The 63,041-nt window shown below is 36.3% G+C and overlaps 2 protein-coding genes across 3 annotated transcripts; one reads left to right on the top strand and one right to left on the bottom strand.

Annotated features, from left to right (window-relative positions):
• Window positions 1-14,371: 14,371 nt before the first annotated feature.
• On the top strand, window positions 14,372-37,155 carry LOC140145927 (uncharacterized). Of its 2 annotated transcripts, XM_072167659.1 has the most exons (11): window positions 14,373-14,694; window positions 16,109-16,191; window positions 19,415-19,456; window positions 20,193-21,589; window positions 22,598-22,657; window positions 24,194-24,292; window positions 30,141-30,278; window positions 30,715-30,860; window positions 31,479-31,583; window positions 32,841-32,958; window positions 33,530-37,155. In XM_072167659.1, the coding sequence occupies exons 1-11, from the start codon at window positions 14,600-14,602 to the stop codon at window positions 33,548-33,550; spliced, it is 2,304 nt and encodes a 767-aa protein (XP_072023760.1). In that variant the 5' UTR covers window positions 14,373-14,599; the 3' UTR covers window positions 33,551-37,155. The 2 variants fall into 2 exon arrangements, with proteins under 2 accessions (XP_072023761.1, XP_072023760.1); XM_072167660.1 differs by lacking the exon at window positions 33,530-37,155 and having other exon boundaries at window positions 14,372-14,694; window positions 31,479-31,621; window positions 32,841-32,929.
• Window positions 37,156-51,032: 13,877 nt separating this feature from the next.
• Window positions 51,033-54,823, bottom strand: LOC140145926 (uncharacterized). The gene is made up of 2 exons (XM_072167658.1): window positions 54,667-54,823; window positions 51,033-53,760 (listed from the first exon to the last, which is right to left on the bottom strand). The coding sequence occupies exons 1-2, from the start codon at window positions 54,718-54,720 to the stop codon at window positions 52,735-52,737; spliced, it is 1,080 nt and encodes a 359-aa protein (XP_072023759.1). The 5' UTR covers window positions 54,721-54,823; the 3' UTR covers window positions 51,033-52,734.
• Window positions 54,824-63,041: the final 8,218 nt, after the last annotated feature.

Genomic DNA, 63,041 nt, shown 5'->3' with positions numbered 1-63,041 from the left:
ATATGCTATATTTAGTAGATAGCAGTGTTGTTAACCCGTACAACATGCTATCTTCAGTAGATAGCAGTGTTGTTTACCCATACAACATGCTATCTTCAGTAGATAGCAGTGTTGCTAACCCATACAATATGCTATATTTAGTAGATAGCAGTGTTGTTAACCCATGCACCATGCTAACTTCAGTAGATAGCCGTGTTGCTAACCCATACAACATGCTATCTTCAGTAGATAGTGTTGACCTGTTAATACCTGACCTCCAAAATTCGCCAATCCCACAGTTGAGGTTTATTGGAGGACACGTGTACTACTCTTCTCACTCTCCTCTTCCTCGGTCCTGGAGGTGGCTTTTGGTCTGTTGCTTTTGGATGCAGCTCGAACAATGGCAGTGGAGGGTCTGGTGGTGGCTGGGCTAGTAGCATGCCTCGTGGAAGGAAAACGTAGGCCTTCGATCTCTTAGATAGCAATCTATGTATAGGCCTATACAAGATAAATGACGAAGTACAAAATATAAGTACAAATGACATTACACCAAAAAACCTCAAAAATGTTTTTATAAGTAGCAGTATTACTCCAACAAACCTCAAAAGATATTTACAGGTAAGGTCAACCCTCCAAATAAAACCAATATTTCCATATGTTACTTAAACATTTTAAATCCACAACTCCAATATACTCCAATTGTGTTTAAACATTGTAAATCCTAAACTCCAAAAATACTCAGTCTAAAAATATGCATTGTTAGTGTCAAACGCGTCAAACGCGCAACTCACTCCAGCTCCACTCCAATTTACATTTAACCCATGCCGTAGATAGCATACAATATCCTATCTTCAGTAGATAGCAGTGTTGTTAGCCCATACAACATGCTATCTTCAGTAGATAGCAGTGTTGCTAACCCATACAACATGCTATCTTCAGTAGATAGCAGTGCTGTTAACCCATACAGCATGCTATCTTCAGTAGATAGCAGTGCTGTTAACCCATACAACATGCTATCTTCAGTAGATAGCAGTATTGCCAACCCATACAACATGCTTCAGTAGATAGCAGTGCTGTTAACCCATACAGCATGCTATCTTCAGTAGATAGCAGTGCTGTTAACCCATACAACATGCTATCTTCAGTAGATAGCAGTATTGCCAACCCATACAACATGCTATCTTCAGTAGATAGCAGTGTTGCTAACCCATACAACATGCTAACCTCAGTAGATAGCAGTGCTGTTAACCCATACAATGTGCTATCTTCAGTAGATAGTAGTGCTGTTAACCCATACAACATGCTATCTTCAGTAGATAGCAGTATTGCTAACCCATACAATATGCTATATTTAGTAGATAGCAGTGTTGTTAACCCGTGCAACATGCTATCTTCAGTAGATAGCAGTGTTGTTTACCCATACAACATGCTATCTTCAGTAGATAGCAGTGTTGCTAACCCATACAATATGCTATATTTAGTAGATAGCAGTGTTGTTAACCCATGCACCATGCTAACTTCAGTAGATAGCCGTGTTGCTAACCCATACAACATGCTATCTTCAGTAGATAGTGTTGACCTGTTAATACCTGACCTCCAAAATTCGCCAATCCCACAGTTGAGGTTTATTGGAGGACACGTGTACTACTCTTCTCACTCTCCTCTTCCTCGGTCCTGGAGGTGGCTTTTGGTCTGTTGCTTTTGGATGCAGCTCGAACAATGGCAGTGGAGGGTCTGGTGGTGGCTGGGCTAGTAGCATGCCTCGTGGAAGGAAAACGTAGGCCTTCGATCTCTTAGATAGCAATCTATGTATAGGCCTATACAAGATAAATGACGAAGTACAAAATATAAGTACAAATGACATTACACCAAAAAACCTCAAAAATGTTTTTATAAGTAGCAGTATTACTCCAACAAACCTCAAAAAGATATTTACAGGTAAGGTCAACCCTCCAAATAAAACCAATATTTCCATATGTTACTTAAACATTTTAAATCCACAACTCCAATATACTCCAATTGTGTTTAAACATTGTAAATCCTAAACTCCAAAAATACTCAGTCTAAAAAAAATGCATTGTTAGTGTCAAACGCGTCAAACGCGCAACTCACTCCAGCTCCACTCCAATTTACATTTAACCCATGCCGTAGATAGCATACAATATCCTATCTTCAGTAGATAGCAGTGTTGTTAGCCCATACAACATGCTATCTTCAGTAGATAACAGTTTTGTTAACATATTCAGCATGCTATCTTCAGTAGATAGCAGTTCTGTTAACATACAGCATGCTATCTTCAGTAGATAGCAGTGTGGTCAACGCATACAACATGCTATCTTCAGTAGATAGCAGTATTGTAACCCATACAACATGCTTCAGTAGATAGCAGTGCTGTTAACCCATACAGCATGCTATCTTCAGTAGATAGCAGTGCTGTTAACCCATACAACATGCTATCTTCAGTAGATAGCAGTATTGCCAACCCATACAACATGCTATCTTCAGTAGATAGCAGTGTTGCTAACCCATACAACATGCTAACCTCAGTAGATAGCAGTGCTGTTAACCCATACAATGTGCTATCTTCAGTAGATAGTAGTGCTGTTAACCCATACAACATGCTATCTTCAGTAGATAGCAGTATTGCTAACCCATACAATATGCTATATTTAGTAGATAGCAGTGTTGTTAACCCGTGCAACATGCTATCTTCAGTAGATAGCAGTGTTGTTTACCCATACAACATGCTATCTTCAGTAGATAGCAGTGTTGCTAACCCATACAATATGCTATATTTAGTAGATAGCAGTGTTGTTAACCCATGCACCATGCTAACTTCAGTAGATAGCCGTGTTGCTAACCCATACAACATGCTATCTTCAGTAGATAGTGTTGACCTGTTAATACCTGACCTCCAAAATTCGCCAATCCCACAGTTGAGGTTTATTGGAGGACACGTGTACTACTCTTCTCACTCTCCTCTTCCTCGGTCCTGGAGGTGGCTTTTGGTCTGTTGCTTTTGGATGCAGCTCGAACAATGGCAGTGGAGGGTCTGGTGGTGGCTGGGCTAGTAGCATGCCTCGTGGAAGGAAAACGTAGGCCTTCGATCTCTTAGATAGCAATCTATGTAAAGGCCTATACAAGATAAATGACGAAGTACAAAATATAAGTACAAATGACATTACACCAAAAAACCTCAAAAATGTTTTTATAAGTAGCAGTATTAAAAAACCTCAAAAAGATATTTACAGGTAAGGTCAACCCTCCAAATAAAACCAATATTTCCATATGTTACTTAAACATTTTAAATCCACAACTCCAATATACTCCAATTGTGTTTAAACATTGTAAATCCTAAACTCCAAAAATACTCAGTCTAAAAAAATGCATTGTTAGTGTCAAACGCGTCAAACGCGCAACTCACTCCAGCTCCACTCCAATTTACATTTAACCCATGCCGTAGATAGCATACAATATCCTATCTTCAGTAGATAGCAGTGTTGTTAGCCCATACAACATGCTATCTTCAGTAGATAGCAGTTTTGCTAACCCATACAACATGCTATCTTCAGTAGATAGCAGTGCTGTTAACCCATACAGCATGCTATCTTCAGTAGATAGCAGTGCTGTTAACCCATACAACATGCTATCTTCAGTAGATAGCAGTATTGCCAACCCATACAACATGCTTCAGTAGATAGCAGTGCTGTTAACCCATACAGCATGCTATCTTCAGTAGATAGCAGTGCTGTTAACACATACAACATACTATCTTCAGTAGATAGCAGTATTGCCAACCCATACAACATGCTATCTTCAGTAGATAGCAGTGTTGCTAACCCATACAACATGCTAACCTCAGTAGATAGCAGTGCTGTTAACCCATACAATGTGCTATCTTCAGTAGATAGTAGTGCTGTTAACCCATACAACATGCTATCTTCAGTAGATAGCAGTATTGCTAACCCATACAATATGCTATATTTAGTAGATAGCAGTGTTGTTAACCCGTGCAACATGCTATCTTCAGTAGATAGCAGTGTTGTTTACCCATACAACATGCTATCTTCAGTAGATAGCAGTGTTGCTAACCCATACAATATGCTATATTTAGTAGATAGCAGTGTTGTTAACCCATGCACCATGCTAACTTCAGTAGATAGCCGTGTTGCTAACCCATACAACATGCTATCTTCAGTAGATAGTGTTGACCTGTTAATACCTGACCTCCAAAATTCGCCAATCCCACAGTTGAGGTTTATTGGAGGACACGTGTACTACTCTTCTCACTCTCCTCTTCCTCGGTCCTGGAGGTGGCTTTTGGTCTGTTGCTTTTGGATGCAGCTCGAACAATGGCAGTGGAGGGTCTGGTGGTGGCTGGGCTAGTAGCATGCCTCGTGGAAGGAAAACGTAGGCCTTCGATCTCTTAGATAGCAATCTATGTATAGGCCTATACAAGATAAATGACGAAGTACAAAATATAAGTACAAATGACATTACACCAAAAAACCTCAAAAATGTTTTTATAAGTAGCAGTATTACTCCAACAAACCTCAAAAAGATATTTACAGTTAAGGTCATCCCTCCAAATAAAACCAATATTTTCATTTGTTACTTAAACGTTTTAAATCCACAACTCCAATATACTCCAATTGTGTTTAAACATTGTAAATCCTAAACTCCAAAAATACTCAGTCTAAAAAATGCATTGTTAGTGTCAAACGCGTCAAACGCGCAACTCACTCCAGCTCCACTCCAATTTACATTTAACCCATGCCGTAGATAGCATACAATATCCTATCTTCAGTAGATAGCAGTGTTGTTAGCCCATACAACATGCTATCTTCAGTAGATAGCAGTGTTGCTAACCCATACAACATGCTATCTTCAGTAGATAGCAGTGCTGTTAACCCATACAGCATGCTATCTTCAGTAGATAGCAGTGCTGTTAACCCATACAACATGCTATCTTCAGTAGATAGCAGTATTGCCAACCCATACAACATGCTTCAGTAGATAGCAGTGCTGTTAACCCATACAGCATGCTATCTTCAGTAGATAGCAGTGCTGTTAACCCATACAACATGCTATCTTCAGTAGATAGCAGTATTGCCAACCCATACAACATGCTATCTTCAGTAGATAGCAGTGTTGCTAACCCATACAACATGCTAACCTCAGTAGATAGCAGTGCTGTTAACCCATACAATGTGCTATCTTCAGTAGATAGTAGTGCTGTTAACCCATACAACATGCTATCTTCAGTAGATAGCAGTATTGCTAACCCATACAATATGCTATATTTAGTAGATAGCAGTGTTGTTATTATTATAAACCCGTGCAACATGCTATCTTCAGTAGATAGCAGTGTTGTTTACCCATACAACATGCTATCTTCAGTAGATAGCAGTGTTGCTAACCCATACAATATGCTATATTTAATAGATAGCAGTGTTGTTAACCCATGTACCATGCTAACTTCAGTAGATAGCCGTGTTGCTAACCCATACAACATGCTATCTTCAGTAGATAGTGTTGACCTGTTAATACCTGACCTCCAAAATTCGCCAATCCCACAGTTGAGGTTTATTGGAGGACACGTGTACTACTCTTCTCACTCTCCTCTTCCTCGGTCCTGGAGGTGGCTTTTGGTCTGTTGCTTTTGGATGCAGCTCGAACAATGGCAGTGGAGGGTCTGGTGGTGGCTGGGCTAGTAGCATGCCTTGTGGAAGGAAAACGTAGGCCTTCGATAGCAATCTATGTATAGGCCTATACAAGATAAATGACGAAGTACAAAATATATAAGTACAAATGACATTACACCAAAAAACCTTTTTTATAAGTAGCAGTATTACTCCAACAAACCTCAAAGAGATATTTACAGGTAAGGTCAACCCTCCAAATAAAACCAATATTTCCATATGTTACTTAAACATTTTAAATCCACAACTCCAATATACTCCAATTGTGTTTAAACATTTTAAATCCTAAACTCCAAAAATACTCAGTCTAAAAAAATGCGTTGTTAGTGTCAAACGCGTCAAACGCGCAACTCACTCCAGCTCCACTCCAATTTACATTTAACCCATGCCGTAGATAGCATACAATATGTTCTCGTCAGTAGATATCAGTGTTGATAACCCATACAACATGCTATCTTCAGTAGATAGCAGTGTTGTTAACCCATACAGCATGCTATCTTCAGTAGATAGCAGTGCTGTTAACCCATACAACATGCTATCTTCAGTAGATAGCAGTATTGTTAACCCATACAACATGCTATCTTCAGTAGATAGCAGTGTTGCTAACCCATACAACATGCTAACCTCAGTAGATAGCAGTGCTGTTAACCCATACAATGTGCTATCTTCAGTAGATAGCAGTGCTGTTAACCCATACAACATGCTATCTTCAGTAGATAGCAGTGCTTCTAACCCATACAACATGCTATCTTCAGTAGATAGCAGTGTTGTTAACCCATACAACATGCTAACTTCAGTAGATAGCAGTGCTGTTAACCCATACAATATGCTATCTTCAGTAGATAGCAGTGCTGTTAACCCATACAACATGCTACCTTCAGTTGATAGCAGTGTTGCTAACCCATACAACATGCTAACTTCAGTAGATAGCAGTGTTGTTAACCCATACAATATGCTATCTTCAGTAGATAGCAGTGCTGTTAACCCATACAACATGCTATCTTCAGTAGATAGCAGTGTTTGCTAACCATACAACATGCTATCTTCAGTAGATAGCATGTAGTGTTGTTAATCCATACAATATGATATCTTCAGTAGATAGCAGTGATGTTTACCCATATGATGTGATATCTTCAGTAGATAGCAGTGCTGATAATTCATACAATATGCTATCTTCAGTAAATAGCAGTGTTGATAACCATACAGCATGCTATTATCTGTAGTTAGCAGTTTTGTTAACCGATACAACATGTTATCTTCAGTAGATAGCAGTATTGATAACCCATACATCATGATATCTCCAGTAGATAGCAGTGTTGGTAACCCATACAATATGCTATATTTAATAGATAGCAGTATTATTAACCCATACAACATGCTATCTTCAGTAGATAGCAGTGTTGCTAACCCATACATCACGATATCTCCAGTAGATAGCAGTGTTGGTAACCCATGCAATATGCTATCTTCAGTAGACAGTAGTGTCGATAATCCATACAATATGCTTTCTTCAGTAGATAGCAATGTTGTTAAACCAAACAACATGATTTCTTCAGTAGATAGCAGTGTGCTATCTTCAGTCTTTGTTATTAAACTATACAATATACTATCTTTAGTAGATAGCAGTTTTGTTAACCCATACAATATCCTATCTTCAGTAGACAGCAGTGTTGATAACCCATACAACATGCTATCTTCAGTTGATAGCAGTGTTGATAACCCATACAACATGCTAACTTCAGTAGATAGCAGTGTTGTTAACCCATACAATATGCTATCTTCAGTAGATAGCAGTGCTGTTAACCCATACAACATGCTATCTTCAGTAGATAGCAGTGTTGCTAACCCATACAACATGCTAACTTCAGTAGATAGCAGTGCTGTTAACCCATACAATATGCTATCTTCAGTAGATAGCAGTGCTGTTAACCCATACAACATGCTACCTTCAGTTGATAGCAGTGTTGCTAACCCATACAACATGCTAACTTCAGTAGATAGCAGTGTTGTTAACCCATACAATATGCTATCTTCAGTAGATAGCAGTGCTGTTAACCCATACAACATGCTATCTTCAGTAGATAGCAGTGTTTGCTAACCCATACAACATGCTATCTTCAGTAGATAGCATGTAGTGTTGTTAATCCATACAATATGATATCTTCAGTAGATAGCAGTGATGTTTACCCATATGATGTGATATCTTCAGTAGATAGCAGTGCTGATAATTCATACAATATGCTATCTTCAGTAAATAGCAGTGTTGATAACCATACAGCATGCTATTATCTGTAGTTAGCAGTTTTGTTAACCGATACAACATGTTATCTTCAGTAGATAGCAGTATTGATAACCCATACATCATGATATCTCCAGTAGATAGCAGTGTTGGTTACCCATACAATATGCTATATTTAATAGATAGCAGTATTATTAACCCATACAACATGCTATCTTCAGTAGATAGCAGTGTTGCTAACCCATACATCACGATATCTCCAGTAGATAGCAGTGTTGGTAACCCATGCAATATGCTATCTTCAGTAGACAGTAGTGTCGATAATCCATACAATATGCTTTCTTCAGTAGATAGCAATGTTGTTAAACCAAACAACATGATTTCTTCAGTAGATAGCAGTGTGCTATCTTCAGTCTTTGTTATTAAACTATACAATATACTAACTTTAGTAGATAGCAGTTTTGTTAACCCATACAATATCCTATCTTCAGTAGACAGCAGTGTTGATAACCCATACAACATGCTATCTTCAGTTGATAGCAGTGTTGATAACCCATACAACATGCTAACTTCAGTAGATAGCAGTGTTGTTAACCCATACAATATGCTATCTTCAGTATATAGCAGTGCTGTTAACCCATACAACATGCTATCTTCAGTAGATAGCAGTGTTGCTAACCCATACAACATGCTATCTTCAGTAGACATGTTTATACCTGACCTCCAAAATTCGCCAATCCCACAGTTGAGGTTTATTGGAAGACATGTGTACTACTCTTCTCACTATCCTCTCCCTCGGTCATGGAGGTGGCTTTTGGTCTGTTGCTGTTGGCTGCAGCTCGAACAATGACAGTGGATGGTCTGGTGGTGGCTTGGCTTGTGGCATGCCTCGTGGAAGAAAAACTCGAACAATGGCAATGGAGGGTCTCGTGGTGGTGGTGGTGGTTTGGCTAGTGGCATGCCTCGTGGAAGGAAAACGTATAGGCCGTCGATCTCTTACAGGTAAGGTCAAACCAATATTTCCATATGTTACTTAAACATTTTAAATTCACAACTCAAATATACGCCAATTGTGTTTAAACATTGTAAATCCTAAACTCCAAAAATACTCAGTCTAAAAAAATGCATTGTTAGTGTCAAACGCGCAACTCACTCCACTCCAACTTACATTTGTACAGTTGTGGCCATTATGTATTACTCCATGAAACAACAAACGTTGGAAAATGTATACAATTTTAATTAAGTCTCTTACTCCAAAAAACTACCAGTTGTTTCATGGATCTGGAACCAATGCTCCAATATACACCATTCATCTTCAGTGCATAATAGAGACCGAACCTCCAAGCACCACCAAAATAATGGAATTTATTGGATGGTGGGAGCATTAACCCATACACCATGCTATCTTCAGTCTGTGTTGTTAACCCAAACAATATGTTATCTTCAGTAGATAGCAGTGTTGTTAACCCATGTAACATGCTATCTTCAGTAGATAGCAGTATTGATAACACATACATCATGCTATCGTCAGTAGATAGCAGTGTTGTTAACCCATACAATATGCTATCTTCAGTAGATAGCAGTATTGATAACCCATACAACATGCTATCTTCAGTAGATAGCAGTGTTGTTAATCCATACAATATGATATCTTCAGTAGATAGCAGTGATGTTTACCCATATGATGTGATATCTTCAGTAGATAGCAATGTTGATAATCCATACAATATGCTATCTTTAGTATATAGTTTTGTTGATAACCCATACAACATACTATATTCAGTAGATAGCAGTGTTGTTAATCCATACAATATGATATCTTCAGTATATAGCAGTGATATTTACCCATATGATGTGCTATCTGCAGTAGATAGCAGTGTTGATAATCCATACAATATGCTATATTCAGTAAATAGCAGTGTTGATAACCATACAGCATGCTATTATCTGTAGTTAGCAGTTTTGTTAACCCATACAACGTGTTATCTTCAGTAGATACAGTAGATAGCAGTATTGATAACCCATACAGCATGCTATCTTCAGTAGATAGCAGTGCTGTTAACCCATACAACATGCTATCTTCAGTAGATAGCAGTGTTGCTAACCCATACAGCATGCTATCTTCAGTAGATAGCAGTGCTGTTAATCCATACAACATGCTATCTTCAGTAGATAGCAGTGTTGTTAACCCATACAATATGCTATCTTCAGTAGATAGCAGTATTGATAACCCATACAATAAGCTATCTTTAGTAGATAGCAGTGCTGTTAACCCATACAATATGCTATCTTCAGTAGATAGCAGTGTTGATAACCCATACAATAAGCTATCTTTAGTAGATAGCAGTGTTGGTAACCCATGCAGCATGTTATCTTCAGTAGATAGCAGTGTTGATAACCCATACAATAAGCTATCTTCAGTAGATAGCCATGTTGCTAACCCATACAACATGTTATCTTCAGTAGATAGTGTTGACTTGTTAATACCTGACCTCCAATATTCGCCAATCCCATTGAGGTTTATTGGAGGACATGTGTACTACTCTTCTCACTCTCCTCTCTCTTGTTCCTGGAGGTGGCTTTTGGTCTGGTGCTGTTGGCTGCAGCTCGAACAATGGCAGTGGAGGGTCTGGTAGTGGTGGCTTGGCTAGTGGCATGTCTGGTGGAAGAAAAACGTAGGCCTAAATAAATGACTAAGTACAAAATATACGCACAAATGTCATTACTCCAAAAAACCTCAAAAATGTTTTTATACATGTTATAAGTAGCAGTATTACTCCAACAAACCTCAAAAAGATATTTACAGGTAAGGTCAAACCTTCAAATAAAACCAATTTTTCCATAATTATGTTACTTTTCAAATCCACAACTTCAATATACGCCCATTGTGTTTAATTAAACATTGTAAAAGTAAATCCCAAACTGCAAAAATACTCAGTGTAAAAAACTGCATTGTTAGTGTCAAACGCGCAACTCACTCCATTTCAATTAACATTTTGACAGTTGTAGTGGCCATTACATATTAGGGAGCGATCGTTATTTACGACAGGGGGAATGGGCATTTTGAGGGGGGAACCCGAAATTTTGTTGGGGTCTTGAGGTGAGAACGCGAAATTTGTTGTTGAACCAGGAGGGGGATTGTTAAATTTTAAATGGAGAAATTCGGGAAAACAAGGAGGGAATCCGACAATTTTGAGCGGACGCGAGGGGGGAACGCGATTTTTGTGTCGATATTTTTTCCAAAACGCCCATCCCTCCTGCCGTAAATAACGATCGGTCCCTTACTCCATGAAACACCAAAAGTTGGTAAATGTATACAATTTTAAGTCCCTTACTCCAAAAACCTCCAATTATTGTTTCATACACTTGGAACCAATGCTCCAATATACACCGTTCATCTTCAGTGTACATAAGAGACCGAACCTCCAAGCACCACCAAAATTGGAGTTTATTGGACATGTTGGATGGTTCATTTTGGGTAGTTTGAAAAAGCCGAAAATTTGTGAAGTGAAGGCCGAATTAAAAGCCATTCATGGATAAATTCTCACTATTATTAATTGAATAATTTATTGCTTTAAACAAGTGTCAAATTGAAGCCATTCGTGGCCAAGTTTTTACTATTGATAAATATATATGTTGGGTGTCCAACGCAGAAGCAAGGAATTTGTCCACCCTGGCCACCCGCTTGCTACGCCCCTGGACCTAATGATGCAATAATTTTTATCCCTCAATGCGTGGCTTTCATTTTAACAGTTATTTGTTAGACTGCGATTTTTACTTTTTGGGAGATTGCTACCTTAATGTTCTAAACCCTTAATGCACACAGGCATCGTCTGGTGTAAACCTAGACTGTCCCACAGTCTCGGTTCGGTCCGGCCCGGATAATGGAACGATACATAATTACATAATAGCCTACCAAAATATGCCATAGTCCTTCACCCCCCCGATTCTAAATACACAGCCCAAAACCAATTCCTCTCTCTACACAAATTAGCTTAAATTGATGCCACTACACTGATCACACCTCCTATATTGAACGCTAAAATTCAGTGACCGCTCCCCACGCCGAGACTATTCCGAAGTGTTAGAGATTTCACTTCCAAATATTCGTTCAACGAAGCCCGGTGATTCTGATGTCAATTACGAAAGCCCCGCCCCAGTTTCAATTCAAATATGGTAGCACAAAGCTATGCCGCGGGATGTGACGCAAGATCGGGTGGGACCACAGAATTAGTTCTGTGGGTGGGACACTTGTCATTGCTTGTCAACAACTGAGAGGTATTGAGCTCAAGTGGCACGCGTCTGATAGACCCATGGTACGCGCAATAATAAAAGGCAACCAATCGACTCGGACTTAGGCCTATTGTCCATATTGCGTATATTATCGCGTGCGGTTTGCAAATGTTTGCACATTATTTAGCTAGGGAAGCCTTTTCAAATATCCCCGCGCTGCCAAGCTGCGTTGATTGGTCGGATACAATATCGCTGTTTTAGTCGCTTACACAAACGTTAATGTAGTGAAAACATGGACGTGGTATATAGAAAGATTGCGTGACTCCAAATCCGTGAAAGTGAACTCCCAGCATTTTGTGGGAACTGGAAGTCAAATTGCTTACAGACTGGGAGGGTCCATGTATTGGGTTGATTTTTAATGCTATGTAATCTACATTACCAGGCGTTCTCCATGGACCCGAGGGAGGGTCTAGTGTAAACCAAGTGTCCCCCAAGTACGCTCATTGGGCCGCCATTCTATTTAAAATCCACACTCCCCCTGAAGAAGATTTTGGAAATATCTTTCACAGGGGAAGTATGAATTTCAAATATCAACACATTAGGCAGCCCCATTTGAATTTCATACACCCTCTGAGAAGATTCAACCTGATCCCCCGAGGGAGAGGGAGTTTCATAAGGAACTGCTAATGTGTTAATTCTATTTGCATTTCATACTCCCCTGTGGAAGATATTTCCAAAATCTTCCACAGGGGGAGTGTGGATTTTAAATGGAATAGCCCATTGGTGGCATTTGAAGGCATAAATAAGCCAAGCACCAAACATATAAGTTGACTTGTTATTCATGTTATTAGAGGAGTTAATCCAAACAATACTCGTCATACTCAAATGTCTACAACCTAGTACGAAAGCGGAATAGCTTAAGTCAATACTAGAGCAAATATATTTATGAAAATTAACGTCTGGGGAAACCTTAGAACAAATAAATACTCTACAGGTATTATAATATCATCTGAATAATAGTTAATGCACTGACTGTGTGCTCCCGGTGCACTTTCATGTATCCATGTGGTGTCAGTAGATTTCTTTTCGACATTGGGGGGATGGGGTTGGAAATTTTTTCTTGAAATATAGTGAATCCCGCACTTTTGGCGACAGATTAAGTTTATGAAATTTTTTCCATATTGAACGGCTTAACTGGTGAAATATGGTGCAAAAGTGGAATAATTTCGCGCGAAGCCCGAAAATGGCACTTTGGGGGCTAAATGACCAAATAATGATGTTAATTTGGACAGAAACCCACACACAGGCGTCAACATGGGGGGGGGGGGGTGATAGTATGGATGGACCATCCCCCTGGCAAAATATGGGGGGTATTTATCCCCCGGATCTATACGCCTATGCATGTATCAGCAGCTGTGTACTCATGCTTGTCAGAAAGTCACAGTTTTGCGAAATAATTTTGATTTCTGCTGATGAGAAACACGATTCGCGAAACACAAAAAAAGTGGTATCAAAACACATTTGCTAAATTGTAAAAAGTGTTCTTTATCTATGAATCATGAATCAAGTAAAATAAATGTACATATAGGCCTATTCAATTATTATTCTTATATATTGTTCAATCAAATTCTTTTATATTGGGAAAGACAAATAATACGCAAACGTGTGCACTCAGTTTCGGAAATTCTCGTACGCGTTTCTGTCAAAAAAGGGCCCGGCATCCACAGAGGAGTAAGATCTTACTCCTCTGTGGGGGCATCATATAATAGCGTTCACGTTTTAACCAAAAAAGGGGCATTCTTGAAAAAAATCGCTAACGAAAGGGGTGTTTTTCATTTGAAAAATAAAAAGTTCGTCAGAGATGCAAAAGGGGGTGTTTTTAAAATTCTCCGATGTGTCCTACGAGCCGCCATATAGCGGGACCAGGACTGTGCAAGAAAAGTCTTTCTTTCTTTCTTTCTTTCTTTCTTTCTTTCTTTCTTTCTTTCTTTCTTTCTTTCTTTCTTTCTTTCTTTCTTTCTTTCTTTCTTTTTCTTTCTTTCTTTCTTTCTTTTTCTTTCTTTCTTTCTTTCTTTCTTTCTTTCTTTCTTTCTTTCTTTCTTTCTTTCTTTCTTTCTTTCTTTCTTTCTTTCTTTCTTTCTTTCGTATTTATTTTCAACAATATCGATTTATCATTGATCTGTGAGTTCACCACGTTAATATCTGGAAACACTCAGCACGATATTAAACACCGCTGAATCGGATAGCCTATGACCACTCACGTAGATGCCATTAATAAAATAAGTACCAGAGTATAGAGTTTATCGCTATGGGGATTTAATGTCGGTGCAATAACATTTATGTGGATCCACACGCTTTAAGGCTACAGTGAGTTTATAACGTTTAATCATGAAGATAGCATGAAAATGATAAAGATGCAAGATGATGAGAGGTTTAAGAACGAAATATGAGTTGGCGAGCACGATCATCTATTGCCTCAAGACATGGGGACAGAAACGGTAACCACGTACAACATCAACGGAGCAAAACGGCAATAGCAAAGTAAGTAACATACTCTCTATAAAATTCCATATCCGTATACCTATATATAATATGTTTTGAGCTTAATATTAGCATGAGAAGCACCTTAACTTTCCAGTACTTTCCCGTTGAAATGAGCCAAGGCCCTTCATATAAAATAGTATTTGGGGATGAAACATAAATACCTAAATATAACTCGATGTCCTAATAATAGGTATTTTACATCTAACCGCATACCGTACCTCCTCTGCTAATGCTATATTATTGGACATAATAGATATGGAATAAAATGGTAAATAAGTCAACATGAAAAAAGGAAAAGATACATTATTGACAATTCCTGAATTTAGGCCTATTCCATTTTGGGATCCATGGAAATGTAGCTATAAAATGTCATTATTGGCCTTGTTTATGTGGCATCATGGCCGTTGCGTTTTCAATTGAGTATTGATTCCAGTGATCCATATTTATGATGCGAATACTTTTCATTGATTATTATTCATGAGAATTTGGGAACTAGTGTGGTGTAAGCCTAGTATTTGATTACTTATATATTTTTGGATCGAGTTCAACTGCAAGTCAAATATTTATAGATTTTGTCATATTTCGTCATCGATTGTCCTGCCACTCACATTTTCTGAGCATAACTCAACATTATCATTGGGGTCTTTAAAAGCTTTTAAACACAATTCCAATTTATCGGCAGTAGATAGCGATAAAAGTAGCACAATCGGTGCTGTAACGCTGGCAACACTTCGAATCAGACAGCCCCTGGGAGGTCTATCACAAATTGGTCACGAATGTGTGATCTAAATTTGCATCTACGCATGACCCCGTGAACAGGTCACAAGTAGATTGATCCTTAAATCAAATCTGGCTCATCTTTCTAAAGTTTTGTCTGTTGTTATGGTAACCCAAATTGGCGTTCTTATGGATTTAGGTTTATAAAGTTTATTGAGTTCATGACATGTATGTATTGTTGATCGGTAGGCCTACCACATAAGTCACATAATCATGAAAGGAAAGGGCACACACAGTGTCATGGAATATAATAAATCATGAATTCATGCTTTGCAATATTGCAATTTATACAACATGAAGTAGGCCTAATTCAATGCTGTTATTTTAAAATATAGGCCTCTGGCCCGGTTGTAAAGTAGATTATTCCATAGTCGATCACTGCTTTCCTGATGCCTTATCCGTAGACAGTTCCGTCTTCTCTGGTTTAATAATAACATTCATTTCTTTTAGATTTTCTGATTTAGCGAATATCTGATATTAAATTTAAACGATAAGGCCGAGTAAAAAACAAATCGCTTGTCCCCCTCCTCTCGGCTTGCCAAAACTTACTTGCCCCCCCAATTTTACCCTCCCCTTGGGCTCATAATTATTGCACAGCCCCTAATGTTCATATCGTAATTGAATTATTTTACAGGAGCAAAGAAGAGCGAAATCAAGAACGAGAGCTATTCATTGGTTGGGAAGGACAAGACACACATCTTCAATTAGAACCAATAGGTAATTATAAATGAAGATCAAATTAAAAAGACTAGTTTGCGTCTGATGTCAGGGCAAAGGCGCGACGTGATTGGTTGCTGACCTGCGTAGTACAGCATCTTGGTCCGGTTGACAGGACGTCATACGCAAACTAGTCTTTTTGTGGCGCCCTCTACGGAGGGGCCACATATAGGCATGTACTTTGTGAATAGCTTCTAATTTCACTCTTGCTAGATTTACTCCTTAATTGTTTTGCTAAAATTATGCCCAGCTCAGAAATAAAACCACAATATGCTAGGATTTTATTTTATTATTGTTTTCTGATATGCACGGGATAAAATGATGTGTGTATATTCTTTGTTTAAAATACAAAATTAATGGACTTATAAAAACACCAAATAACCCGCGACCTTTGTATGGTTTAAACCAGTTTACCGCCTCTTAGAACCCGATAGACGGTGACATTTGACCATTCTAATTATGTATGTTTTGAACATGTTTGCACATGAACTAGTTGTTTACAGTGTGAAGAATCTACAACATGCTCATCTATCAGGGCACAGTTCTTTAACCCCAATACATTTGTGCATTCATTGAATGACCTTTGAAAATGTGAGTACAAAAACTCATACTTTGCAAATTAAGGTCAAATTTTGCACTATGATTGTTTAATTGAGGTTATTGATAATATAGTGATTGCACACAGTGCACCTAATCCTTAAACCAACACCAATTAATTATAGTTGACCAACACAACCACTGACCAAACATGAAATCACTAATGGTTTATGTGCTTGAATACAGCTCAGTATCTTTGTGGTGACTATCTCTGATAAAAAACAAAACATTAATTAACGAAAATCAATCCTGGTCAGCAGAGAAAGGAATAAATTTGGAAGACATGACTGTGTTGAAGGTCAGAAGTTTATTTGCAAAAATAATATTTATTGTAATATGCCTAACTGCTGGGAAGGGTTCCTAGCAAGGTAAAGTGAAAGAAACCCCAATGGCTATTTTGTCTGTTTAAAATAGAGTTCTATGGCCGACTTAAAGTCATAATTATGACGTAATTTTGTTATTTATTAATTAATTTTTAGCAGAATTAATAACATAAAAATGGGCTGTGCCCGTTTCATGAAGAATAACGATCGATCTTACCCTTGATTTAAAGAGGGACTGGGTTGACCAGGCAAACTTTCAAGGGTAACCCAATTAAGTAGGCTTAAAATATAATCAAGCCAATGTTTAGTTATTGTTCACCTCTATACCAACAAACTTTACACAGCTCCTAACTTAATGTGTTTTCCAGATATTTATAGTGGCCTTTAACAGGCCTGTCAATTTCTTGGTATTGTTTGATATGAAAGGAGGGTATGATTGTTTTGTATTAGTTTAAGTATTTCCTAGCCTCTCTTAGCCACATGGTTGGCTACAAAAGACACAGAGTAGCCTATACCTTATAAACTGGCATGAGTGCGCCGACCCCAAGTTTTCAACATTTCAGGATTGTTTCTGGACGGAGGTCGGGTGAAAAACGAAATTACGTTTACATGACTTTGTCGAAATTCGTCGTGTGACAAGAATGAGTGTATAGATGACTCGGGGGAAGCTTACTTATTTGTGTCTTCTAGTTATCCATCATATACCCTAGGCCCTGATAACGAAATTCAACAATATTCAATATCCAAAGCAATATCCTCACTACAACGGCCCCCAAAACAGAACTCCCACCCCACATAATCGCAAATTGACACGAAAGCTTCATTCCATGAAGCATTTCTCTCGTATTTGATCATCTTCTACTCTTCCCTAAAAATCATATAATACCAAATCTAATCACCATGGAATTCACCATATCCCGTCCAGCTCACATTGGGCGCCACATTCCTTTTTTAAAGGAATTTTTATTTAATTCGGTCTTCAATTATTTCTCTCTCCGCGTGAAGCGCAAAAGCTTATTGCTTATTGTTATGCGTTTTGAATGCAGTGGCGGTGAAAGCATTAAAATTTAGGGGGGCATATTTTTTGCCGGTTTTACAAATCTTCAATTTCAGACTACCCCCCCTCTCTCAATGAAGGTAAATGTTTGTATTTGATGGGCCAGTGTGCGCGAACGAAAGTGTGCATAACTAAACCCTGCTTTGGTCCAAAACACGGTGTTGGAGACCCGGTTAAATAGGGGATGTCACCCTCTCCACTTCCCAGACCATCATCCATAGGGAGACTAACTACTGATGGGTACCAAACTCTCACAGAAACAAGATTGGTGACATCCCCTTCTACGCTCGATGTCGTGTTCGTCGTGACTTGTCGTTTTGTTATCCCCCCCTCCGCCCGCCCCCCCTCTCCATCGCGAGTAGTACAGTAGTAAAGCAAGCCAATTCAACTCTAGCTGATTTAAATGAAATCATGATTAGTGCAATTAAAAACCATCTTATCTTACTAGACAAAGTAAATAGTTGCATAGCCACATCAAAATTACAAAGGTAAACAACAAGACAAGGAGCGTGTACCTACTCCCTATATTCCAGAAAAATACAGCACTGATTTTTTGGGATTAAAAAAATATTATCAATTTTCTCCAAATGAAACATATAGGCCTATAGCTCAATCCTAATAATTCATTTAGTAACTGGAGATAAAAGAAAAAGTTCACTATTTTACTAATTTCTTGAAAAAAGAGCCAAAAACATGCATTTTCAGCATGTTTTTTGACAATCGAGTTACAAAAATCACCGCCTTCAAAATCTTTAGTAGCCTATATATGTCGAAATTTTGCTCTAATATTCACTTTTTTGTATTACTTTAATTAAATGGTTGGTTATAAGAATGAAACATGTCTTTTCCAAAACTTAGAATGCATACTGAAATTAGTCTTATTTTGGGCTTGATTGTCACATCAGCATACAAAAACACTATAAAACGCATGCTTTTGGTCCATATTTCTTAAAATTGGCCAATTAATATTAAAATTTGACTTTTATTGCTCCTTTGGACTAACTAAAGGATTAGGATTTAGCTATGTGTCATTTGGCAAAACAGGATGATATTTTTTCAATCCCAAAAAAATTAGTGGTGCATTTTTCTGGAATAGGGAGTAAAGCATTGATTATCAAAAGCTTTGTCAATGTCTAAGTCATACGTCTCTCATCGCTTTGTATAACCAAAATGCACTTAATGACGCAGCAAATTATCAAAATATTATGTCACATTAAATTTCATTTATTTAACACTGTTTTTGCAGGAATTGAAGTTTGGGGAAAACGAAGTTCGAAACCAAAGCAAGGTAAATAATAAAAGTCCCTTTAAAAAGAGATGCACCGGGACAAAGACGATTCTAAGTGAAGTGCAATTCATATGATATATATAATGCTAGGACTATTTATTACAATCTGATAAAAATTTTATTAAAATCTTTTTTGACATAATTTTCAGCTTCCAAAAGGTTAATTTCAATTATGTTAGGGATGAAATCAAAACTCGACCAGCGGTTGACCGCCGGATCCGTCCGGTTTCCATAGTTCAGAACAATATAAATCGGACGGAACCGGCGGTCCAGTTTTGATTTCATCCCTTAAACGGGACCAAATTTATGTCAAGTGACACCCGGGATGTTTGTTTGTTTAAACTGTCATTCCGTGTGGATACACACTTGAGTCCTGATGGGACCAGGCTCAAACAAAATGTGTGGCGAATATTATCCATGTATCTTAAAAATAAACTCAATTTTGAGTATAAACCCTGGAAGACATCTTCCAGGATATTTAAAGAGACGTTAACTTTTTATTTTAGTTATTATTGCACTGGCTATATATGTGATTCATTAGGTGGGTTATACTCCCATGCGCGTCCTTCTTTTCATTTTCCCATACTTTGGACAACTTTAAACCAGTATTCTGACATGCATATTATACAGGTAGTACTTGCAAAATAAACAAGCTTTCCATATAAAGAGTCAACCAAAACATCACTTCGTCTTATACAGAGAGATACATTGATTTATTTTTATTTTCTATTTACAGTTCTAACTTCTAAACACCAAGACAAAGGAGATTTTCTGCCATGGGATTTCTACTTGTGCTGGACTTACACTAAATGTAGCACGATTCCCGACTATGAATTATTCCTGGCCGATAGTTTGGCTTCAAAATTTAAGCCAGAAGAGGAGGGCGCAATTGACAACAACGAAGGCGCACTGCAAGATACCAAAACCACTATCCAATCAGATGCAACGAACTTTGCTAGGTGGCAAGATGCGGCAAATGGTGGGCAGAGTCCCTCAAGTGTGTGTGTTGAAATCGAGATTGCACCTAATGCAGATACAGATGAGAATGGGGAGCGGCACGAACAAAACACGCAATTTTGCGCAGTACCCCAATCTGAAAATGATACAACGTCACATAAAGATGGTCATTCACCAAGTGCAAAGGCCGGAAGTGATAAGATAACATCAAGCCATGTAAATAATGAAACTTTATTATCCAAACCTGTTTTAAATCCCGTACTCAGTCTTGCTGATTCCCGACAAAGCAGTATATCACACAGCGCGCCAACTTTGAGAACTTTTGATAAGATTGAGTCAGAACGGAGGTCGTCGTCTGCTGAAGGAACTGATAAAGGAGTGTCGTCTGCAGCACAACAGGGTCAGGGAATAAAAAGGGAGCAGCTGAACGCTGAGAATATTTTATCGTCCGTCCAACAAGCAATAAATAAAGACATTAATGCGAATAACAAGCGTACACTTTCATATCTTTCGACTGTTAGTGTACCGCCAAAAACTGGTGATTTTAATTTGAAAGCAGCAAACATTCTAGAAACACTTCGTTTAGAAACCTCAGAAAAGGACTTTGGGTTTGATTTACCACAAACAACTCACGTAAGTCTTGGTGATATATTGAGCAGTACGCCGCGCTTACAAAGACGGCTGGGCACTGCTAAAGGTAGGGACCCTCAGGTTTACGCTGCATTACATGGAAACACCCCATCTCCAAGACCAGCTACTCCTGAACCAACAGTTAACCCCAAATCGCCCAACAATAGTAGCAGAACTGATTTTGATAAAGAGGATAGTCCTAGAAGTCCACGTTCCCCGTCACATCATCACGAAACTGAGTTGCCACCGGTCAAGGATCCAAGAAGCTCACGGAGTGATAACGGTAATTCTCCTAAACCTGCATCACCCAGTGGATCTACAGATGAAAAATCGTTGCCAAATGTATCCTCCAGTAACGAAAATGGACAGAATGGAAAGGTGGCGCTTTTGAGTTACCGTAAGAAGTCAGACGGTGGTGTCACAAATGGTTATTCGTATCGGTGCGGGAATCCGAATAGAGATTCAGCGATCCCAGATCATCATTATCGTAGACCTGATAGCAGCCCTCAGGTGTACGAAAATGGTGACGTTCCGAAAGTTCTAAAGGTAGGTTAAAATAGATGGCTATAATATCATTGAATTCATATAATTGATTTAAAAAAAAACATGGTGGTTAGTAGTTATAATAAGGAAAAAACATTTTTACTTGTGTTTCATAATTCCATCGCACTGGCTCATTGGTAACAATATTTAACCCTCTGGACACTACTGGTCATCTAACAGCATTTCTGATTGGTTGATAGCTTCAAATGCTCATTTCAATAGCCAATTATCGGCTTTCAACTATTTATGGTCAAACTTGCATTTGCAGATAATCTAATACCCTTATTGATTGGTTCAATATTGGACACAATATTCATTTTGGCCAATCGGCAGGTAGTTCTCATGGGGTTAACCTTCTACACATATCATCTTACAAGATCATATCGTCATGTGTATATAGGTACTTTTCAACATCCAAACTCTTAATACAGTGAAGTTATTGACAATGGACACATTGATTATTGATTAAGATTACATTGTACTTTTTTTAGATGAACAACACTTTTAAGAAATTTTAAATTACAAGATGTGTTTGACGAAAATACAAAAGGCAAAAACAAAACAGACTTCCATTGTCCAAAATTGCGATTTGATTAGCACCAACTATTTTGTTATCTTTATTTTCTTAAGTTATTGATTTAGAAAACCTAATCATCAGTTTCGCGATAAATTGGTTGTAATTCTTTCGATTCTTGTAACTCTTTCGGAAAAATAATTTTGAAAACGAACACCTTTTGATGGTTTTTCAATTTGTAATCGTCGAAATGTGCGTGTGAAGTTATGAAACCAAATGTTTTATGATTTTATAATTCGCCAGTAATGTTGTTGGTCCATGGCCGGCAAAACATGACGATGTGTAGTGTTTAGACTGACATTTTGACTCAACTTAATGGGACAAGATGATCAACATCATTCATGTGTGGAACATATATTTGTCGTTGGAATTTTGTTGAGGCACACCACCGTTTTAATTCTCATACCCTTACATGAATTTCTTTTGTTTGCAATCAGGCCAAAACCTCGTTCTTTTTACAGGGCACCTCTGCCGGACTCCACCAGTATTCGGGCCCAGTAAGTCATGGTTAAAAGACACACATCCTTCAATGTTATCGCCCTGTTATATCACCCATACCTCACGAGTTCCTATATCACCCATCATGCATGACTAGACTCCTCCGTGACGAATAAAAATAATAGGCATATTTAAATTTATATTGCACACCAGTTTTTACACATCTTATAGAAAGTTCCTTCTTTATTAAGTGCACCGTTCTGATTTCATCACACATCATCTCATTCACGTTTGACCAGTGGTGGCACCGGGACCATTTTTGGGCAAGGTGCGGCGCCGCACACGCCCTATATTCGTTTGATTATTGACCTACTTTTTCTTTTCAGGGAGGAATGGGGGAGGCACAAATGCTTAAAATTTGGCATTATTAGGTACAGTGGAATTGTCGGTGATTTGGTAGTTCTGACTTGGGAAAATCGAGGGAAAATGCCCCTTGTAGACACTACCCGGTATTGCATGACAGGAACAGCCACCAGGGAATTGAAGTTGAATTCATAATCAACAGTCAAGAATAAACAGATAAACTATAAACTAATAGTAAACTTCCATCAAATCTTCGTTCGATCAGGGCGCAAGGCTTCCCATATGTAGTAAACCTTTGTATTTCTTTATATATTTCTAAAAAAATCGTTGATAAAGATTCTACTAGGCCTATAAGATTGAAAGCAAGGATTTCTAATGGACCTTTTCGGTAAATCCCATAAGCCTTTGCGAAATTGCGAGTACATGTGAGATGTCGTCATTTGACGTCACGCCGATCTGCGTAAATTAGCGAAAATCGTTACGGCGCATTGCAAGTCGGCGTGACGTATAATGACGACATCTCACGTGTACTCGCAAAGGCTTATGGGATTTACCGAAAAGGTCAATTAAATATTATGACCATAATCAGCATCTAAGAAGATAACCCTCAAAGATTTTGTGGTATGCATTTCTGGATTCGTCCAATTAGGATATACGCGTCATGCTGACGTACCGGTATCCTTTGCTGTAAATACCTGACATTGCCTTACAATTCTAACATATGTCGTTAGTTTTGTTAATTGTTAATTGCTTTTAATTGCATTTGTAATTGCTTTCCTTACATCTACTCAAAAGTTAAAAAGCTAAAATCCTCTATATATAAATGCAATAATGCCTCCAATCTACATTGCAGAAATTCGCGATTGATTATAGCTGAATTAATACACCTATTATTTTAAGCGCTTTGATTCATAATTACGCCGATCTGTTGTTTATAAGGATGAAATGAAGACTCGACCCGCGGTTGACCAGCGGTTCCGTCCGGTTTGCATTGTGCAATAGAAACCAGACGGAACCGGCGGTCAACCGCCAGTCGAGTTTTGATTTCATCCCTTATACAATCGCTATAGGCATACCCATGAGCTTTTAGCCCCTCCCATTTCCTTACATACCTTCCTTGATTAATTATACAGCCAAGCATATAAGTTTTCGCAAATTATATAAATTAATTTTTCGCTAAATATATAAACCCCTGAGATGTTGAATCGTTTGGATATGACTTTTGATTTTAGAGAACTCTGCAAGGCGTAATAAACACGTATGACGAAAATGCGACCGATATGGATATTCCAACTTATGACATTCCGCATCACCGTCTCCGCGCAGTACAGGTATACGCATGTATGACGTTTATATACATTTACATTATTTGCATGGTATAGCAGGTCTCACGCTTAACTGTTTAACAACTTGCCCAGTGGACCCATTGTTATCACATCTTGTCCGTCAGCATTACATGTTCAGCCATACCCCACGTGCACATTTTAATTTTTTGAATACTTCGCAAATTCAAAATAAATTTCAATTTAAAAAAACAATCTGACTCAGAGACTTAAATTTACAAATAGACTCCGGGTACGTGACAGATGTGTTACAACTTGCAAGTGTTAAATTCAAGCTCTGTGGTTTACGCTTTAATATTAGAAATTAGTCTGATTAGGGTAGGGGGTCAAAGGCCGCCTTTGGACAATTTTTCAATAGGATTTGTCAAAAATTTCACTTCGCTTTCCTACTCCTACGCTGCGTCGTAACCAGTGCTTGGTGGTCGTAACCCGCTTTTGTAGCATAAATCGTATAATTGGAAATAGTTGATTGGTTTTTACGAAGATTTACTCAATTTTAAAACTATAAGTTGTATATAGGCTTACATGTAACACGCATCCCTTGCTGCATGTTATATAAAAGTTTTTTAACCCATTGAAGGTGCCAGAAAATATTATTTCGGCTATCAGAGACAATTGGTGTCTAATTTACAGATATATAGGGAGTGTCTTGTTAGGGGCACTGTTTACCTATATCCTGTGGAATGAGTTATTGCTGCCATTTCAAAAAAAAAAAAGCGATAAGATGAGTGCCTTTCGTAATTGATAGGCCTATAGCTCTATTAATGAAAGAATATTATACTTTCACTAACCTATAGCCTTCTGAAAAGGAACAGTTTATCAGGAAGGCGAGAATTGCATCTATAGTTTTGAGCGAGAAATTAGCTCGAGCTCGGGTGAGTGATGATGATGATAGAATGGTTAACATTAGAGCTAGATTTGTGTGATCATGGTGATTAAGATTAAACAGGGTTTTTTTTAATCTAAGGCCTAATGCTTATCGCTTTCGCTTGTCGCTAATAGCATACTGTCATGTCGAAATAACGGTCGATTCGTACTCCGTATTCAGCGACGAATATTTTGATGCAACAAGAATTCGTTATTTTATTTTCCCCGCGGAAAAATTTCCAATTTTTTAAATAAATTTAAAATTTCAGAATTGTTAATTTTCATGACTAAATTTGGAATCAGCGTGAAAAAATGCATTAAAATGAGTACAAAGAAGCCTAATATTGCTTCAGTGGTTCTTGAAATAGCTCTTGATATTTTAAGAAAATATCTCGAAATTTGGACTTTTTATGTTAAAGCCAATATGTTTTGATTCAATTTTTTTATCTCCTAATAGTAACCCAGCAAACACAAAACGTTTTTGACATCATTTGCAAAAGGTTATAAAAGGTTGTCAGAAAACGTTTAAATGTCGAGTTATATAAAGGGTAGGCCTATATTAAGAGTATAAAACGTTTTCATAACCTTAAAAAACATTTTTTGATAATCTACTGCTCAGCAAATAAAAATGTTTTACAGAAAACGTTTAAATGTCGGGTTATATAAAGGGTATACAAACGTTTTAATAACATTCCAAAGACATTCTTGAAAACTTGATACAAAACATTCTAAACAGAATGTTATTTTGGGGTTGAAAAATATTTTCGACAAATTTTGCCCAAAATATTTTCAATAACGTTTTAAAAACGTTTTCATGACCTTTATATAACCCGACATTTATATGTTATTAAAAGGTTTTAAAAAAACATTTTAAGAACATTTCTGTGTTTGCTGGGTTCAAATATTTTAACATAATGTTATTTAAGTATTGACACAATATTTGGCAAAAATGTTTGCAAAAATAGTTTACAATAACATTTTTGGAAACATTAAAAAATATTGTTGTAGTGTGTTTTCATACAAAACGTTTTAAAACGTTATCATGACCTTTATATAACCCGACATTTTAATGTTATTAAAACGTTTTTACCTAAACTAAAAGCCAAAATATAACTTATTTAAAACGTTTTTAAAACGTTTTTGTGCTTGCTGGGAAATATGGCTGCTTGTTGACGAAAAATCAATTATTAATTATTGACGTCGAATATATAGTGGAAATATGGTATATTTATCAAGTTCACGTCAACAAATGTCCGTTATAAGATAATCATTACTGGAAACAGATTGAATAACGAATACTTGATGCATCGCATATTCGCAGTCGAACAAAAAGTATGAATTGCCTTAAGGGATCTGGAATGAGCGTTTTGAGCGTTTCGGCAGTATTTTTGTGGGACATGAGAGCACATCAGACTATCGAATTGCATTCTGAATACGAAGAATGTCTTTCTGATATCAAATAATTTTAATTTTTGAAATTCACGATATAATACAAATTTTATGACAAATTATTAAAATTTGATATTTTTCACATTTTTGATATAACAGTCCTCGAAGTAAATTTTATAAATCTAATGATATATTCTTAAATACTCTTTAAGTATAAATCATCAGATTTATAAAGTTTACTTCGAGTACTGTTAAATATCAAAAATATCAATTTTTAATCATTTGCCATAAAATGTGTATTATATTGCGAATTTGAAAAAATCAAAATTATTTGATATCAGAAGGACATTCTTCGTATTCAGAATGCAATTCGATATGTCTGATGTGCTCTAATGTCCCACAATAAATACTGTCCAAACGTTCATACCCCATCCCTTAATAATAGAAAATTGATGAATTAACCAAGAGTGGATTTCACAAAAAGGTACCGTAACTAATATAAAGTAATATAGGCCTGTACACTAGTACGGCTGTCAGTTAACACATCGATCAGGTTAGTGCAGAATGTTGGGGGATCAGACCCTTTTTCAGGATATTCTTGTTTAAGAAATTCAGAACATAGGGTAGGTGCAGGTAATATGGGACAGCAGGTAATATGGGACACCTGTTTTCATTTTAACAAAAAGTAGGCTTAGAGAAGGTAAACACTTTAAGTTGATTTGTTAAGTGTTTAGAGACATCAATTGTGCTTCTAGAAATGCAGTTTTGGAGTCTGTGTATCAAACTCTTGGAAATCAATGCCAAAAAGAGTGAAATTGCCCAAAAAATTATGTCGTTTTTTTTGGCCTGATATAAAATCAATGACGTCACATTTTATGATTGTGTATCCAAAAACTCTGGTACTGAGGGGGCATTTGTCATTTTTTATGATCTTTAGGTGATGGGTTAAGCTTATCAGCAGGTAAAATTCCACTGACAAGTGGCACTTTCCTTTATAAATGATTATTTTCTCTGATTTTCAACTGAATGGGTGCAGGTAATATGGGACACATAGGAAATTGTGTGCATTGTCAATGCGAAAAGCAAAACTATTTAGAAAATTGAATTTTCTTTTAGAAATTTGCATTTAACATTCAAAATCATGTAACAAAAATGTTTTTAGAACAAAAGAGTGATTTTCTGAACTTTTTGATTTTCACCATAGAGATAACACAGTGTCCCATATTACCTGCACATGCAGGTAATATGGGACACTTGATGATGACGTCATTTTGACGTCATAGCGTCCAAACAAACATAAAAACAAGGTAACATTGCCAGTTTTATTAATCTTAAAGGACAGGTTGTTCATCATAACAATCTCTTGTGGGCATATCTTCTTTAGTTTTTATGCAAATAAGCTAAACGTCCTTAATGGTCCCATATTACCTGCAGGTACCCTACGTCTACAGGCCTATCTGCAGTATAATGATAATTCGACATGGTTTGGTGGGGTTTTTTTTCAAACGGGCGAATCGCAGAATGCTACAAGCCGTTCTTATTAACATTTGAGGTAGCCGACCTTACACGAGCGAGAATAGTTAAAACGGGCTGTTTATAGTTATTATTATATACCTCATAAATAGATTCCTCTCATCTGATTGGTTGAATGTGCAGTCATTGAATTAACTATGCCCTCAAATGAACTATGGACCGGTCACGTGCGTCCCGATCAAACTGCGCAATCACAACATCCACGTATCCATTCGGTATATAAAACAAATATTGACTGCTTTATTCGGGACATTCCGCGGTGATCTCAAAACCATGCTATGACCCTCGGCTGCGCCTCGGGTCATAGCATGGTTTTGAGATCACCTTGGGCCTATCATCTTAACCATGCCCCTCATAGCAGTCAATGTTAGTATATTATAGGTTTTACACCATGACTATGCATGATCGTGTTAATATATGCGGTTTGCGCTGGTACTTACTAACCTCCAGTTTAAAATTACTGCGTCTGGTGCTTCGTAGCTTGCTTTAAGTGGCTGGGAAAGGTTAATCATATCAATCGCTTATTCGCAAAATGTAAATAAAATTGCAAAATATACAATCTACAAACTTTCTTTTTTGATGATATTAACTGTTAATAATTAATTAACTTATTTTGCTTTAAGATTTAGCATATCAAAACACACATTGCAGTGACTGCACGAATTTGCACATGGCACGTGGTTTGCACTCTTAAGTAGAAATAGTTTTGTTGTGTAAAACACGAAAAAGAGCGTTTTGTGTGTTAATAAAAGAATACAGAATGCTGGCAGCTAAGGACGTATAAGTAACACAACCATTTGTTGAAAAATCACGGTTATAACACAGCTATCTGTGCTGTATTGTGAACAGCAGCAATATTACAGAATTCTGTGAGCAATATACTTAAGCATGATAAGATATAGGTTAACCCATTGCTATCTACTGAAGATAGCATCATGTTATTGGTTACAACCCCAGCAAACACAAAAATGTCTTTAAAACGTTATAAACGCGTTTTGGTTTTGATCAAAACATTTGAATAACATTTAAATGTCGGGTGATATAAAGGTCATGAAAACATTTTAAAAACGTTTTGTATGGAAAAACACTACAATATTTTTTTAATGTTCTCAAAATGTTATTGCAAAATATTTTTGACAAACAGACTGGCAAAATATTTTATTAAATTTTATTAAAACGGTTTATACAATTTATATAACCCAACCCGATTTTCAAACGTTTTCTGTGAAGAGTTTTGTGTTTGCTGGGACGCTATATCCACTGAAGATAACATTTTGTATTGGTTAACAACACAGCTATCTACTGAAGTTCGTATTCTGCATTAACAAAGGCTATGTAAACATGCTAAGATGCTGCATGTGTTCACAACAGTGCCATCTATACTGAAGAAAGCATGATGTATCATGGGATATCAACAAGTGCTGCTATCTACTAAAGATAGCATGATGTATGGGTTAACAACATTACTATCTATACTGAAGATAGCATATTGTATGAGTTTACAACACAGCTATCTACTGAAGATAGTATGTTGCATGGGTTAGCAACACTGCTATCTACTGAAGATAGCATGATGTATGGGTTATCAACAAGTGCCGCTATCTCCTGAAGATAGCATGATGTATGGGTTATCAACAAGTGCCACTATCTACTGAAGATAGCATGATGTATGGGTTATCAACACTGCTATCTCCTGAAGATAGCATGATGTATGGGTTATCAACAAGTGCCGCGATCTACTGAAGATAGCATGATGTATGGGTTATCAACACTGCTATCTACTGAAGATAGCATGATGTATGGGTTATCAACAAGTGCCGCTATCTACTGAAGATAGCATGATGTATGGGTTATCAACAAGTGCAGCTATCTACTGAAGATAGCATATTGTATGGGTTATCAACACTGCTATCTACTAAAGATAGCATATTGTATGGGGTAACAACATTGCTATCTACTGAAGATTTTGGGACTATTTGGGGCTGTTATTAATGAATCACTCTTCCCAATTATTAATTATAAGTATCCGCAATATTTCTTTTATCAGACACGAGGTCCACCTGGGTTTCGACCTCAAGGCCAGAAGACACCGCTACATCGAGCCATGGAAAACGCTCACAAGAAGCTGTACGGACAACATTATCATCTGTTTACTCAGGCTAATTACGGGCAATATGCACAACAGGTGAGTGATAATGGTGGTGGTGGTGATGATGATGATCATGATGATGATGTTTTATGGGTTTACAACACTGCTATCTACTGAAGATAGCATATTGTATGAGTTAACAACACTGTTATCTCAGAAGATAGCATGTTTTATGGGTTTACAACACTGCTATCTACTGAAGATAGCAGGTTGCATGGATTATCAACATTGCTATCTACTGAAGATAGCATATTGTATGGTTAACAACACTGCTATCTACTGAAGATAGCATGTTGTATGGGTTATCAGCACTGCTATCTACTGACGATAGCATGCTGTATGGGTTAACAATACTGCTAATTACTGAAGATAACATGTTGTATGGGTTAACAACACGACTATCTACTGTAGCATGCTAACAAATTAGAATTTTCTATTATATTCATCAAAATATTTTTGTTGTTTGACCCAGGAGAAACGACGAGCACCCCCTGGTAGCGCTCACAGCCCATCGTCACAGCAGCGAGGTGCGAGCAATAGAGGGCAAGACATGGCCTCAGCAAATAATAAGACATGGCCTCAGCAAATAGAAAACAGAATCAGGCAATACCGATCTACGTAAGTTTCTCAATCAAGCACTAACTATAAGTATTAGAATTTATATCAATCAATTGATATTCGGGAAAATGATTTTGATGTACGTTACTTAACATTCCTGATGAAGTTGGCTCGAGGTTCTTCATTTCTCAAGATAATACCGACAGGCTCAAATCCTTCATTTCTTCAGTTCACTCCCCAATTGACCTTTTTGGTAAATCCCATAATTCATCGCGGTTAGACCTGAGATGTGTCGTCACGCCGATGCGCACATCAATTAACGAACATCGCTACTGCACATTGCAAGTCGGCGTGACGTCAAATGACGAAATCACAGGTATAACCGCAAAGAATTATGGGATTTCCCTAAATGGATTTAGGCGACAAGGTTTCCAAATTGTCCATCATATCGAGGGTTTGATGCAAGAAAGGTCCATCTACAGTAGCTGCTCTATAGACAATTTGACCATTTCTGCAGTCTATATTGTACACATATGACACCTGGCAGCTATAATAGCAGGTAGGGCTTTCTTGCTCTAAACCCAGATATCGGCCTCTTTTGTTTTTTACCATTAATTGTTATTCATAGTTTTAACTCAACTATATAATACCGTCATTGTTTGTTTTTATTCCCAAAAGAACGGCTCCCACTCGCCGAATGTATCACGGTACATCAGGAGCACTCAGGGTTGCTACATCTAACAAACACACGGGATCTACTGCAGATCACCATAGCAACTCAAAGTGAGTACCGCAATGGATTATGGGATATTCTTGAAGAGGTTCGTTAGGTTTGTAGAAAGTCATAATACATTTCATCTTGTCAAACCCAATTATGTTTTACTGACCTAGCAGTTTCGACCCGGGGGAGTGGGGGGGGTCTTCGAATTATTTGTACGGGTATTTGTCACGCAGACTGACGGATGCTGACTTTCTCTATTATGGTATACCTACTTTTAACAAAAAGCACCCCAAAATCACCCAAATTTACCCTAATTGGGCGCTTTTAAGGGTACCTTTGTCAAAATGTGTCCAATTGGCTGTATTGGTCTCCGCTGAAAACCCACCCATATACCAAAATCGCTGAAAAAGTACCCCAAAACCGTGGCACATCCCCGTATACCTTCAACCAGTGTTTCGACCATCTTGGGCGATGGCCATCTTCAGAATGATGTTTTTTGATCCAACTTCTGTACACCAACAATTCTGAAATTTTAATTTGTAAAGAAACTTGTCGTCTGCAGTCGACACCCGCGTGGAGAGAGTTAAGGGGGCTATCATTTTCTTCGGAAGGGGGGGGGGTCCCAAATACAGGGGGAGAGGTCATAATATTTTCGAAAGAAAAATAGGGGTGTCATACAATTTTGATGACCAAAATGTAGGGAGGCACAAGATGACCACAGAATAATGTGTTTATTTTATTCAAAAATACTGATTTCATTACAATTTTAGCCTGTTTAGGGGGTAAGGTGTTTCGGTGGTGGGGTCATAAAACGTTTGTTGCCGAAATAGGGGGTCGCAATTTCATTGACGCCGACTTTTTGTTAATTTGGGACCCCCTTCCGAAGAAAATGATGGCCCCCTAATGCCAAAACTATGAGGTTATGTTGGTCTGAAATTGAAACAGGCCAGTGATTTCTTTTTGACATGGGGTTGAGGGGGGGGGGGTTGGAACAAATTCTTGAAGCATTTGATTAATCAATTTCGCCGTGGAAAAACCCGGAATTCGTTTCAGAACCAGAAAATTAAGAGAAACTTTAACAACACTAGGGTATATCATGCTTATCCCATGTATTATATTAATATTATCGTAACAAAAAATTAGTCAGGGGGACTGTGGTATGATATATTGTCCCGTGCACTTTTAATGATTAAAACATCCCACTAATGCCTTTAAAAGAAAAACATAAGAAAGACGGCCTGTATAATTATCAATGTGTCAGTAGGCCTATGAATATGGAATTTTTATGTTTTTTTAATTATTCATGATTTATATTCCAGACATAATCGCATGAACTCCGCTCAGACTCACGCTGGAGGAGATACAGGGTATCGCCGACATTCGACAACTGATGTTAATGACAATAACATAGAGAGCGTTAATATGGTATCTTTAAGGTGAGTAAGATTATTTTCAGGCCATAAAGTTTGCGCAGAAAAATAATAGCTAGTAATATAGCGAATTGCGCTTTTAAGCATGATGAATTCGATATGTCTTCCAATTCAATATTCTGAAACAATGGAAACTGGCAAATTGGACAGTTATTTTGCCTTGGTTTTCTAGTCACGCTCACACTTGGTATTTTAATAAGTGGGAGTGTGAGTCTTAAAAGACGAATTGGAGGGAAGCAACTTGGGGGTGCAAACTGAGACAATTAAAGCTGACACACAAGAATCGTGGCAAAGGAGAACCCAAGCCTTGATTATGGGTCATTTGCATGATTTTTCTCTGGAGTGGGAAAACGCGCCCTAAACTTTCGTTTTGATATAGGCTTTAACTCAAGAACCACGAAATAAAAATGCGATTTTTGTCTTCCTTGACTCATTTCGTCTATCAGATTAATGTATTAATATAAGTACACTGCGGTATTTTTTTAGTTAAATGGCTAAAACTGGATGATACATTTGGCATAGGTATACTTGAACAACTTATATATTTTCTTTCTTTCTTTTTTAATTTTTTTTTTCAGGGGAAACCAATACAGAGGTGATGACGACAGACGTGATGATAATTTGTATGACGTTGATATATGCCCTTTTAAAAATTATTTGGAAACTACTGTGTATATCACCGTACAGTGTTTTGTTTACATCCATGGTACACTATAGAACCTTATATAATATTTACAACTTTCAAATCTGGCTTTCTGCACTGACATACCGTTTCAACCAGCAAACAGTTTGCGTCGCCATTTCAATAATACTGCAACATCGTGAAGTCATCGAAAATTTGAATGAAAATATTTTGAGCGAACTCTTATTGAATGTCATTGAGCCCTTAAAATATAATATTTGCATCGGGGCACGCACGGGATAAGAATTTCCAATTTCTTATCTCTTGGCTCGGTGTTAAGAGCAAATTTGTTATCGATTATTTGTTCGGGGTGGACACAAACTTGGGTCCTGATGGGACCAGGTTCAAGCAAAACCAGCCTTAGTTATACAGGATGTATCAAAATGATAGAGGTTATCCACTTTACTCATGTGTGACTTCTAACAAAAGGCGCTGGTTCCCGCAGTATTCCTCATTCAAACCAATTCAATGCACGACCTCGGAGTTACCTGCTTGACTTTGGCGGGCATTTTGAAACAGTCATGGTTGCACATGCAGGTACTTCTTTTAAAAGTCCTAAACAATGTATAGCAGTCGCTGATAGGATATGCAGCTACACGGATAACCTCTATTGGTAGGCCTACCCATGTAATGTTGACGTTAATTGAACAGCCTATATCATCCAAATCTAATATTGAATATTTTTGAAATCATCCAGAATAATACAGTTTATAGGCCTAACTTGTTACACAATTTATCTATATATAAATTATGTGAATCATGATGTGTTGAATTTGTATGTGTCAGACTCATTCATTATCCATAGAAACTAATGGAAACCAATCATTTTGTTTGATACAGCTTGTATGAGCATGCTGGATAATAAAGAAAAACAGGATTGAGGCAATGCTATACTTAATTTTACATAGGCTACGTCTGGACCACGTATTTTTCATGGACACAAACACGTGTCCACTATAAAAGTAAACAAACAGTACGGTGATTTGACGAAAAAAGACCAAAAAACATTTATTATGCGCATTTTATTCCAACACAGATATTGGAACACATATCTGTGATTCCAATGACATGATGTAATAAAATATTGATAACGGGCTAAGATAAAATGAACGAAGTCAGTGAATTTATAGCAAGGAATTCTGTTCAGCTTAATCATGTTAATGCACTAATTAAATGTTCAAAAGCAGAATGTTGATCCTTAGGCCTATCAATAAAATGTAACATTATTTTGACAAACGATTCTTGTCGGACGACGGGTTGTGCTCTCATCTTATTAGAGAAAAGATATATCATAGCGCCCTCAAATTATATGTAAAGTCATTAAATCATTAATGAAAACTACATTTTATATGAGGGCGTACTGTGAGTCATCTGTGAGATCCCTGTGTGAGATTATTTTCGATAAAACTTGGTCAAACAAAAAAGTTAGGGCCTAGGCCCTAAACTTACAGTAGTGGTGGCACCAGGATGTTGTTCTAAAGAGGCAGTGGGAAGGGGTGGAGGAAACGGAAGAGGGGTAGGACATGGCGTAGCCAGGTGGGGCTGCCCCACAGAAATTTTCAGGATTGCAAATGGGGACGGTAAAGAGTAGTGTCATTAAAATGACGAAAATTTGGCTTTGCCCCTCACACCAAAAGGCTGGCTGGGCTACTGGGGTAGGAATATTTGTGCCTAAAATTCGACATTTTGCTCAAGGATATTCAGTGATTTTGTTTGTTGTGGGAGCCAACCGGGAGGGCAAAGCCTAAGTTAAGTTCATAGGGGGCCCCGATGTTCCCCTCCGCGTGTGACGCCACCACTGAGACAGGTACACAAGGGAAGTTTCCAGTACAGTAGGCTTATTTATACTTATTTATTCACTTTTGTTGTTCCACTGACCGTAAACTACAATAATGGGAGTTGAAAAGTGCAATTGATACTGTATGTAAGCCCGTTCAACCTCCCGTCTGTATTTTATACTTAAAAGTATCTCCAAGCGGGTGTCGACTGCAAACGACAAGTTTCAATTTTTTTATTATTAAAAAAAATCCATGACTGTGTTTGGAATCGGCATTCAAAATACATAAACAAGCCTAGTATTGGTTCAGTGGTTCTTAAGATAGCTCTTGATATTTTGAGAACATATCTCAAAACTAACTTTTTATATTGAAGCCTATGGCTAGCACGCAGGCATTAAACAAAACAGGGTTGTTTTGCATTCCAAAGTCACAGACATTCATTTTTATTTTCCTCTTATTTGTTGTTATATTTATTTTTTTATCCTGTCATTTTGTCATGTTTGTTTGAAAACGTCCAAAATCCATTACTACACAAATAAAAGGTAATGTTATTAAATGGGAAGAAAGTACGGGAAGGGTCAAAAACGACCATTTTTCCGGTAGCACAGTTTTTTTTACTTCACCAGGAGTTATTGGAGACTCGAGGGTATTCGTTGACCCCCGCACCCAATAGGGGGAGGAGCTGAACCCCCGCTAGCCCCCCCCCCCTGGTTCCGGATCCTACGTAAAGTGCTTTTGCCACGTTCATTATTATTTGAGTTGGTGTCACCAATTCGGTTTTGGTTGATTATAATCTTATTCCGCCTGATATCTATATGAGTATGTGATGAATTTGATGTCATAATTTGTCAGGTGAAGTCATTTATTTACAGTTGCCTGTTATATGAGTCACACAGGAACAACAGGGGATTCCTATATTAATGTTAACCATATAATACGTACTAATATTATTGTATTAAGTTCAACTTAAAGCGTGCTAAATTAAGAATAGCAAACTATTTATGGATTCATTGACTCGGGAAAAGTATACCTGCAAATATTTATGCATGTATTAATATGCTATGGTAGCCTTCAACATAAAAAGTCACGAAGTTTTCTAAAAATATCAAGAGCTACTAAACAAATACTAGGCTTGTATGTTTGTACTTTAGTTAGTGTATTTTTCAGTCTGATTCCAAATATGGTCATGAAAATGTTCAATTCTGAAATTTGCTAAATGAAAAGTTTTTTCTCTGGTTATATAATTCATGTACGGTTGCGAAAATTATTTTTAAAATCTTATCATTTCACCCATTTTGTCAGCTTTTCCTTGTCAAAATGTGGAGACGGTGATTAAGAAAAAAAAAAGAAAGGGTTAAAAGTGTTGTGTAAAATAAATACGACTGTTGAAATGATATAGAAGGTACAAGGGTCCAAACCAAACTGTTTTCCTCTTTAGATATTTTTGGTCTCCAACTATATATACACAGCCAAAAAACACTTTCAACAACTCCGGTTCAAAGAACATAACAAGACCTCGCAAGGTTAGCAACTATTTTAAACTGTTGCGATTTGTAGTTCAGAGCATCTTGCAAATGGCAGTGAGCTTTGGCAAAAATTGCATTGATCATTCCATAGCGAGTGTGTAGAAGAATTCAAATTATCATAGATATACTTTAGTAGGTCCTGTGATTCTTGAGTTATGTTGTAAAGAAGGCTGAAACAACAACACTTAAGGGATCTAAAATAAGCGTTTATTGCGTTTCGACAGTATTTTTTGTGGGACATGAGAGCACCTCAGACCTATCGAATTGCATTCTGAATACGAAGCATGTCTTTTTGATATCAAATAATTTTCATTTTTGAAAATCACAATATAATACAAATTTTATGACAAATTATAAAAATTTGATATTTTTCAAATTTTTGATATATAACAGTCCTCGAAGTAAATTATATAAATCTAATGACATATTCTTAAAGTGTATGTAGCAGGAGGAAATGCCGACGGTCAATTGAAAATTTTGACCTTTCATATTGAAGATATGGATTTTTTCCCAAAAGACCTAATTTTTTTTTGGTGTTTTGGGAAAAAAAATCCATATCTTCAATACGAAAGGTCAAAATTTTCAATTGATCGTCGGCTTTTCATCCCACCTACATACTTTTAAGTATAAATCATCAGATTTATAAAGTTTACTTCAAGTACTGTTAAATATCAAAAATATCAATTTTAATGATTTGCCATAAAATGTGTATTAAATTGCGAATTTCAAAAATCAAAATTATTTGATATCAGAATGACATTCTTCTTATTCAGAATGCAATTCGATATGTCTGATGTGCTCTAATGTCCCACAATAAATACTGTCCAAACGTTCATATCCCAGCCCTTAAGGTTTGTAAAATAAATCAAGCAAGTTTTCGAAGTATATGATTTGTCGAATGAACTTTTGCAAAACATGAAACTGTTATTTTTCAATAATATTGATTTTGATAATAAAAATAGATTTTTTTTGGCTGCTTCGACCAACAATACATGCATCGTGTACCCTTAAGGGTAGACGAGGTATTGATGGTCGAAGCAACCTGAAAATCGATTTTCTCTATTTAGATCAATATATTATTAAAATTAACACCTTGATGTTTTGCAAAAGTTCATTCTACAAATCGTATACTTTGCAAACTTGCTTAATTTATTGCTGTTGATGAGTTATGTACGTTTTACAAAAGTGTTGTTGTTTCAGCCCTCTTTACAACGTAACTCAAGAACTGCAGCCCCTACAAAAGTATAGCTGTGATATTTTAATTCTTCTACACGCTCGCTATGATGAATTGAGCAATGCAGTTTTTGCCAAAGCTCACTACCATTCGTAAGATGCTGTGAACTACCAAATCACAACAGTTTAAAATAATTCATAACCTTAAGGGATCTAAAATGAGCGTTTATTGCGTTTCGATAGTATTTTTGTGGCACATAAGAGCACCTCAGACCTATCGAATTGTATTCTGAATACGAAGCATGTCTTTCTGATATCAAATAATTTTCATTTTTGAAAATCACAATATAATACAAATTTTATGACAAATTATAAAAATTTGATATTTTTCGAATTTTGATATATAACAGTCCTCGAAGTAAATTATATAAATCTAATGATATATTCTTAAAGTGTATGTAGCAGGGAGGAAAAGCCGACGGTCAATTGAAAATTTTGACCTTTCATATTGAAGATATGGATTTTTTCCCAAAAGACCTAATTTTTTTGGTGTTTTGGGAAAAAAATCCATATCTTCAATACGAAAGGTCAAAATTTTCAATTGATCGTCGGCTTTTCAACCCACCTACATACACTTTAAGTATAAATCATCAGATTTATAAAGTTTACTTCAAGTACTGTTAAATATCAAAAATATCAATTTTTAATGATTTGCCATAAAATGTGTATTAAATTGCGAATTTCACAAATTCAAAATTATTTGATATCAGAATGACATTCTTCGTATTCAGAATGCAATTCGATATGTCTGATGTGCTCTAATGTCCCAAAATAAATACTGTCCAAACGTTCATACCCCAGCCCTTAAACAACACTAAATCACGATCATCCACTCAACAGTCAGGCATGGTGACTTGAATTCATCAGGTTGATGACTTTTAACATGTTTTAGTGCGAAGTATCTGAAGTCGATGGTTTTGCCTGATGACTTAATTAAAATAATACGAGAGCTGTACCAGCAATTTGTCCTTGTTTTCGGCCTCCGGTTTGTGAAAACGGGTCATGCGTGAATGGCCCACGTGCATGAATTTGGCATTACGTCATGGATTCTCAATTTTTTGTGATCTGTACATGACCCAATTTCTTAAAAGATAAGACATTGTTGACACTACGTAAAAATGTTTATTATCAATACGTTATTCTTCATGTTCTTGTTCCTGTAAATCAGGCTCGCAGCCCGAAGTTGCGTACCTGGAGGAACAATTTGAGATTGTTTTCAAAAGCAGGGCATTTATAGGTTTTGGCCCCTGTATATATAGAATGCAAAAAATTGACATTTCACCATTTTGCTTAAAACTCATGAACCACTTGTCTTAGATAGGTCAAGCTATACTTTTTCTGAATCCTTATGGCCGGAGGAATACCTTTGGTGTGGATTTTAACAATCAACAAGCTATGAGCAGTTTGAAAGTTTGATGCCATTAGTGTACAAGGGCATTTCGTGATCCACAGCCTCGTCCCCGCACTTTTCTCAAAAAAAAGTTTATACCACCAAACCTCTGGCTACATAATGTTTCTTGCAGATTAATTCGTTTAGCAAAAATATCGTCAAATTTGAATTTCGTTCTGGTATCAGAACGAAATTTCAACACATTGTCTATGGAGCAGTGTAATACACATAATCATGCATAACTCGCAAACGCAAAATCGGAATCAACTGAAATTTTGGGAGTAAGCTTCAGTGGCGTACCGTGGCCGCCCCAACTCCGGGGGGCTGAAGAAGAAACAATTTTGCCGCCCCTTCCTTAACAGCCCGAAAAGGTTGACCCAATTTTTTTCACGGTCGTTTGAAAAAGTGAAGAGCAAAAAAAAAAAAAAAAAGGATTTTAGGTGCTAGCGCCCTAAAAGCAACCTATTTTCAAATGTTTTATGCTTTTTCAATTTTTGGCGCCCTTTTTTATTTGCTAATTCGTTTTGCCGCCCCTTCGTTTTTGCCGCCCCTGTTTTTGCCGCCCCTTCTTCTTCCGCCGCCCCTTCGTTTTTGCCGCCCCTACTTAGACCCCGGGGGCTGGCGCCCTAAAGCCCCCCCAAAAAAAAAAAAATACGCGCATGAGCTTTTTTGTGGATATCTACTGAAAAATGTCATAAAAAGAGGATGCTAGGATCACGAAATACTCCTATAAGTAAATCATACAAAATACATGGTTAGAGAAGGGAAATATGGCAAACTATTTTTCCGGGTATAGCTACGAGGGAAAAAGAAAAATAGTTGCCCCGTTTCCCCGATAAAAAACATGATATAGTATTTGTATTAATACACCGAACTTTGTCTATGGGGATGAGGTTATCATGAGATAAATATATGTCTTGTCGTTTGGGACTGACCAATAAAGTGACATGATTTGCTCATGAATAGTAGTAGGCCTACTATTATGCCGTTTTCAATATGCCCTATATACTTAACAGCACTGCTATCTACTGAAGATAGCACACTTCTTCTTTTTGTCCGTTCGTTATAGGCCAGATCACATATCGACTGCTCAGTGCCAGAAGTGGGCAAGTATAATAGCTGCTATGTGAATGTTTGGCAATTACACCCAATATGGCAGCTATTGCACTTACCCACTTCTTGCACTGAGCAGTGGAATTAGGCTATCTTAGAATGAAACCCCAGCTATAAGTTCCCGGGATTCAGTTTTAAAAATCTCTAGATCTATACTCCAAGTTTATTGTTTTACTTGCAACAAATGTTGTGTTTCTTTATTAACTCTTTATAAAAAAAAAAGTTCCAAGTAGAACTGTTAGCTGTCCTGTATGTAGAACCTTAGGTTTCGCAAAGGCCAGAAAGAACCATTTGGACATTAAAAAAAGGTTATGTAAAGGCCAGAAAGAACCATTTTGGATTCTTGTAAATTCATACAAACCCCAGGCCTAACTGCCCTGTACGTAGAACCTACAGAACCTTTTTTTTCTCGATTTTTAGTACATGTCTGTGTTTCGAAAGATATGTCCAAGAATTGCCATACAAATCAAGAGACATGGTTTTTCGTATGAGTATTTGTCCGTGGCCATCGTGTTTTAGCTTACGGCCCTGGCGGAAGTTTTTGGACAACTTGCGAGGGAATGTGGTTTTCACTCTTGATTTTATTCATTGCACACAAACACAACATATTACTAGGCCTACAATTAACGAGTCTATAACCATGATAACAACTACCTTTAGGAACTTCCTAAAGTTTGTCACAAACACTGAATTTGAACAAAAGCTACTTGAACACTATTGTTATACCCTGGACACGCCAGAGGGCCAATTGCTTCACTACTTTTAACCATATTTAGAACGCAAATCAGAACCCTGACTATTATACAGTATTGCAATGATGAACTCTTGCCCTTCGGTTTCCGCTGCTTGTTTTTCAAGTCATTTAATTGCATTGAATTGAAAATAAAAGTGAGAGAGAAAATTTCGTCAAATGGTATAGAAAATATTTGATTAATTTGAAAGGCAAATTGGTCAAGGATGTTGCATTCAAGTTTTGCTTATTTTTACGCTTTATTGCGTAGTCAGCACAAAAGGGTCTCATAACATACTCATCTATCGGGGCACAGTTTTTAACCCTATAGTATCTCATTCATATTGAACTTTGAATTGATACTGTTGGATACTTCAGAATTCGAGGTCAAATAAATGCCATTCAGAGCACTCGCAGCAAAAAGATTCTAAAATCTGTCCTTTACGGTTTTGTTATGAACCAAAAAGTCATACAAAGGCCAAAAATGGTTCTACAAAGGGGTAAAGAACCTTTTAAAGAACGAAAAGGATCCGGAAGAGTTAAAATATTTGGGGTGGGGTGGGGCAATGGTACTCCACTAAAATTATTGCCCCCCCCTCCGGTTCCGGAGCCACTGCGATTGTTTCACTTGAAAGAATCTTTTCTTGATGGTTCCATATAGAGGACAAAAAAGGTTCTTTAAGGCTTTTTAGACCCTTTATTTATGAGTGTGTGGGGATTGAACGACTACACAACAAAAATCAGAAAATAACAAACATTGGTAGAAACACCTTTACCAGAGTTTGTATATTACCATTTTCCCATTACTTTATACACACACAATTATTTCTTCCAAGATTTCTGTAAAAGAGAAAACTTGTTTCTTCCGCAAACATGTTACATGATCTGTATTTCTTTCTCCTTTATTTTAACTCGTTTTTTAACGATTGAAAGTATTTATTTCTTCCATGACTTCCAAAATGCTTTAACATTTTCCATGCCCAAAAAGTAATATAGGTATTATTAATTCCTTCTTTGATATTCTTACCTCTCCTACTGAAGATCTCCAATGTAACCAATTGCATCAGGTTAACACAATTATCAATAATTATATGTAATTTTTAATCAAAACAAATTAACAAATAAAACCAAATAAAAATTGCAAACATGCTTGTAAATTATTTATGATTAATTCATAATAATTGCGGAGGGATCCCTTATCACGCGTACGAGTTTCGCATCCATTTGGTACGTTTTTGCTCAAATCAAATCATACTTTTCACACAATTCTAATAATTTCTACATGTACGTTCCGATTCAGCAGACAGGTATCTACAAGTCAATATTATTTCACATTGGCCATTTATTTTATTATTTTTCTTATTATTATGCATTGGCATTGACCTGACCCTAGGAATTTAATCGAATAGATACTAATTATTGAAAGAAGTCACCGAGAAGTCAACCCATTCAGATCGGAAAAGTCATAGACATGTCAAACCATTGAAATGCAGAGATACTTCAGTGGCCAAGAAACATGTATGATACGAGAAATATAATTATTGGATCAAATGAAACAACCCTGGTGGCTCTTGAAACTTGGTTTCCCATACTTATGTACCAGGCAGTGGCGTAACCATTCAAGTTTGAACCCTTGCCCCCTGTTTGACCCCCCAAATGAAAAAGTTAAAGTAGGCCTACTTCTGAGAGTTATTAATTAACCTCATATCTGGTCATTTCGGGGTCATTTTAACCTTAAAAAACACAAATTTTTGCAGGAGAACCCTTAGAGGTTCTCTAAAGAACCAAAAATGGTTCCCAAACCATCAAGAATGGCCCCAAAAATGTGATACAGAACCTTTAAGGGTTCTCCAAAATACCTTTTTTAGAGGTTCAAGAGGGAGGGTTCTCCTGAGAAGACACAAAAGTTCTATCTAGAACCTTTATTTCTTAGAGTTTATTAACGTTAGCTTTATACATCATGTTTCTGAACATTTTACATTCCTAAAATGTATATATTTTTATATTATGTACAAGTTAAAGTTATCTTCTCACATTTTAACTCTATGCAGCAATTCAAGACCCCTACTCAACCGACACCACTTTCCTTTTTAAAGGAATTATTTCAGATATATCTTAATTAAAATGTTCCACTTTCCCCAACATTTTCTCACATTTGGTTCGGAGATTGATAGGTAGGCTTATACTTTGTAACTTTAGTGTACATTCATCACTATGATGATCATATAATACATGAATAACATAATATATTAACAAGTTGTAATTAGTTTAACACTTTAAAGTAATTGAAATCCAGCCATATAGGCCTATACTGTAATTAAAACTTTCCCGTTTTAATTAAATACGTCCTTAAGCATGTTAAGTACTGGCAATCATGTTAAGTATGATGTCAGCAACAAACTGTACAATTAAATCACACATTATATGACTAGTTCATGCATAATCATATTATGATAAATACATGTATAGGCCTAATTATATGCCTATATCCCAGCAAATAACACAAAACGTAATATTAACAGAAAAAATACTATATAGAAGTTATAATATTTTAAAGTTAACTAAACATAATATATTGTTATAAATATCATTGAATATTAACAATCCCGATGAACTTATTTTACAGAACTTATATGGGTAAAATAACGTTATTTATATTTAGGACGTAAATCTTGATAAAACATTCAAAAAATTGATAGCGAAAAAAGTATATAGGCCTATTTGACAATAACATCATAACAATGCAACACTTTAAAGCAATTCAAATATTTGTTTGTTTGTTTGTTTTTCTTTAAAAACAAATTACAACCTGGCATTTAAGGTTATAAAAAACATTCGTAACTTTTTAGAAAATGTATAAATAAAAGTTTAAAAAAGACCCTGTGTTAGTTGGGTATAGGGCCTACATGATATATAGGCTATACATTACGCATGTTAAGCAATCAAAATTCAAGAACCAAATGCACGCGAATGTAATATGACAGTTTCTTAAAGATTAAGTAAATATTAATTCAGTGAAAGCAACTGCTGTGAATATCGTCCACAATGGGTGAAGTAAATCCTTTAAATGTTATGGGAACAAATCCAGTGATTTTTTTGGCACAATGAGTTTGCATTAAGGGATCTAGAATGAGCGTTTATGGCGTTTCGACAGTATTTTTTGTGGGACATGAGAGCACCTCAGACGTATCGAATTGCATTCTGAATACGAAGCATGTCTTTCTGATATCAAATAATTTTCATTTTTGAAATTCACGATATAATACAAATTTTATGACAAATTATTAAAATTTGGTATTTTTCAAATTTTGATATATAACAGTCCTCGAAATAAATTTTATAAATCTAATGATATATTCTTAAAGTGTATGTAGCTGGGAGGAAAAGCCGACGATCAATTGAAAATTTTGACCTTTTATATTGAAGACCTATTTTTTTTTTGGATGTTTTGGGACAAAAAATCCATATCTTCAATACGAAAGGTCAAAATTTTCAATTGATCGTCGGCTTTTCATCCCACCTACATACACTTTAAGTATAAATCATCAGATTTATAAAGTTTACTTCAAGTATACTGTTAAATATCAAAAATATCAATTTTAATGATTTGCCATAAAATGTGTATTACATTGCGAATTTCAAAAATCAAAATTATTTGATATCAGAAGGACATTCTTCGTATTCAGAATGCAATTCGATATGTCTGATGTGCTCTAATGTCCCACAATAAATACTGTCCAAACGTTCATACCCCACCCCTTAACTATTTTGACAATTTTTCGAGATTTTGATTTTGTTACTCTAAAAATTCGTAGCTAAAATCGGAGCCCAGGGCCGCTGACTCCCAGCCCATCCGACGATTAAACACTCCAAGTGGGACCCAATATATAGGGCCCCGCAAGAAAGCAAGCTAGAAAAGTGCACTATTGCCCGGGACTATTGCCATTATATATCGTTCCGAATGCACATTGTCCCCCGGGCATTGTCCCGTCCGAATACTACTACTAGTATTCCTCATTCACCATGTTCACGAATCAGGAGCTCCGATAATAATTACGAAATTAGACTTTTTGCAAGGGGTGATGTAAGTGACGGGTATGTGTGGACGTATGTCCATAAACCTTTTAAGTCGACTGAGCTCGGTGGTCCCCTTTTTGATCCCTTTAGGTTCGTCGTCCGGCTACTCATTAACCCCCTTAATCTTTTACAAGTTACCCATCAATATGCCATAAAATAAATGCAAAAACCATTTAAAAAAGAAATTATATAGGCCTAGGTACTCTCCATACCCGTATCTATTAAAGTTGTGCCCCCCCCCCCCCCGGATTTTTACATAATTATGTAGCTGATGCTCCTGTCTGGTGATTTACACTGGTACTGCATGGTATCTAGATCAAGTTCGCTTAGGCGAAGAACAAAAACCTGTTCTACATGCCTAACCGACCCAGAATTTACGTTTTGGGATTTTTTTTAAATATGTTTACAAACATTTTTTTCAGATTTTGACGAAATTTTAGGGTGACCAACCAACCCTACTTTTAGGGTGACCGAACGACCCTGTCCCGTAGCCATGGTAGCACAGGGTTTTGTCGTTGCTATATGTTGTTCAGAACAACCTGACTGCAGCAAATCCGATTGTAAATAAGGGTAAACAAAGGTAATTGGTTTTTAATTAATGCGTATTTGAGTCCAAATCATAATAGACCGTATACACATTTGCAATAAACTGTACATTATACGAATTTCAAATACAAAACTCAATAGTTGTGCACTTTTTCCGGGACTTTTTCCAGCGGCGCGTAAGCCAGCCGTTTAGTGTGCGGGGTGCAAACCCAAATTTTCGTCCCCGTTGTCAATTTTTTGTCCCATTGTAGGGGGAACAGTCAAATTTTCGTCCCCATTTTTCAATTTTTATGCCTCCACCGCGAGGCATACTGTTTTTGCAATGTCCGTCCTTCCGTCCTTCCGTGTCCATTTGAGGTCAAATTACTAATAAAAATTCCCTTTAAAAGGGAAGGCCAGCGTCAATGCAGAAGAGGTCTTGTAAATAGTTTTGGTCACCGTGAAAGGCATTTTTTAGGATCACGCTTACATCCATGTTACATGACAGTTCACCAAACCATCAATGGTGAGAACATGCACACTGAAACAGCAAAACACATTAACTCCTATAACTCCTGTCAACTCTTTAATTCATTACTCCAAATTGTTCTGTATTTTTGTCTTTACTGCTTTTTACCCATGCTTATTATAAAAATCAAGAAATACACTGCAGTTGTTAGTTAATTCGCTATGTTAACTCAACTTACATGCACATTTTATTTTAAAATAATTTTATATTATTTCGCAATGTATAGTTTACTATAAAGTAGATAGTGGCAAGCACATGATAAAGGACTGATCATTCACTACAATCTTCACTTTTAAACTGTATTTTTGGAATGTGTTGATTGTTAGTCCGAAACTCCTGCAAAGCTATGGACATGGCATCTTACCTACTCCATTCTGTAGTCTGCATTGTGTGTTTTCTCAGTCTTCAATCATTTTGTTGAATGTAATTTTATGAATCAAATAAAAAGATAGAAATTGGCCTCACTTTAGTTAGGCCTATGTGTCATTTTACAGTATTTATCATTTATAAAGTAAGACAATAATTTATTTATTTTCTATAAGTGCATGTCAAAATATGGGATATATTGTTCAATATTATAGCTAGCCCCTAAAAACTTTATTTTCAATCGGATTTTTCCTTTGAAAAGACAAAACTGATGTTAAAGATAGCAATAATATCATCAATAACATTTTGAGTCAATTTTATCCATAAAACGATACAGGATAGGATAGATAATTACTTTGACTTCAATGTGGTCCATATAATGAAGATTTTGATTCCACATCATTATTAGATCTGTTATCAACATATCAATTATGCACTCACAGGCAACCAAACATCATGCTATGCTCAGTATACTGATATGACCTCGTGATCATTCCCCGCTTTGACCATGTCATTTTTTTGATATGCTGATTGCTGAACAAGTTTATGTTTATATGTGTAGGCCTAACCTATGATAACTTTTTAAGTCATAATTAATTCAAACATAACTTTGGCAATACTCAATCGTTTTCGTTCGTTGAAACGGCAAAACATACTTTCTTTTCCTTGCAAATCGAATTAGCAGACATCAAAAACATTTCCATCACGAGAAGTAAAAAAAATAATTCATACCAATAGAAGAAGGCTATAATCTTAGCTAATCTTTAGTGTACACAAACCCCATCTCAGAATTAGGTACCAGCGCCCTATGCGCTGGCGAAAACTGTCGTATGGGCATGAAACTTGGTGGGTACAGTCAACATTTAGAGCCAAATTTTTGGAAGGTCATTTCGGGGTCATCCGGGGTCACCCAGGGGTCATCTAAGGTCAAATTAATAAAATTGGTCATATGGGCATAAAACTTGGTGGGTAGGCCTACAGTCAACATTTAGAGCCAAATTTTTGGAAGGTCATTTCGAAGTCATCTGGGGTCATCTAAGGTCAAATTACTAAATATTGTCTTATGGGCATGGAACTTGGTGTGTACAGTCAACATTTAGAGTCAATTTTTTGGAAGGTCATTTTGGGGTCATCCGGGGTCACCCAGGGGTCGTCTAAGGTCAAATTAATAAAACTGGTCGTATGGGCATGAAACTTGGTAGGTACAGTCAACATTTAGAGCCAAATTTTGGAAGGTCATTTTGGGGTCACCCAGGGGTAATCTAAGGTCAAATTGATAAAATTGGTCATATGGGCATGAAACTTGGTGGGTACAGTCAATATTTAGAGCCAAATTGTTGGCATGTCATTTTGGAGTCATCCGGGGTCACCCAGGGGTCATCTGAGGTCAAATTACTAAAAATGGATTTGTACACATTTAAATTGCTCCATGATGGAGGCATCCCATTCGACGCCTTGCGTCGAAAACCGCGACGTTTCTAGTTTATCCCATTTTTAGTCATTTCAACGACGCTTTACTCTTTACCATCCCCATCGAGGGCACGGGGACGCAACGGTACGGGCTCTGCCTCGCAGGGTTGCGACTTGATGTCATCGACGGTGTTGTGCAATAGGGCAAGGCGCTTTACCTCACTTGCCTCTCTAGGAGTGAAATGGGGAGCTGTAGAAATATTGTCATGCGCCGCTAAAAGGTATGAGCATGCATTGGGCATTGTATGGCAGCTGACAGCGGAATAATGTGAAAGGCGCTTTATAAATATTTATTTTTTATTTTTATTTTATCCCTGAAAATTTTTCGGCTGCGTCACTGACTTTTTTCGTTTTTCTTCCAGAAAAGCAAACTCACTTGGTATGAAACAAATTAAATAGTTGAGTGATTCGTTAATTGAACATTAGTTTACATATTAAAGAATGCGGATAGACACGAAAGAGTTGTGAGCAAAACTTGTTTTTCACTTCCGTTATAACACATAGTATATCGGTAATCAAAATAACAACAAACAACATCATATACAGAGCGAAATACGTCAATGCGTGGTTCTCCAATATGGCATGATTTAACGTCAAAAATGAATTGACTAGTTTTGTTTATACCATGGACATTCGAGATTACCATGGTCACATGCAGTTATGCACGTTTTTCTCGAATATTCATGTCCTTTAAAAAAATTCCCCTGGAACTTACTTCATTATTTCCAGTGGCGTAGGTTTCTTTCTGGCATTGGGGGGGGGGGGGTGGAGTTGGAAAAATGTCTTGAAGTATAGTGACTCCAGCACCTTTTGGCGACCAAATAGGTTTAAGGTACAAATGTGCGCGAAAAATGTTGCCATATTGAAGCTAAAATTATGAAATATGGTGCAAAAGTGGAATATATTCGCACGAGGCGCGCAAAAATAGGCACTTTTGGGGCTAAAATGGTCAATTATGAGGCAACCCACACCCAGCCCGATTAAACTGGGATGAAAAGCCGACCATCATATGAAAATTTTGACATTTCGTATTGAAGATATAGGCCTACTTGCATGAAGTTTCCCCAAAAGACCTAACATTTTTTGAACTTCGTGTACAAATTTTTCATTTGATGGTCGGCCTTTCATTCAAGTACATATCATTAGATTTATAAAGTTTTCTGCTTAGAGGGGACTGTTAGACATGTGTAATGTCTAAAATGCCAATTTTTAATCATTTGCCATAAAAATTTGTATTATAGCGCGAATTTAAAAAAATCTAAATTATTTAATATCAGAAGGATATTCCTCGTATTCAGATAGCAATTTGGTGCTCTCAGGTGCCACAAAAATACTCTGCAAACGTCGCTATCCGAGCCCTTAAGGATGTTTAATACTGCTTCCGAAAACCAATAACACCCAAGAACCGCACCATCCGAGAAAAAAAACTGATTGGTTCTCGGATGACATTTTGTGTTCATGGTTTTTGGAGGCCTTATATGGACCTATCTACCCAGTGTGTCCCTGGAAGACCTGTATCATAGAAAACTAAATTTTTGGGTACTTTAAGGTGGTACTACACCCCTTGATCAATTTTTGACTATTTTTGCATTTTTCTCAAAAAATAATAACAACACTGGTAACAAAAAAGTTATGTATATTATAGGGTCAATGTATCCGGTTACTAAACTGAAATTTCAGTGACTCTAGACAAGCGGTACATTATATATGATAAGAAAAGAGGTACCGCTAGAATGTACCACATTTCTTAACACATTATAATGAACCACTTGTCTTGAATCACTGAAATTTCAGCAAAGTAATTGGATTTCTTGCCCCTGTAATATACATAACTTTTGTTACCAGCGTGTAGTTATTTTTTGAGAAAAATGCAAAATGTATCAGGGGTGTAGTACCACCTTAAGACATAAACCAAACATAACTAAATAACCGAGGAGGAATGTATCACATACTAGAAATAGACCTGAAAGAATTTTAAGAAACTGCTTCATTTTTAATCCGTTCCACGGAGTCAACTATCTATCAAAAGATTTGAAAATGAGGGAGTTTCGTAAAATTCTAGAACGGTGTGGTCAATTGTCAAAATTTTAAAAAGTATGTTGTAGCCCGATTTATTCCTCAACCACATCAGCTATTTAGTTATGTTTAATTGAGGCGTCAAAATACCCCCCAACGTAAGTTTGCAACGATAGAGTTCTAGGGACACCCTGTAGAATTGTACCTTTTATAGCAGGGAGGTAGTTGTTTTAGAATCAGTCTGCAAACTACATACAGTATCCTCATTAAGAATTTTAACATTATCTTGTAGGGGAGGCATTGTACTTAAATTATTTAAATGTTTGGGCAAAATGCAGTACCTGCGGAGTACCTGCAATTGTAATTCGAGGGTTTATGACAAAAAGGTCCTATCTGCAATAGCTGCCACATACATTTTGATAATTTCTGCATTCCATATTGTATACATTATAACAATATGACACCTGGCAGCTATTGCAGATAGGGCCTTCTGGTCCTAAACCCACGAATTGTCGTAACAGATATTGTGTTTTGCCTTGGGACGGAGGCAGGTATTTACAATGCAAATAAAAACTTCCTTAAAAAGGAATAGGGCGCCCACGACTTAAGTAAGTAAAACGACTGAAGTAAAGACACATGACTACTGCATTTTTTTTTCATTTTGTAATTTTTATTGTTTGGTCGTCTGACCGTTTTTATATTTTCTTCTTCTCATCATATATTCTCTCATATTTCATAACGTTATTGATTGTGTATGTACAAAAATTTCAAATAATATAATATCAAAGTACAACAACTGAATGTGCTTGTAATGATATAACGATTTCTATACAGATAGGCGAACTCCGCCAGGGAGACGCGAATATAATTAAGACACTAAAAAGTAGTGCAGCAAATAAATCAAAAATAGCGCTTGACTATTATTATGATCAAATTGTTAAAATCCAATGCACGTTTCACCAAAACTGTCCGTGTACTCGGAACTGCGAGGATTTCTTTCATCGAAAATTGTTATAATCAAGCGTATCTTTTTGTGAAAATGGCAATAATTTAAATACATTAGTAACATAAATATTCATAAAACACCACTGCCGACCACATAGTACTGAACGAGCTCTCGAAAATTATGAATGAATTTGGGTGTTTTTCCCCAAAAAGAATTGATAGTGTCGAGTATTTCCGTACAAAAATCAGATTTACTTTCTTTAACTATAAGTTGTTAAACGATACACAAGTTAGGTATTACACTTAAAATGGTTGAAAATACATCCATATTACAAAATTATTGGTGTCAGGGGTGGGAATTGGTTTGGGAACTACTTTGTCCATGAATGTGTCTAATATTATCATTATTTGAAGTGAATTTATATAATTAGACATAAAACATCTTGTAGATGATGAATACCAAGTTATATGAAGACATGATATGTGAATTATTTTAAGGATGAAAATTGCAGGTAAAAACACTTAAAATTTGATGATTAATCAAGCCGAGAAATTTTGGCAGACATGATGGGAGACCTATCGACGCCGCTTTTGAACTTCAATTAAGTTTTTTCTTACTTAGTTTTGTTTTTATATGAAATACCAGGCCAAGGTTAATATGAATTTTTTTATTGTGTTCAAAAACTTTCCAAATCCAATTGCTGTACTGACCTAACTCGAAAGCCATTATCATGGATGACTTATTCGAAATAAAATTATCAAAGCAATGCGAATAATAACTTGTCAACTTAACAATTAAGTAAAATATTTCGATTTGTATCAGGAATTCGATTAAGACAGCAGGTCACATCATGTCTTTATCTTTTTTCATCATTCATTAACCGGAATAGATTATTCCGCTTCCACCACAAACTTGGAAAAACTTCTCTTTCAACTGACAACACAAGTTGTCCTCATGAGTTGTGTTAAAATGCCGCTCTCCTCTGAAGAAATTGCGCAAAACAGCACTGTTCTGTTTAAATTTTTTTAATTTTTGGAAAAATTGACCAAAGATGGTTTTTGGTTGCGCAAGAGAGCTAAGCAACACGTAATATTCGTCTTTGGCATGCTTGGATTTGCCAAGGCTACCTCAGCCTGGCAACGACCAGCGCAACCGACCTGAGGCAACCGGACAAAATTAAACTTGTACTTCAAATAAACCAAAGCAGATTAGAGTTTACAACAACAAATGTTACCAAAAAGGGTTTACATGACTAAAACCCACATTATACAAGTTCTTAAAAGTACAAAAAGTTCTTGTGCAAATAACACACAGGTAACAACATGAGTTTTTAAAACTGCCGCCATTGGAAGTGTACAAAGTTCAAAATGTCGCAGATCGCGAGAGTTCAAAAGTTCATAGTTCACATATGACGTTTCATGTGCAGCGACAAGTGATCTGACCTTGAGAAAGCGCGTTCGCACAGGTGACATTGGAATGGTCTATCACCGGTATGTTTGCGGTAGTGGCGCGTGAGTTCATCAGATCTTGCAAATTTCCATCCGCAGCCTTTCCAGTTGCAGTGATAGGGTTTCTCACCAGTGTGGGTCCTCAGATGAGCTTTGAGATGTGAACTCTTGGTGTATGTCTTCCCGCATCCTGGATGTGAACAGGTGTGCGATGTAGTGCGCTTCCTCCCCCATGTACGGCGTCCTTTTCTTCTGACTACAGTGGGAGTGGTGGTTGGGATTTGCACGTTTGAATCAGCAGGTGTGTTGCGGAGAAGTTCAAGAAGAGGTGATGATGGTGGTGTATTGGGAGGAGTTAATTGGTGATGAAGTTGTTGTTGAAGAGGTTGTTGCATGGGAATGAGGAGCTGCTGTTGATGAAGATGATACACAGATAGTTCTGGGACCGTTTGGGGTGGTGAACCCGGTGGTGACACTTGCCCTGGGAGGTACTGGGTAGTTGTCATCATACAATGTCCAGGATATTGTCTTTGCTGTTGCTGTTGCATGTTTGGATGACCAATAAAGTTCTTGCTGTCTACACAACCAAATTCCGACATACTTAAGATATGGTCCATCTCCAGACCCGTCAAATCTGTAGGCATCATTTGAGGTTGTGTAAACTGCTGATGTTGCTGCTGCTGACAATGCGGATAATCAGCAGGCGCTGGACTTGCTGGTTCTTCTTTGACTTTAATCGGGCACGCATCTAATAATTGACTAGTGTTATTGAGAATGAAATCAAGATCAAGTAGGTCGTCGTATGGAGGCAGTTGACAGATACTGGTGTCAGGTGGTGGTGATACGCAGGTACCGCCATCGCTTCCTCCACTGCTGATGATGCTAGTGGGGGAATCAGGACCACAGCTTTGTAGACAGCCATTCTGATCTGTCATGATGGAGTATGGATCTAGAAAAAGATTGTCCATTTCAGGCCAGACCTATTGTAAAAACACACAAAAAGAGAAAATACATGAGTAAGTAATTTTGAAGAAGACACACATTGATGAGTAACAATCATGGTTTGAAGAACTGCATTGTCACCATATAATCAAGGTACCGTTTTATTGAACTTTCCCAGACTATTGGATTTGCATGCATAAGTGATTGCATTAACACACTGTGTCACTCATACTTATCAAAATACATATTCAATACATGAATTGAGAACGCCACTTGAGGTGACAAAGTTTGCTTAACATCGAATGCATTATCACGTAAACCACTTGAGTAAGTTCTTAACAACTTATTGATGGGTATAATGACATTAACAATTCTTATCATCAGATTTTAAGGAATGTCTGCAACTATTAAACAAAATACATGTATCTGACTGCAGACTGAGATGCATCAGCATGTCTACAATTGTACAAAAACGTTACACTTGCATAATTTGCTGCATCATATATTACAATATCAATTAATAATATACAGTAATTAATTAGAAACAAGGCTATGTATACGGACTGTCATCGTTATAAAGGAAGTAATTAAGGAAATGAAGATTAGCAGGTAGCAATAATTTTACAACGCGACTAAAAATTGTTGGCAAATTTTCAAAAGTTGAAAGCATTAATTTAGCAAATAGTAAAATAATGAAAAAGCAAAATATGCAATGTGATTATATGCATCGAGTCCATTTTGTATTATTGGTAGGCTGGTAGCTCAATTTGTTTACTATTAATGTTTATTGCAAGCCCACGTGTTGCAATTATATGCAATGCATATTCAAAGTCAAGTCAAGTTCACATAGTAAACATGATAAATAGCTATAGCCTACCATGTGCATATATACAAATACGATGCATTGCATATTGCAAAACATATGAAAATAAATAAATACATACCTCGCTGGTAGGTAGTTGCAGCTGATTCTGGTTTAGATCACACAATGTAGTCATTTTGAAACAATATCAGTAGTTTTGCAAAATATTTCTCATCAGAAAATACACGTCTTCAGTCTTTTCGATCTCACAATGTTATGATCAGTTACAGCGCGATCCGTGTTATAATGGCATAGTTGGTCCGTTCGTGCCTGACGCTATTGACCAATCACAGCACAGAGTAGGTGGTGCTAAAAATAGATCAGTATATATACGAGAACAGCGCGGCGTAATGGTGGTTCAGTCTCGGCTGACTGTCATACAGTGCACTTCGAGCTCGCTCATATTGCCACTGCAGTATTACACTACACACTCAGTCACCGCTTACACAGCGCTAGTCTTTTACTCAGTCAATTTGTTTATTACGTACTTTATCAGTGAGAACAAACTTCCTGAGAAAAAGACTAACATTGCCGCGTGACTATAGCAACCAAACAATGAATAAACATAAATTGTAAACAAAGACGTTCATTCATATGCAAATATATACTATCACATGACGTAATGACAACCAGCAAATCCAAAGCCGTGTTCGATACGACACGCTTAAAATTGCCAGTCATGGTGGCTGATCGTGAAGCAGTCAATGCCTTCCGACGGGTAATTTGCCGCGCAGACAGGGCAGCAGAGCACGTGGAGGTTTGTTTTGGTGCAATGCTGCGCTATTTTTGGACGGGTATATAAGGCTTCTAGCGGCTGTCATGACTCAGTAGTCGTTAGGAATACCCCGATAATGGTTGTTCTGGGAAGTTGTGGTGGCTCTAAAAAGTACAAAATGTTTGCCATGCATGCTTACCCGACCGGCGGCATGGATAGTAACTAGGCAAGCACCGAAGAGGCTTGCAGTAGCTATGCAGGTAGCTAACATGCCCGGCTGACATGGCCCTATCCCCTTAAGACAATTTAACGTGTTGGTTGCGCCAAGATCTTATTGCTGCAAAATAGACAGAAAACAATTAACTAGAAAAATAACAATGCTTTGTTTGTCAACTTTGAGGTGAACCTTTATAAATCAAAATCTTGTATTTATTTTGAAGTTTTGGCACTTAGTATCAATTTTATTATGATCATAATGCATCATGATCATCATAACAACAATACATCTTCTAATCATCATCATTATTATTAATTACTATTATTATTATTATTATTATTATTATTATTATTATTATTATTATTATTATTATTTTATTAATATATCATCATCATCATCATCATCATCATCATCATCATTATTGAACATTATTATTATTACATTATTAATATTAATATTGATATATTACAATAAATTAACAATAATTATTTCTAATCGATTTACTAATCATTTTCCTATTTTATTTATCACTTGTTATCTTCCATCTTAATATAATTATAATTGCCCCATTCTCAATGATAAGTTCAAATACAGGTTACATACAGAGTTAGATATTTCAGTATTATTCTGCGGACTAAAATGCCTGCACCACAATTCATTCAAAGTGTTGTTCATATAAATCTGTTCCCATTATATTTCACCTACCACTAAACCCGCCGTCAAAACTGGCGATCCTTTCTGCAATGACTGTGGGAATTTGTGGTTTGTTTGTTTACTATCATCGGAAGTCTTCTGCCTATCAGCATGATCAGAATCATCCAGTCGTGATTTCAGTGATTTAGTTCAAAATATTCAAAGTATTGTAATTCGCAGGATGCGTAGGTTTACTCAAACAATTTTAATGTTATACTTTATAGTCAGGAAATGGATACATTTTTGAAATTATTTTATAATTATTGCATTTATTCTGACGTGCTTAGTAAATGTTATGATTTTTGACATTTAAATTACGTTTGAAGGCATTTTTGTTTAAAATTAAATCACTATAAAATAGTATTTTTATCATTTTGGTGGAAGTAGAAGCCAGTCATGCCATGACACGAATTTTTTTATCGTATGAATGGGAGTACATTAAAAAAACGTGTTTTTTAAAGCCGAAATGTCTATTTGGCCCAAACTAATTTTGGTGATTTTGATGTAATTTAAATCAAGTAATGTAGTGTCACCATAAGGAGGTGATTGTGGGTAAATTTGGGTAATTATTATCAATAGTTTCAGTATTTAAATTCTGACAACCAATTCATCTATAACACCTTTCAGCATTTTTTTCTTCAGATATGACGGGAGCCTTACATTTTAAGGGAATTTTTATTTAATTAAAAAACGTATTTGAACCTTTAAAGGAAGGTGACCTGATGATTTGCGAAGTCAAATTCTTTAAAATTTACTGCGTATAACCTAAAATGTCATCCCTATCAAGCATTCATGCAAAAAGAAGAAATAAATGTGACTAATTCCTTATGGAATTACTGACTTTTATACAGCGTAATATTGGTATATCTTACGGTGTTTTTATTAGTGATAATCATCATGATCATGTAATAATTATATTGATTTCATATGAAAGACTGACCTATTTTTCTCAGTACCATATTGAAATCAGAAGTTCCAACTCGGTGTATTTCCGAATATATCGCAAAATATTGACTAATAATTAGTCTCAAATGTGGTATACCACAGTCGAGACTAATTTGACAGTTTTTGGATCATTTCTTCGGAAATTTACTCATTTGGAACGCCAAATTTCAATATGTTAATAAGATAAAATCTGCATTTTGATGGTTTTAAGTGGGGGATGAGGCAGCCAATCAGGTTACCCACCTTTAACTTAAATTATAGGCCCTATAATATAAAATGTACACATTTATTAATGTGTAAGTTTTTTATTATTTTTTTATTTTTATTTTTTTTATACATATATTTTGTTTTCTAAACCTCTCAACTTAATTTAACCGCTACTGGGTAACTTTATTCTCATATTGACGAATAAAGCTGCATATCTATTGCGTGATGATATGTAAATACACACAGCCATATCATCACAGACATCTGGGTATGATGGTCACCGCGTAACAGGTACCGTACGAGCTCAAATCAAATAAACGCTTCATTTCAAGACCAATTTGAAGTGTTAGGTATTCAATGATTCACCATTTTTATATAATAATATATATATAGTTCGTAATGTTATAAATTGGTTGACTCTTCTTTTTAAGTTGTTCAAACAAAAACAACTTTGACTACTGTAATCAATGCACCATTTTGTTTTGGGGCTTTTATAGAGCATTATTAGGCCCTATTAAAATGAGCCGTGAACAACTTAAGGGGGAATGATCCATTCCATTCAAAATTAACGCAAACGATTATTAAATTCCACCAACAAAAATATCCAGCGTTTGAAAGAACCACTGTACCATTGCCAAATGTATTTCAGCACAAGGTGAATTGGGTATTTGATGGGGAAGTGCGCGCAAAAGCGAACAAACCTATATTCGGGTTATTGTATATAGGGGAGGATGCATGCACTAGACAATTATTGTTTTACTTTTTCTTCTATGGGATTTTTAGGAAGACTGTTGAAAAATTGCTGCCATTCTGAATATGTATTTTTCAGACCAACAATTTAGCTGTAAAAAGGGCCCATAATTTGATTTCCAGCCAGGGTTGATCTTGATATTCCATTAAAACATGAGTATAGAATTTCTTTCCCGACAGAGGGATGAGCTTTCGATACTCTTATTACGAGTGTCATCTTCAGGGTTATAGATCCCAACAAAAATTAAGGTTTCGTGCCCTTAATTGCTGGTGGGAATTTTACGGGAGGGTACTTTTAGGTTGTGCCTAAAATTTCACTCATGTCTAGTGACCCGATAGCGTCATTAGGCTAATCTTTACGGTATTATATAACCTATTTATTGCTCTCAACATGCTCAAGATGACGCTCGATCACTAGGATCGGAAGCACATCCATCTGTACTTCTTTAACAAATTTTATTCTTTAACCTGGAACAATGAAAAGCTGCAAAAATAAGGGGAAAACAGAAAAAAACACAGATTGAAGAAATTGAAGAATTTTTTTTTCTAAATTATAAATAATTACGAACACTGCAATATTTTGTTCGGCTGTGAGTTGTGGCGATGACCTGTAAAAGTGTAATATATAATACCTGGGTAACATGGATGTGGTGAACCAATTTGTGATGAACTTTGAATATTTCGATTCATCGGCAGGTACGTCTATTCACTCTATTGTCTGCGGCCAATGAAAAGACGTCATGATATGTATTAATCGAAACATTCTCTGCTAAATATAAAAATATATATCGTGTATTGTTTTTGGATTAACCAGGATTCCGCAAATAGTTTATTGCATGAGATTCATACAGGTATAGGGTATGGGGGTTGTGTAATGAGCCATGGGGAGGGTAAATTGGGGATTTGTTGGCAAGCCAAAAAGGGGGGGGAGAGCAAATCACATTATTGCCTTAATTAGTAATAACAAAGGATACCATTACAATTATTTGAAAAAAAAAGCAAAAATAAACAAGTTATTCCTTGTCCTTATACTATAGTCGCAGTTTACATCGGAAGTTATTGGACTACTTCTGATTCTATTTTTGACAATGCTGGCAATTAGGTGTCAGTGTGTTTTCTATAACTTCCTATGACCCGATATTACCAGAATATATTGCGTATCTGTTGCTGAATAAATACGTAACTGATTTACCAATGATATCGGGTACTATTTAAATTTAGACTTTCAACCTTGTATAAATTATATAACCATACAACAATCGCCAATTAACAATAAATAAATAGTAACCAGGTACGTCAATTTTATAAAGCATACATACGTATCCCAGGCATTGAAATACGAAACAAATTGACAGGTTTTTTGTATTTATTTTTTTTATTAATTAATGCTCTAGGCCTACGTGCTGCATAAAAAGTTCCAAGTTTAGAAATATTTTCTGAAAATATCGAGAGCTATCTCTTAAGCCACTAAACCAATACTAGGCTTGTTTGTACTCATAGAGGTTATCCACTTCACTCATGTGTGACTTCTAACAAAAGGCACTGGTTCCCGTAGTATTCCTCATTCAAACTAATTCAATGCTCGACCTCGGAGTTACCTCAGTGCATGACCTTGGCGGGCTATTTTGAAACAGTCATGGTTGCACATGCAGGTACTTCTTTAGAATGTCCTAAACAAGGCATAGCAGTCGTTGATAGGATATGCAGCTTATAGAACATGGATAACCTCTATTTTAATGCATTTTTATGCCGATTCCAAATATGGTCATGAAAATGTACAATTCCGAAACTTATAAAATTTGAAACTTGTCGTCTGAGGTTTCTGATTACTTCAAATTTTAAAAATAAATCTTATAAAGATAATATAATACACAATAAAGGAAATGTATATAAAAACATATTTTTAATTTTATTCAGTTGCTTTCTTAACTTGTCTATAGGCCTATAGATATACTATAGGTCCGTATGCACAGTTTAAAGTTAGACCTGGTCTTAGACCCTCCCTCGGGTCCGTGGAGAATGACTGGTAATGTAGATTACATAGCATTAAAAATCAACCCAATACACTGGACTTTCGCGTTCACTTATAATAGGGGCCTACGAGTATATTTCTATATTGCTGCATGGTTGACTGTGGTGGGTGTAATTAGTGGCGTCGATTTGTGGATGAAGAGGAATGGGTTTTGGCATTGAAGAAAATAAGGGGGAGGGGAGTTGGCATTTTTTTTCATAGGGCATTACGTAATTATTTATTGTTACATTATCCAGAGATGGAACCGAACCGAGACTGGGGGCCAGTCTAACCTGGTCTAAGTGGAATTTAGTCCCAGGAGAAAGGACATTTTCCTTTACCTTTTCATAAGTTATCTATTATTATTTTTGAACATTGCTTTAAAATCTTTAGAATTTGCTAGCTACTCTAGGAAAGAAATAAGAGGACCATAAGTTCCTTATGGAACTAATTTCCATAAACTAGGCCTAACTTTAGACCCGGTCTAATTATTTTGTGCATACCGACCAGGTCTTTCGATAGACTGACCTTAAAATCTGAAGAAAAAAAACCACGTTTGTTTGTTTTTTTTGTGTGTTTAAGTGTTTTGTTTTTTGTTTTTGTTTTTTTGGGTTTTTTTTCATCATTTGAAGTTTTTTCATAAATTTAATATGATAATCTGAAAGCGATTGATCAATAAATCCCAACTTTTAGCTTCAAATAAAAGATTGACAAGCAGTGTAAACTGACCCGGCCGGCTGATATTATCTCGGAGTGACCGATAGGCTTTGGAATGACCATTGACCAAAATGTGAACTGATGAAAAATTGATAAACTGATAAAATAATCGTAGCAATCAAGCTAATGAATCGTGTAAAAATGTATACGATTTATGGAATCTTAGAATTTTTTTGAACTGAACGTAATAAAATACACTGCGTGCTGGCCATATGGTTCAACATAATATGTCAGTATAATTCTGAAATGTTTGAATAAAAAAACCAAAAACTTGTGGTCTAGTATAAAATTCAAATTAAGCGGAGAGGGGTGATACCGGGGTGATACAAGTTATCATGGTTATATTTAAAATAAATTATTGAATAGTAAGTATGTGTGATTAATATGTTCATTTAATATAAATTCCACGCAAAAAATGACAACAAATAAACAAAAATATAACTGTACTTAAATGGGCCTTTATGTATTTCTATATGAATGATTTCCGAAAAATAACAAAAGGCATTTGATTCACGTCATTAATATCAATAACAGTTTAAAAAAAACTATAGAAATTGCATGTCACCAATGGTGACGTTTTTGGCAGGGCTTAAATACTGAGGTAATTATGAGATAATTATAATAAAATGCATATTTGTAAAAGATGGGCAAAATCGCTAATGAATTTGTTTCCGAAATTCTTAAGGATGCTGGTGGGATCACTTTGATACCATATGTTTGGAATTTATTTTCATCTTATTTCAAATTTAGGTAACAACGTAAAGAACATAAAAATGTAATATGTGGAATCCAAATGACGTAAGAAATCCAACTAACTTAGTCATCATAATTCGGAATTAAGGAACTTGAAAATGACCAGATTTGAGAGAATCGCAACAAATGGATTTTTGACTAAAATATTCGAAACATAATCTTAATATTTTTACCATATTTACTTTTTATATTAAAAGAAATCTGATGTTGTTCATTGTAATTCATCCTTTGGCGGTACATCCCTTTTAAAAGGATTTTTATCATTATTATTATTAAACCACATTGTCAAAAACAACAAGGGAAGTATGATATTATAACATTAATGAAGTAAGGTATGTACGTTGTCCGTTTTCTGTTTTCTGACGGTAATACAAAGACGCCCTTAACTGCAATTGGAGGTCCCAGGTTCAATCATCCCTAAATTTCACACACATAAAGTACCTACTCCCTATTCCAGCCTATACAGCACTATTTTTGGAATTAAACAATTTGTATCTTGTTTTGCCAAATGAACACATGTAAATCCTAATCATTTCGTTAGTCCTAACTGGAAATAAAGTTAAATTTCAATATTTTTGGAATAATGATGTAAAATGGGCCAAAACATGCAATTTCGCATGTTTTCTTACAATTGTTGTCACGAGTGTAATATTCAAAATCTTGAGTATAGGCTAAGAGTTAGCTTCTAATGTAATATTTTATGTTATATTTTATAACTGGTTATAATTTAGATTAGAAAATGTGTTTCCAATGCATAACTTGAATAAGTACAAGTCTGTGGGCTTGATTATCACAGTATGAAAAATGCAATAAAAACCCCATGTTTTTGGCCCTTATTTCCAAAAATTGACCAAATATTAAAATTCCACTTTCATTGTCAGTTAGAACTAACTAAAGTATGCTATGTTTCATTTGAAAAACAGGTAAATATTTGTTTAATCAAAAAAGGCTCATTCAGTGATTTGCTCATCCGGACGATCGTAAAAATCGTCAAAATTCAGATTTTAGTACATTTGTACCTTTGTAGTTGTCATAGATGTGCTAACATAGCACGTAATGTCTCAGATTTATATACTGACAAAAATTAGGTATTTCAATGGGCTTCAGCTTTGTCAATAATGCTGTTTCCTAGTTTTTTTGACCATTTTTTATGCTTTAACTGGGATCACTTAATGGGACTTTAATGCATTTGTTTTTATGCATGCAAATACAATTCATAATTATTTCCCGAAATATGTAATCGGGAGATTGAATGGGCTTTACGAGGCTACATGTTCCAATTTATCCAAATAATTAAATATCCACAAGAAATGTTGAAATCCATTTTGAATTCATCCTGATCCGGTAATGGTCATAGCCAGGAAATAATTGATTAATCAACAAATTTACTAGATCGATTTCTAAGAATGACCTTAATAAATTTATATAAGCATGAAAGAAAGATCTTAT

Source organism: Amphiura filiformis, chromosome 2 (genome assembly GCF_039555335.1).
Source record: "Amphiura filiformis chromosome 2, Afil_fr2py, whole genome shotgun sequence".
NCBI lineage: Eukaryota > Metazoa > Echinodermata > Ophiuroidea > Amphilepidida > Amphiuridae > Amphiura > Amphiura filiformis.
Note: the sequence above shows the minus strand (reverse complement) of the source record. Positions and strands in the feature narration are given on the sequence as shown.

Coding starts and splice junctions, on each gene's coding strand:
- LOC140145927 (XM_072167659.1), top strand. CDS start 14,600: ATGAGTTGGCGAGCACGATCATCTATTGCCTCAAGACATGGGGACAGA. Junction 19,457..20,192: donor AAGTTCGAAACCAAAGCAAG/GTAAATAATAAA, acceptor TTCTATTTACAG/TTCTAACTTCTAAACACCAA. Junction 32,959..33,529: donor TTAATATGGTATCTTTAAGG/TGAGTAAGATTA, acceptor TTTTTTTTTCAG/GGGAAACCAATACAGAGGTG.
- LOC140145926 (XM_072167658.1), bottom strand. CDS start 54,720: ATGACTACATTGTGTGATCTAAACCAGAATCAGCTGCAACTACCTACC. Junction 53,761..54,666: donor TGCAACTACCTACCAGCGAG/GTATGTATTTAT, acceptor TTTTTACAATAG/GTCTGGCCTGAAATGGACAA.